The sequence below is a fragment of the Platalea leucorodia genome (genome assembly GCF_965183815.1).
Source record: "Platalea leucorodia genome assembly, chromosome: 4".
In the NCBI taxonomy this organism is placed as follows: Eukaryota; Metazoa; Chordata; class Aves; order Pelecaniformes; family Threskiornithidae; genus Platalea; species Platalea leucorodia.
This window is the reverse complement of record NC_138826.1, coordinates 31,143,245-31,211,399: the sequence shown is the minus strand read 5'-3', so window position 1 is coordinate 31,211,399 and position 68,155 is coordinate 31,143,245. Positions and strand designations below refer to the sequence as shown.

The window sequence follows — 68,155 nt, the reverse complement described above, 5'->3', positions numbered from 1 at the left end:
ATTCCAGCCAATTTCAAAGTGTGATAGTTTAGCAGGAAGCAAAGCCAGTGTACATATCTTCCTTTGGGTGGTGGGAGGGAGAGGTAAGTATACAAGTAGACACATAAATGGGCAGGTAAACATGAAGTGTAAATTTTAGGAATTAAAACTAGAATCATGAGAAAATAGCTGATGATTGTCCATCAGAAGGGCTCACTGGAGAGCAAACAGATGAGTGGTAAGAAGGTACGGCTCAGGAGGCGCAGAACGGTGGCAAAGTGACACCGAAGGCAGGAAAGCCAGCAGCAGTAAGGCAATCCCTTACCACAGCAAGAGCTGGTGGGGCAGGCACCGAAAGCCGAGAGGGAGAGGCGGGAGGGAAATCCAGTTACTATAAATACTGGAGAATTTGGGAGTTTCTCCAAAGCACAATAAACTAGAATTTTGCTGTTTCAAGCACGCAAATTCCTATTGTGTGAAGAATTAAAAAAAAAAGAAAAGAAAAGAAAAAAACCATAAGTGTTGTGAAATTAGGCAAAGGCTTCAGGGAACAACATAAGCACTTAAAACATACTGTAGTATCTTAGTGTCTATCCAAGGATGTTTACCCTGTTCACTGCAATGGTATTCAAAGTTGGATTTGACATGTGGGTTTCCCTCTGAGGTAGAGGGAACGTCTGCTTGTTCTCACTCTAATTTTTAATTGAATTTATGTTCAGTCAGCATAACATGATTGCTCTAAAGATGGCTTCTGTCCGTTCATAATAAGGTTAAAACTCAATTAGTAGCCACAGCATCTAACAATATTTCACCACTTGCCAGAAGGCTCAACCAGCATCTGGCTAGCTGCAAGTAACCGGTTCAGCACGCGTTTCGTTTTGCAGTGGCGATGGGCTCCCCCAGCCAGCGTGGCGGTCGCCCTCCCCGGCAGCACCCGCCGTGGCACAGGCTGTCCCGCAGTGCCTCCTGTGCCGTCGCTCTGCGCAATCTATTCCCCGCACTAAATACTGTATCACAAAAATGTTAACACAAAATCATTCACACCTTCACTTTGCACTATTTTTCAATTTCTTGAAGATGCACAGCTGCTAGGAAAACTGCTGAGATGATAATAAGGCTTTTGATTTATTTATGTGAGGATTAAGGTTCTTTTTTACCTAGACGAAATTAATTTTACTCTAATCAACTACTGTAATAACCAATAAGCTTCCTGAAAATCTGTGTGACCATTAGGCAACAAAACCCCAGATGAAGCCTGTTGTGTTCTTTCCTAAGGTTTTTACTTTCCTTTTCTGCCCACCCAACCCTGATAAACTCATTTTTGCAGTGTAACCTTAGCACAAAATAAATTATAGCTCTTTCTCTCCTCCTTCCTTTTAAGGCATGCCCAGTTTTCCCATTATTCATACCTTATTTACCCAGAGAATTATCAAACATTGGTATTTATGTGATGGTGTCAATATTTACCTGAAATATCAATTTTAGGGTCTGTATAGACAATTGACCTTGGTCGTATGTACTGTGTAACTTGATTAAGAGCAGGTAAATAACAAATATGTCATGTTGTGAATTATTACAGAAAACGGATAGACATTCGTAATTTGACGACATGCAGGAGAAAAGACGACTTGGAACGTATAAATAAAAATTCTGCCAGCAAAGGAACACTTGAAATTGTATTGTCTAGCATTTGATATTTGCCCACATAGCCTGTGACAATAACTCACTCAAAAAAAATGCCTTAAATGTAGTTCCAATCATTTTGTCAAGGTCTACTACTTTCAGTCTGCTTTATGTACAAATTTTGGAGAGAAAGCATAACTGTCCTTGGAACACTTTACATCTCCTTTATGAAACTTCCAGTCATTCCTGTACAGGAGCTGTGTGAACAACTTGTCCTTTAGATGTGTTTTCCTTCTGTGCTCCCTTCACAGCTATTCATCTCATCAGTGCTTTTGTTTATACTTATATTCTATTTTTAATGAAAACCATTGGGCAGGGGTCACCAAAGGACTTTCTATGTACACATGAAGTTTAACGCTGTCCTCTGCCATTAATGCCAAGCGCAATTACTTTCTTTGCGCTGGTATCTTTATAGGCCTGAAGATTAACTCGAGGAAGGTGGAGCACACCGTCTTCAAGGCTGGGATAATTTTTTATGTCCCCGCAATGCCTCACGCTGTGCTGCTGCAAAGGTGTCCGCTTCCATCACCAGTTTTCTTGACAGGAAATCTTGCAGATGGATGTTCCTTTTATCCCGTTTTCCCTCCTGCCAGGTAGATCTCCTGTTGCATGCACCCCATGGCAAGTGGCCCCCCCAGAGGGTCACACACCCCGGCCGGGGCGGCATCCAGCGCAGCAATGGTTTCACTCTGTACCGGGACAGCTGACCGGAGCAACCACGGGGCTTCCAAGCGTGCCCGGCTCCTCGCTGGAGCACACCGGCACCGCGATATTCCCCCGCCTCGCACCTCACCGGCGGCCCCGGCCCGGGCCAGCGTCGCCCCTAAAATGGCGTCGCGGGCGACCGGTGCTGAGGGGCTGCGGGGAGGGGGCGTGGCCTCGGGCGAGGGCGTGGCCTCGGGCGGGGGCGCGGCGGCCGCGCCTGTCGGCAGCGGTGCCGGGGACAGCGCCCGCCGGCCCCGCCCCGCCGTGACCTCAGCGCGCGCACCGGGCGCCGCGGCCGTTGCGGCGCGCGCCTCACGTGACGCAGGTAACGGTCCCCCGCCCCGCCGCTCCCTCGGCGCGGACTGTGCCCCGGGCGGCGGCGGAGGCGGCGCTGCTGCTGTCCGCGGGCGGGCCGCAGCTTCCCCGTCCCCGCAGGTCCGTCAGCGCCGGTGAGGGGCGGTGGGCCTGGCGGCTGGGCCGGACCCGACCCGACCCGGCTCGGCTCGGCTCGGCTCGGGGGCGGCAGGCTGTGGGCGGTGTGGCGGAGCCAGGTCAGGCCGGGCCCGGCCCGGCCCGTGTGAGCATGCCGGGCGGTCGGGGTCACCGTTGCGGTGCGGTTGTGAGGGGGCGTGCCGCAGGGCCGGGCCCGGAGAGCGGCCTACCGGCAGGGCGCCGCGGCTTGGGGTGAGGGGGGAAGGCGGCCCTCCTGGCCCGGCCTCCAGTGGTACCTCAGCCCCGTCGTAGCCGGGAGCGCCTTGGCAGCCTCGCTGGCTCCGGCCTCCGGTCGCGGCCAAGGTGAACAGGGCACTGGCGTGGCAAGGTTTTGCCGGGTGGCCGTGGAAGGATGTGTCCTTGCGTTACGGGCAGGGCAAGATGAATCAAACCGACTCCTTCCAGATATTTCCCTCCGGCTCTTTTACAGCGTTTTGGTAGCCTAGAGTCTGTGGTGATGTTGTCTCTTTAGTACCCACTGAAGGCGTTTTTTATGAGGGGAGAGTAATGTATCAGGTAGGGTTTTTTTGCATGGAGATGCCTCCATCGCCCAAGACTTACAATGTATGCCTTGTGAATGCACGGCTTGTAAACTTCCTCCAGGTCAACTTTTTGGATGGAGAATTATGCTTCTTTATACAGCATGGCACATCTGTGCTGGAAGGAAAAGAAACATTTAGCATATTCCTGAAGTAGCCTTATTTGGTAAGGATATTGCATGCCTCTCTAGCTTCAATCATTCATGACAGGCTTTTGGAGATACTTTGTTATCTTCATCCTTTTTCTTTCACTGTCAGCCTTCTTTTATTAGAATTATTCAGTCTTAAGAATAGCTCTAGGAGTGAGTTGTATGGGGAGCGTAGGAGAAAATGACCATAATAGTGGATGAAGGAGCGTTTTTGTGAAATATGGACCAGACTTATTAATGACTACTTCTGCAGAGCATAAAGAACATTTGTTACCATTGGTAGCAGGACTTCGTGTGTGTGTTAAGAAACTCAGTAAGGGTACTGGCAATACCAGGAGAATATTGGTTCTTATGATACTAGCCTGTGCCACATATTTATGTTTAAAGTGATCTTGGAAAAATCTAGATAAACACTTTGCTATCGAAAGTGTCTTGTTGTCTCTTTTTCATATGTTTCTATTACCCTCTAGAAACCTAGAGGGTAGAATAATTCACAAGACTATCCGTGACATTAGGTCACTTCCAGAGTTGAAAATGCCAAGGTGAAAGGTAGCTCGTAGCTTGAGACACACATGCCGTACTGCAGAACAGCTGCAGAAATTTTCAGCTGCTTAGGGCTTTCATTTACTTCCACCATTTTAAGGGTGCTTTGGTGCATTAAATATCAGGTCATTCTTTTGGTTCACTGCTTGCTTCTTATTTTTGACCTCCGGTAGAGATTTAATTAATATCTTCCTTTAGGTTGCTCTTAGTTCAGCTTGATTCCTTGCCAGTCACTGTTTTCATTTCAGGGTGGATGTAGGAAACATAGTGGAGTAGAACAATCCTAACTATTTCTGACTTCTGCCTGCTGTCCTGTGTGCTGATTTTTGACTGACAGTCTCAAGGCTGAGTGGGCTGGAATGGTCTATGATCATGCTGGTGGTCTCCAGTTTGTTTAGCTGCTGACATCTGTGCTGAATAGTGGTGTGTGCGAAAGGAAGAACTAAGAAGAAGTCAGTTTTGTTGAGTGAAATTAATCTGTAGTTGAAATCTGACTGGAATTACACGATTGATGGCTTTGTCCATTTTTGTTTCATACCTGCATAAAAATGGAGGCATTACTTTTTCCTGAGATGGGAATAATGGCTGTGGTAACGCTTTTCTTTACCTGTGATCTTTATATCTTCACAGGAGCGCCATAGCCCATATCTGCTCTTACAGATTGCATATTCAGTAGTTACAACTTGAAGCATGGTTCTGACCCCATTTTGAAATTTAAATGGAACTGGAGGGAAGTGACTGGTACCACTTAGAAGCTCTTTGTTTCTATTATATGTTATGTCATTTGCATCTGTTTTCAAAACTCCCTGACAAATTGTTGTTATTTTGCTATGTGTTCTTTGCTAACTGCTAGAAGAAAGGTCTACACATTCTCCAGGCAGACGTATTAGGAAGAAAGAACGTGAAATTACCTGTACTTAAGAAGGTTGCTGCTGTAGTATGATAAACCGAGAAAAACGTTCCTCTCGTTCCCTTCTCTCCCAGCTCTTTGCAAAGCACTTTAAATGAGGGTAGGAATGAAAAACACCCTTTAGGAATGAATGTCCACCCCTCAGGTATGTGTGCAGAAGTTTGGTAGCAGAGGGTGGGATTTGCAGGGAATAAGATAGGTGGAATAATCATTTCTATCAGAAAGGGCACAGACATAAAGTCCTAAGTGCCATGGTGACCTCTCAGTTCTTACTGTTATAACGTGTTGAAATCTTACCAAGTTTTGCAAAACGACATGCATACATAGTGTTTTTAGTGCCGTTACATCTTAAAGAGAATTATGTATGCCAACAGTATATTAACTCTGTCAGTGGTGTCCCAGTTGCTCTGAGCTTTTGCAGGACTTAATCTGCTTTCAAAATGGTGCTGATAGTATTTATGTTCCTACAGTTGCCTAGGAGCCCTAATCATAGACAGAGTATTCACACAGGAGGAAATCAGCGTTGTAATAAGCTTTGAATCTGTGAAATGGGAAGTAACAAGTGAATATAGGTAGACAGGAAATAATGCTGATGTATAGGGGATTCAGCATACTAGTAGCCTAACCATTGCCAATTTGCTGAAAATGCTAAGTGCGGAGAGAAGAGTGTGTGGTTTTTAGGTTTTGGGTGTTTTGTAGGTTTAAAGGAGGATTGTATACCAGTTTTGGTGATACTGCCTTGGGAGAATACTTTTCACGTATCTGGGCACCATGGAGAATGTGAACAAGTGCTTGTTTGGAAAATTCATCAAGTGGATGGTGGCAGCTGGTGTTTACGAGCTAGACATCAGATCTGGTAGTGGATGAGAGGGAAAAGGCTGCAGAAGTCTTGAAAGAGGAGACAAGGGAATTTAATGTGATAAAGGAGGAGAGTTCACTGCTGGGATGATATGGTTAAAGTCAGTGACTAGGAAGGGTATCCAGTTAGCAGCTTTTAAAATAGATGTTGAGTTAAAAATGTCATGTAAAAAATGTGATGCCAGAGAAGAGCATGGAGTAATACTGTTTTATTCAGTAAGAGCCTTTTTTTTCTTTTCTCTCTTTTTTCTTCTTTTCTCTCTCTTTTTTTTCTTTTTTCTCTCTCTTTTTTCTTTTTCTTTTTTCTCTCTTTTTTCTTTTTTCTCTCTTTTTTCTTTTTTCTCTCTTTTTTCTTTTTTCTCTCTTTTTTCTTTTTTCTCTCTTTTTTTCTTTTTTCTCTCTTTTTTTCTTTTTTCTCTCTTTTTTTCTTTTTTCTCTCTTTTTTTCTTTTTTCTCTCTTTTTTCTTTTTTCTCTCTTTTTTCTTTTTTCTCTCTTTTTTCTTTTTTCTCTCTTTTTTCTTTTTTCTCTCTTTTTTCTTTTTTCTCTCTTTTTTCTTTTTTCTCTCTTTTTTCTTTTTTCTCTCTTTTTTCTTTTTCATCTCTTTTTTCTTTTTTTCTCTCTTTTTTCTTTTTTTCTCTCTTTTTTCTTTTTTTCTCTCTCTTTTTTCTTTTTTTCTCTCTCTTTTTTTCTTTTCTCTCTCTCTTTTTTTCTTTTTTCTCTCTCTTTCTCTCTCTCTCTTTCTCTTTTTTTTTTTTTTTTAAGACCAATATTCATTTTTAAATTGGATGATGAAAAATATAGTTCTTCCTATTCCTTACAAATTTAGGAATTTTATAACCATATATTTCCTTTTTTGGAGGGGGAGGGGGAAGAGGAAAAACAGTGAGAAAATAATTTAATGGGATAAAATACAGAAAATGTTTATACAGAATTTTTAAGGTATCTATTACTTCTTGAATTGGGGATAAAATAATCTTTACATGTAATAAGCAACCTAAAATTTGATCTATGACTCAAAATGACAGTGTTGTTTTTAAAACACTTTAAAGTTCATTTGGCAGCTCAGTACTTTTGTTTGTTTTTAGCAATTGTTCATCTAGTCACACTAAACAACAAAAAACTTGGATTTTGCCTTCTGACCAAATAAATTATTTCTCTACATGGACAACAAAACAAATGAGAGACACCTCAGAGTTATATCTCAATTTTTCTTCCTCTCAATTAGTATCCTACCCTTTATGTTCTTGTACCTTTCTAAATACTTCTAAAGTGAAAATAAACCTAGTCATTTATTTTCACATTATTGGTATTCCTTTGCAATTTTAGGAACTTCAGCATTAAGATTATACTATTTTTGGTCTAATTGTAAGCTACATTTGTTCTTATTCTGAAGGTGAGCTTTGATTCCCTTTGCTAGCACTGGAGCTGATGGTGTTCAACATGCCCAAGATTCAACCCTTACTTTTTCTCACTGTGTTCAAAATTACAGGGAATCTGCTCTCCATGTTAAAAAACCCGTAAGAGGTCATTGGAAGGACAAGATAAATATTGCTAGTAAGGAAAGCAAATTAAACTGAGCCTTTTTGTAGTGTAACACTGATTGAAGGCTAATGTCAATATGAACACTTGACTAACACTTTTAATTATTTTGTCAGCTCCATTATTCATGGCATAAATTTGAGGTAGCAGGCTTTTTTTCAACCACTGCGTTTGCGGTTGATGCTGTTCATTGGACCTACCCCAGTTTGGCTTGGTAAAAGGCCGCAGCTTTCTACAACTGAGAGACAGCAGTTACGGTTGCCAGGAGCTCCAGAGAAGTCAGTGATAAGCAGACTCGTTTGTTCCCAGGTAGCCGGGGCTCAGGGACCGGTATGTGGTATAAGTGGTATCATGATTGCTTCAGGACCCAGGATGATGTTATCAGTTTCAGATGCTGTGAGGTGAACTGATTGATGTGGGGATGGCCATCAGCAGCACTTCCACTGCTGTAAGTGTAGCTCTACGGTCAGTCATGGAGTGGCCTCTCTCCTGAAGAGAACTTCATGCCTTCAAGCCTGAGCTTTGTTGAAGAGCACTCTAGCCATAAACCTCAGTTTTCACTGTGAGACTGAAATGCATCTGCAATTCATTGGCTCTTTTTCTGATTAGGTTTGTTTTTGTCTTTATTAATAGACTTGGATCTTCTGTCTAATAAACAAACATGAGTCATCTGAAATTGTTTGCGGCTACGCTGAAGTGGCATGGCATTAAACTTCTGGAAAAGCAAGATACAGCCAGAAAGGTATTTTTACATGGCCTACGGTATGCTTCATCAGGCACCTCAGAACCATTCCTGAGTGGGAGTAATTCAAATTATGTGGAAGAAATGTATTATGCATGGCTGGAAAACCCTAAAAGCGTACATAAGGTAAGTCTAAAACTTGACTGTAAATGATAATACTAGGTTAAGGGCGGAATCGATTTTTTTTCTTTTTTAACTTGTTTTATAAACAGTCTAGAAAAAGGTCTTGTATGAAATGAAGAATGTGAAACTAATTTCCCACGTATTGATTGTTGTACGATGTGATATTGCAGCAGAAAAAGTACAGAGGAGCCACAGGCATGGTGAGCTGAGTGGAAAGAATGAGAAGTCCAGACCAGAAATAGTAAGCTGCTCAGAAACTTTCAGCATTCCTCCATGGAAATGCTGTTCAAGCCGTCTGTTAAGTAACTAGTTACATCTGGAACAAGACCCAAGGAATATAATACTTCTAATTTTTTGGTTTATTGTGACAAGGTTGTATCAGAGGATGTGTTATATTTAAATAGTATGTGTTGACATCGGTACGTCTAAACTGTCTGAAGAAGATGAATGTTTGGTTCCCTTTGGGTAGCTGTGGAAGTTGTAACCTTAAAACTGAATTTGAAATTGTCAGAAAAGCCTTCTTAAGTATCTTGAAAAGTATTTTGTTCTGTCTCTCTCAAATCCTTTCTTGTGGGCAAAATACATAGACTTATTTTTTAACAAGCTTTCTGCTGACAAGGAAGGCTTTCTTACAGTGATACATGTATAGTAACTTAAGAAGCTGATGAGAAGTCTGATAAATTCTAAGACAGACAAGTCATTTTCTAGAGAAGTAATGTGACTCGTACCCAAAATGTTTAACTAATTGGTTGTGTGTTCCCTTAGTCTTGAGGCACACGTATCAAAATGTCACTTAGAAGTTGTTGCTCTAAGTCTGATAATCTATCTAGACTGTGAGGAAGTGGTGCATGTTGAGGGGAGAAAAAAAAGGAGACCAAAAAAAGCAATTTTGTAGCTGTTTTTTTGGGATGAATTTAGTCTTGTTGGAAGGTGACATATGCAGTGACAACTCTGAAGACTGAACGTTACTCACATATCAGATGGATCCTAGGTCTTTTGTGTTATGCCTTAACTCGAAACTGAAGAGACCATCTCCAGGAGTGTCTCCTCTTGTCCCATCTGTCTTTCCTTCTTCCTCATGTAACTGCCAGGTAAGTTTCCAACCAGTGTAGGGCAGGGAAGCCCATTGTGTGGATGCGTTGAACTGGTTTCTGAGAAGCCCTCATGATGTGTTGGTGCTATAGATTGATATTAACCCTTTATTTTGAGGCCACTGAAGGAATGAAGTCATGCAGAAGGAGCACGTGTGGTGACGTCTTGTTTTTACTTGTTTTGTTTAAGTTACATCGACTCGCGACAACCTTCTTTCCTTTCAGAAGAACTAAATTTCTTGTTCAGACCCTTTACGGCAGAGTGAATTGTGCTGCTGTGAAGTCTCGCAAACTTCTGATGGGGCATAAACCTCAGTAAACGTCACAGGTGTTCGGCAGTTACATCGGCCGTGAGCAGGAGGCGGGGAGCGCGGGAGCGAGAGCACCCGCGCGCTGCGGGCTTCCCGCCGGCGGGAGCGGGCCGGGCCTCCGCCGCGGCCGGAGCTGGCCAGGGTGCTGAACCGCCGGGCCCCCCCGCGGTCAGGCCCCGCCCAGAGGCCGGCCACCCCCTCTGCGGGGGCGGGAGGCTTTCCCGGGGCAGCCGCCCGAGCAAAGAGCAGAGGCTTCTGAGAAATTTAGACCCTCTCGTTACTTTGCTGGTACTTGGGGGTGGTCGGAAGTGCTAAAAATGCTGCCGAAAGACTATCCAATTCGTCTGGCAGTTTAGGCGCGGTTGGGCAATGGATCCTGATGAGGTGATGCAGTGTGGAGGTTGAATAGCAGAAGTGAATTGACCGAGGAATGTAAGTGTACTGGTGGAGTAGGGCGTGGCCTAGGGAATCATGGAATCATAGAATATCCTGAGTTGGAAGGGACCCCCAAGGATCATCGTGTCCGACTCCTGTCCCTGCACAGGACAACCCCAAAAATCATGGCATATGTCTGAGGGCGTTGTCCAGATGCTTCTTGAATGTTGTCAGGCTGGGAGTGGATCCCAAGTAATTCAAGATGCATTTTAAACATATGTGAATTCTTTTCCAGGTTAACTATATGTAATACACTTACAACAGTAATGAACTGAAGTAAATTCACTGTGTGCCTGGTTTATGAGGCTTAAAAGAATATGATTGATGGACATCATGGATTACTTTACAGCTATTCTTGCCCAAATAATTAGGTTTTTCACAGCCTAGAAAAAAGACGGGGAGGAGAATGATGCCAATTAATTTTACTTTGTTTCATCAACAAAATTAATTTGTGGTTTCTTGAAAAACATCTCATTTCATCAGCTGAAAGCTGTAAATACCTACCCAAGATTTTTGTTGACAGAAATTGTTCAATTTGGGCTTTAATAAAAGAGGTTAAAAATGTTGAGAGTTGAACTCGCCCTGTTTTCTTAAACGTATGTTGTATGACTGTAGCCAAGTTGTGAATTTGTCATTCTGCTGTGGAAAGTGGTGGAAGTGTTGGAAAATAATGTCAAGAGACGGCAATGGCTTATGTGGTGTTGGTTATGGTATTGTTAGTAATTTGACTCTCTCTGCAGGCTACTCATATTTCATTGTTTTATCCAGTACGTCCAGCATGGTTTAGAGACCCAATTTGTGCTAGGCGTTTAGATGTTACATTCTCTTTCCTCTTTCCTCTTTATTTCCTATTTTTCCTCATGTTTCTTTTTCTTGGATATGTCCTTCTTATCAGAGGGGATGTGCCTCCTTCTAGTTGATGAGATGAAAAAGCTTTATTTTTCCTGGGCTTTAAAAATCATACTCTATTCGCTTTTACTTAGAAGCTCCAATTAATCAAGGCTCCTCAAGTTATTTCCCTCTCAGAAGATTTGACTGGACATGTCTTCTCATGTACGCTTATTTAAAACTGTTTGAAATATGGCTGTTCTGTTCCAATGAATGTATTCAATGTTACTAGTGTTTTTTTAAGAATCTCTCCTTTCTATGTGTACCATGGTTATATATCAAGGAATATGCATTTGTATCCATAGGAACTTTTATTCTTTGTGCAAATCCATTCCTGATGACTTCCTGCTTTTCCTTGTGTTTTGAATTTCCTATCCTTAGAGTAGCCAAAACAACAATCAGAATAAAATGACGTGGGTTCTGAAAAAGGCATCATTATTTCTCCTTGAAGCATGGTGTCAGGGCCATAGATCATAAGGGAGAAGCTTGACAAGGCTCAGTTATTACTATAACAAGATTAATTACAAAACTGCATGGTTGGATATTGAGTACATAATGCCTGCCATGTTATCCTGTATGCAGCCACTCTTACCATGAGTGTGTAATCAGTTCCTTGTTTTATGTACTTGGAAAAAGCGTGGGATTTTTGTCTTGTTTTGACTTAATTTTTTTTTTTTTTTTTTTTTAAATGATGTAGTGATGCTCCGTGTGTGTCTTCTAAGGCTTTACTGTCCTCGCTGCAGTCGATAAATATTGTGATGTCACTAGAAAAAAAACCCCAAACCATCAAGATAACTAATATATTACTTGTTATTCTAAGTGCAACACTGTTTATTATATGAGAGTAGAATATTGCCACTGAATCACTTGAATTGTATTATATTACTTGAGAAAATAATGGTTAACTACAATATAGGTTTGCTGACAGGCAAAAAAAAAAAGGAATGTATCATGTATCACCGTAGTAATTTATTTTTTACAGATGTATTTTTCTATTATAAGTCTCCTCTACCATTTTCTTAAAGAACTTTACTAATTTAGTTGAGAAACTGCTGTGAGACCAAGCTGGTTCTCTGTCTCTTCAGTCACATGGCAAATGCTGGTGCCAAAGACTGACGTTGATACACAGGACTTGAAGACTATAATCTGGTATCAATCTTGAAAGACACTATAGAAATTTGTAAAGGCTTTGATGGATGTGTATCTAGAAAAAACTAATTTTCTGTAGCCAAATGATGTATTTTCCCTCCCCTCTGATTAAATGTCAAGCTTGCCCAACAAATCAATAAGTTCAAAAATGCAATGGGAAAAAATAGCGTGGGCTCCTTCTGTCCCAGCTGGCTGCATCTTCAGATGTAAACATTTTGAAGGTATTTCTTTATATTTGTGAGTTTGCATGAAGAAAGGTTCCTATGCTTACTCTTCTTAAACAGGTAGCTTGTTGGGCAAATCTGTTCGGATTTTGTTAGCAACTGTCTCAGCAGAGCACTTGTCTAAAAACACATTCTGTTGTTTGTGTGACTGTGCTGTGATAACTTTTACATCTAAATGAAAAGCTTTTGACTCAACAAAGGAATAGTTATATTATTATTGTCATTGTATGTATATCATGGTGTTGGAAAAAGTGAGGAAGGAACCTTAACATAAGCAAAGCATATTCTTTATTAAAACTTTGAATGAATACCAAATGTCAGATTTGTCATGGATCCAAATGTGTGTTTGGAATTTCCTAATTTAATGAAAGTTTATAACAGTGTACTGCAAAAATAATTCCTCCAGTCTAAGTAGCCTTAGTTGCAACATGAAGGGATTGTATCTGTTTTACATTGTCTGCGATCCGCAAACTCTCAGTCTAGGCGCTGTATAGGCATGGAATAACAATCCTGTTCTTAATACAGAGTAAGAAGCTGTATAGAGAGAATACCAGAGGACATGGAGTTATACTAATAGACCCTTGCAGACCATTGATAGGATGTTGTGTAAATTCAGACTTCTAATCTCAGTGCGGCTAGCAAGGTGTCAAGGTAAGAAGAATATAGGAAATGAGCATAAATGAGAGAAGGGAGGAGGAATGAATTCTTCATCAGTGTGTCTGGAACTGACCACCAAACGTGATCTGTCTGCCTTAATTTGTCATGGCATATGAAAGTTAGACTATGTTTAGATCAAGTCTGTAAGAGCAGGGTGATAAATTAAGTAAGTTTATCATATGTGTATCAATGCAGCTTTGTGTTAATAAAGAAGTGCATTAAAGCAGTGTTTCTTGAGCTGTGGCTTCATGCTAATGATGAGGTTCCTGCCCAGAGGTGCAATGAGTCCCCTCACTTCCATAACTTGAATTTGGAAGGTTGGGTGATGTTTAGCTCTTGTATCCTGCCCCTCTCATAGTGTTTCTGAACACGTTAAAGCTTGTAGAAATTTCAATATGAAGACTTTTTGTTAATGAAAACAGAATTTTATAAATATTTTTCTGTTGTGCGGTGTTGGTATTACATTATTTTGATTCTTTTGTGTATTCTGTAATGAATATATTAAGTAATGTTCTTTTTAAAATCAAATCTTTGGGCTACGTTTTGTCTTTTCTGGCACTGGTTCCTTGAAATGTGTTAGTTCCAAGCTCACAGCCGGGGTAAATAACATGCACTGTACAAAATGAAATTTAGCTTTTACAGTTCTTCTATTCCTGTCGCAAAGATTTTAAAGTTTTGAAATAGCTTCCTTTCTTTCCTAAGTTAGCCAAACGGAGGAAAGTGTCTTATGACCTTTCGTTACCTTTTATGGAAACTGTAAGCTAAGCACAAGTATTGATTAGTCCCCTGCTAGTGCTAGTGCTAGTGGGTATAAGCATCTCAGATGTTTTATCCCGTTCTGTTGCTGTCTGTTGGCATCCATATATCTAATACCATTGTAACCTGGGATAGTGACTACCTCATCAGAATAGAAACAGATCAGGAAAACCAGATTTGGGGGTATGTGGAGGAAGTGGCTTGTGTAAAAGTGCGGATGGAAATAAAAGGATCTTTCGTTTGTTGTGATTTGGTTTCCGAAATATGTGCTCTTCTAAAGTTATGACTTGCACCTGAAACCAGGTCCGTAAAATTTCTTTCATAGCGAGGTAATCTAAGCTAGTGAGGAAAGGACTTTAGACCAAAAGCCTCACTCAGAAAAGCTGTAATTGCTTTTAAACAGTTTCTTCAAGAAAGGCCCTTAAGGACTGATTCTGGTTTAGCATATTCAGTGAGTGTCTTGAAGTATCATAAATTCTTTAAGTATCATTAAAGCAATGCATTAATTTCATTTATTAAGGCTTTCAGTTTTATAGGCTTGATACTTCTTTACCAGCAGCATAATATCATACCCATTACTGGTTGCCTGAATAAACGTCATGGTTAGAAAGAGCTGTGTGAATGAATAATGTACGAAGATGCTTTGCACTCATATGTGCTGGAGAGTTTTCCACTGAGCAAGCTCAGTGTAAGAAATGAGATGAAAAGGGCTCTGTGTGAATGAAACACACAGCTGCTACCAAGATGTGGACATATCAGTGCTCTCTTTTTCCTGGCTATTAGTGGTACTTAATACTGTAATGTAGTGAGCTACCATTTGCAGCTTGAAGGAGACACTTTTGGTTGAGACTTTTGTTTGAGGTAATAAATTTTCCTCCTTCTTTCCTTCTCTGTACACATGTCCAGTCGTGGGATTTATTCTTCCGAAATGCTAATGCTGGCCAAGCATATGATCCCCATCTACCAAATCAGTTGGAAAGAAAGGCATCATTTCTTCAGAGCCATGGCCTGGCCCAGACACCGGGTAAAGCTGAAAAGCTTGTGGAAGATCACCTTGCTGTGCAGTCTTTGATAAGAGCATACCAAGTAAGTGTACTTTGGGCTAGGTGCGGGGGGGCCTCTCCTTTGCAAACAACCTGTTTCTTCCTTTTTGTGTTGTTGTTTGTCTTCTGGTCTTAACTCTTGCCTGTTGTCTTGCTTCTGATCCAAAATATCTTGAACTAGACAGTCTTTTCTTCCCTGCACAGTGTCTGAACACTGGGATGCTCCTCTGGTTTAGCAAACTCGGGATTCAGATTACCCACAGCCCTGGTGCTGGTCATCTGACTTAACCTGGAAGCTCTTTATGGAGATAATTGTTCGTGAAAGGGAATGTGAATCTATTGTTTTCTGCCCGTTTACCAGGAGCAGGAGCCAAACATGTCAAAGCTTAGCCTTTACTATTCTTTTGGCTTACTTGACTGTATTAAGATTTTGTGTGTGTGTGTGTGTCTCTCTCTGTGATTCAGTAAGTTACTTGACCAAATTGGAAAACTAAGTTATCTGAAATAGTTTTTGCTTCATACGAAGGGAGTTGTCCTGGATATACTGGTACTAATGAATCTCCTGATGTGTGCAGTGAAATAAGAACTTTTCCCTCTTCAACAGCAAACTTTTCCATGATCCAAGTCTGTCTTCACCTCTGGGAAAGTTTGTATTACAGTTCTAAATGTTACTACCTTTCTTTAAGAAAGGAGGAAATGTGCTTGCCTTCTCATACACGTAGTGTGAATTTTGAGATTCCTGATTTGAGCAGGTTTATAGGTAAAAAGAGAGAGGAGAAATAATGAATTAACCAGAAGTTGAATTTTGGGAGGATGACGGTACTGAGTTTAGGTCAGCTTTGATGAATTTCTTTCAGAGAGCTCTTCATCAAAATTGACTTTGCTTCACACTCAGATTTTTTTAACCCTTTTATTAAATTAAGAAATTAAGTCTAATTTCCTTTTCCCCTAACAGAAGAAGGATTTTTGAAATAGCACAGTGGTTTTGGTTACATGTTTTCTAAATGTAAAACAAGTTTAAACATTTTTATTTAGACTTGTGTTTAATACCTTAATTTCCTTGTGTTTTTTTACCTTGTGTTTAATACCTTAATTTCCCACTTACAAACAGTGGGAAACGAAAAAACCCTGCTAAAAATGTAGATTGTGTTGAGCAAAATAGTCCAGTTTGATTTTTAAATTTCTTTTCTGCTTTTTTTAATAAGTATGTAACTTCCCAAGAAGTTTGCTATAGTTTGACTTGAGCAGATCTGTTCTGCGCTGTGCTAAGAATTTTAACTCCTGTTTACTATTGTCAGAGGAATAGAAGAGGAACTTTTCAAAAAAACTTTATTTTCTGTACACATCGCATTGTCACCATTGATTCAGATATGAACCATGTTAATCCAGCTGTTGGATAGGTGTTGTGAAAGAGTATAAAGGTTTGTGAATATAAAGAATATACAAAACTTACTTAGTAATAGCTATGTAGAAAACAACCAGTTCAGCCCATTCACTTTTGCTTGCAGTAAAAATTTGTTGAAGGATTAGAGAAAATTGGAGAATGTTAGGCTGTTTTGACACTGTTTACTTGAAAATAATTCAGGGATTGCCGTTTTGTTTCCTGTATTTGAAAGAGTATGCTGTCCAGCTCAAGTGACGGAACAGAAATGTCTGTATAAATGGCAGGCACCCATGTGTCTGCGACAAACAATGAAAGAGGATTACCTAAGGCAACTGTCTGTTTTTAAAAGGTATTTAATACCCTCTAAATTCAGTGTTGAAGGGATACGATCAATTTGTGACTGTCCTTTGCCTGATAATGAAATGAAATGGAGAAGGATACAGAATTTTCATTTCTCAGACCTGTCAGTGTTTTATGGTTTTTGTGGTAAACTGCTTTGTGGTCTGTTGAGCTGGTCTTCTGAAAAGGCAGTTAATCTATTGCTTTTTCTAATGCAGAGCCCAGATGCACTGAAAGAAGGATTTCCAGTGAAATGTGTGTGCTTAACGAAAATGAGTCTAGATAAATTAATTTCTTGAATCTTCTTTCATAATGTAGGGTGTTTGTTTTTTTTTTTTTTTGCATGTGTCTAGAAAATAGGATTTTAAAGGCTAGTTTCACGTAGTCTGTACTTGCTTTTAGTCAAATTTATGGCAATTGATGAAAATTTTCCATGCATGTATTTTCGCAAGGTTGATCTCTGATTTTTGCAGTTGTTGCTCTTTTCTGTATCCAGTAGAAGAAGTGGAAGTTATTAAAAAATAACTTAATATGGAGGAAAAGACTGTCTTTTAGTTAAAGACCAAACTGCTCCTGGAGTGTAATATGGCACTGCGCTTTACTGGTTTGCTCTTCTGGGTTTTGGCATTCTTGCTAATCCTCCTCCTCTTCCTACTAATACCACAGAGCAGATGTAGCTTAGGGAGGTGAATTCTTTCCTGTTGATGATGCTTGTGACAGAATTGTTTGCTTAGTTCCAGTCAGATAGACTTTGTGCCGCTGTAAACAATGAGGTGGCACAGATGTTGCCATGGGCATCATTTGGCCTGTCAGAGCTTTATTGCTGGTGATTCATGAGATGCAAAGAATCTCAGAGGCCAGGCTGAATTTACAGAGCTGGCGTTCTAAAAAAGATGCCATATTTGTTTGCTTATGGGTGGAAAGCATTTTGTTATGAAATCTCCTGCAAATATAGAACATTGGAATAGTGTTTTTACAAGTCGCTTCTTGATGAACCACACTTTAATCACACTCTATTATTGTGTGATGCAATTCATTATTAATATTGCAGTTTATTGATATAGTTTTCCAGAGACAATTAGGATACTAGTAGTGTGAATGAAATTCTACCCAAGTGATCTGAATTTGTCCTTAAAAAGAAAAACATTAAGGAGAAAATATTGATATATTCATCTATAAAAAGCTTTTAATGAGCTAATTTGCTATATGAGAATCACACACAAGAGACATTATATTAAAAAAATTGGGTTTTATTTGTGGCTCTATTGAATCAATTAGTTTTTTCTACTGTAGCAATGTTGTATGTTAGTATAAGGCACTAGTTTACAGCAACTTGTGGCATACATTAACACCAGTCATATTGATAACTGAAAGCTGGCTAAATTTCCCATTGAATTTGTGTTCTTTGGTGTGTTGAATGTCAATTTTAACATAGATGAAATTCCCGAAATTCCATGAATGAAAATAAATGCTATCTGATGAGGAGCACAGCTCATAAAGAGTGATCTGTTCAATTCCAATATAAACTTCTTCAGCACCAATCGATGTTTTAGGTCAGCAATGCTGTATTTTAGTATTCTGCAGGTGCGGAAAGGAGGATTCAGGCAAAAATACAAAATGACTGAATTAGCAAATGATAGGATCTATAGACTAGTCATAGTTTCTTAATTTTAGCTAGATATTTAGAGTACAGTCTTTAGTAGTTTTCTTTACTTAGACTTCAGTGTAATTACAGTTTAAATTGTATGTCAGACAAAATAAAGGTTATGTTCTGATGTGTATTCAACAGTTTTTAATAGAGGTAGTATACATATCCAGAGATATAATGCTTATTTCCTGTTCCTGTTTTCCTGTATGGGAAAACTCGGGAAATATGACCCTCTCATGACATTAGTGGTGTTTGCTTATTTGACTTCATGGCTGATATATATACTATGGAGAGATATCTGTGACTTTTTCCCTTTGTCTGACTTTTGTTAGTGTGATTTCATTTTTCTCTCACTTTCCTCCTTTTTCAGATCCGCGGCCATCATGTGGCTCAGCTAGATCCCCTTGGAATTCTGGATGCAGACTTGGATTCGTTTGTTCCATCTGACTTAATCACTACAATTGATAAACTTGGTGTGTACACTGCATGCCTTGTTATTTGCAATGGTCATTTGTCTCTTTTGTCTCATTGGGCTGAGGTGATTTAATAAGACATTTCAGGGAAGCTTCTACCTTTTTTGCTTGCTGGTATCATGAAATAGTTTCTTTGAGCATCTGTAAGGAGGCTCAAATTTCAGGACGGTGGAATTTCTGCTCTGAGATCACACGTGAGGTTCCTGTGAATTCACCTTCTGATGAATGATGATTATAAATGCTTTATAAAAACCCCAAATCTTATGGTTTTGAACCACACCAGAAATTAATACTAATCAATACATTAGGCCAAGATTCTGGTAACCTAAATTACTTTTATACCATATGCTTGATACTTATTTTGAATGGGGACATCCGAAGGCTAGTCAATAGGAAAAACAAGGAATAAACAAAGCACTGGATAGAGGAACTTAGGGTAAATTTCATACCAACTTGGGATTCTAGCCTCTGATACTTATTCCTTCTGTGTAACTTGAAGAAGTCTGTTTGAAGTTATCAGAAGAAGACACGGAAAGTGCAGAATTCTTGACTTGTGTATGTAATCCAATGGTGATCATTTTAGTTTACTGCTGGAATGTGTAATACACTAGGATTTGCTTTTGCAAAGGTGGTTCTGGTTGCTAAGAGGGCATGCCTTTGAGAAATTGCACTGATCAATTTCTTTGCTCCTCTCTGCTTGAATAAAAAAACATCTGATTGATTTTTCTCTACTCCTCAATCTACCTGGTATGTTTAAAAGGTGGTTTTCTACTTGATAAAGACACCGAATCAATTTTTCTTTGATATGTAGGGAAGCTTTTTGGACCAGACATAAAACATAGTGCAAGTAGTAGATAAAACACATTCTGCTTAATTTTACTCTAAGTACATCTGCTGCCTCTTTGCTGCTGTGTTTTCTCTTTCTGGTGGTAGGGAAAGAAGCAGTTCTGACCCTTGATCATATAAAGGCAGTGGAGTGCCTAAGACTGTAAATAGAAAGGTGCTTACACAGATCAGGGGTTCTCTTTGAAGTTTGTCAGCTTTAATTAAAGGGAAGTACCTACTAGAAAATACATTAGACATTTACTGAGTAAATATAATTTGTTTGGAGCGTGGGTGATTGCTAGCACGTCAGTTCAAATTTCTTTAAACTCTATGGATAGTTTAGTACTGTTGTGACTGGTCAGAAGGCATCATACTGAAGCCCTCATGAGTATAGGAAAAATATGCTAGACCTCTGAATGAGATGGGGGCATGTGTCTGAGAGTGTAACTGAGGTGATATTTCAGTTTGTGAGGGGAAACAAAATTTCTAACCTAGTCTTGGCACAGCAAAAAAGGGAAGGATCTCAAATGTTGCTTATCCTTGAACATTCCAGGCAGGAAACTTATGAAAGGTCTCCGGGAGTACAGAAGGTATTTTAGTGTTTGATTTTTCTGTGCATTTTCTTTGTCCCATCTTCTGGTTTCTTTTTTGAGAAACCTTTTGGTAGGAAGTTTCTCCTGGGAGTTGCTTTTAAAAATGCAGCTAGTTACAGGTATACCTACTGCACGATTCAAGTTATAGAATTGTTTTCAGGAACTCTTGGATTTCAGTAAGATTGTATCTCTTTAAACATGAGGTGATGCTTCAGTAAATATGCAGTGCTGCAGTACAAAGCACAGATGTTCTCTGTGTGCCCGCATCACTCCTGTATGTGTTCTGGTTTTTGCATGACAGAACATGAAGAGCCTGTGAAGTCTGAGAGAAAGTCAGCAAAGGAGGAAAAAAAATAGGATGTTAATACTGCTTTGTTTCAAATGACATTAACGCACCTGTTATCCCCTGTGTCCCTCCCCCCTCCTCTTTTTTTTCCTCCTTTTTTTTTTTAACATTATAGAACATGAGAATTAATTTGATGCTGGAAAAACCTATTATGGTACTAAAAGGAGAAATACTGGTACACAAACCCTTTTTTTTGGTCACTCCAGATTTGACATTTTAATATATTATTAAAATTACTATTAAAAACAAAATTAATATTTAAAAATATATTATTTATATATATTATTTTAAAATAATATAATAAATAATACATAATATTTTTAAAACACAAAATGTATTATTACGGACAGTGCTGTATAGTAGAAGTGGTGGCAGTGCATTCCTATGGCCTGAGTTGAACTCTAAATGTTTAGTACCATTATTATTTCATCTTTAAATTGCTTCTTCGTTTTCATCTTCAAATTGCTTCTTTGTTTTCATCTTCAGAAAGCTCATTTAATAGGGAATACGGAGCACTATTCTATATTGATTTAAGAGTTACGTGCAGGCTGTCATATCAGTGTTAAAGTGGATGCCTGCAGTTTATCCGGAACCAAGATAAGAGAGTTCAAAATGAAAAACACAGAAGCTATTTTTAGTTTTTAAAATATTTTTACATGTGCACACACGCATATATAATTTTTATGTATATATAAGTTTCTATAACTGTATGTAATGTGTATTACAAGTTTTATACATTTGCTGCTTACAATTGTAAGAAGCTATTTTTCCTTTCTTCATTTAACAGGTCTAAATTAAACTTTATCATGCAAAGCCTTTAACTTGCGTTGATACTAGTCTTTCAGTCATCTGTTGTGTATTTTGGCTTTTGAAACTGTGTAATAGTTATGTTAAATATTTTCTTAAACTGTATTCTCAGTCAGAACAATTTTAGATATGTCTAAATCAAGATGGGATGATATACTTAAACAAGCCCTTGTTTTAGCTGGGGGGTGTGTGTGTGTGTAAATCTGTCTGGTTTATAATGGGTCACCAATTGGGAAATAGAGCTTTACAGGCCAATAGATGGGTATTTCAAACTAATTTCCCTATAAAGAGAAAGGGGGTGAATAGAGATACCTTGGAAGTTCTACCAGAGTGTTTGCACGGTGTTACATTGAACATGTTCTGTATTTTCTCTTAGTCTATCTATTAGTGTTGAATAAATTAATCTAATATGCTTCCAACCAACTGGTTCTGTCTGTGAAAAGTGGTTGGTTTCGGTTTTGTTGCTCATGATAAAGCAAGGAAGAAATCCCAATCATTACAGTTATTTTACTAAACAATGAAGTGCAAGATATAATGTGGAGAATTGATGGCATATATGCTAATATGCTGAAATATAAAAAGACTTGGGTGATTTTAATTTCAGTTGTTCTATCTGAGCATTTAAGAATGGTTTGGTACTTCTAATCAAACAATAACTATTTAATTAAAACATTTCTTTTTAAAATCCAGACTAAAGTGCGTTGTACTAATGGATGCCTCCAAAATATTCACAATTTCAGTTTTTAATCTGGTACATTCTTTCTTAATATTGCTTTATTAAACTTAATTCATGGTGGTTTGAAAAACAATGCTCGTTTCCTTTTTTGTATCCTACCCTGCTTTGCAAATTGATAATGTACCTGTTGTAGGGTTTTATGGTTTGCATGAATCAGATTTGGACAAAGTCTTTCAGCTGCCTACAACCACCTTTATAGGAGGAAATGAGAACAGCCTTTCTTTACGAGAGATCATCAAACGACTGGAGGTCAGTGGGATGTTTTTTGATTTGTGATTGTTTTCATCCAAACAGAAGTGAACTTTTTCCAGTTGTCAGTCACAAAAAAACCTTATCATTTGTCAATTATTAATAGAGCATGTAACGAATTCAAATGACATTAAAAATAACCAGTGTACTGTTTCTAGAGATGGCAGCACCATTAGTTTCATTGCCTGGATATCTGAAATACATAGATTAAGGATGAGTATAAAAGAGGTGAATATGGTAGAATACTAATTTGGTCCCTAGTTCTGTAAAGAGCTGATTTTGTTTAAAAGGAATAGAGCCTTCAGAACTTGTCTTTTAAGCGTCCTACCACAGATAAAACACCTTTGCATACAGTACTCAGGACATGCAGGGGTTGCTCACAGAGCCCTAGCTTTAGTGAGACTTTTACCTGAGTAAAAATGCGAGGGTTGGGTACCAAATTCATGAAAGCCCAGCGGTAGCTTGTGGGTAGTGATGGCCCTTGCTTTCCGTCCCCAATCCTTTTTCTAGAGTTTCATTATCTGACAGGTGATATGGTTATGCCATGTGAAGTCATCAAAGCTAAAATAATTTAAAGCAAAACTATTTTAAAGAAATAAATATAATTGGAGGGGAACTCCAAATAGCAGAACAGCAAGTAGAAATGGTAATGAATTTGTAAACTAATGAGTTAATAAGTATTGGATATTCCTGATTGTGCTTTTTCCAGCATTTTGGAGTACTGAAGTTGTAGACATTTCTGTTGCATGGTAATGAAATCCATTGGAGTAAAAAGGGCTACGGGTGAGGAAATATTTTAAAGGATGAAATACAGAACTGAGTTACAAGAATATAAAAATAAAAAAAAATTATTGAGCATGTAAGGGTTCATGGCTTTGACTTTTTGCAAGTGTGAGAGAATGTGTTGACTTGCATGTTTGACTATTATATCAGCTTAGCTGAAGCAAGGTAAGTTGTTAAGCCACAACATCTCTGTTGTGCATTTGAGGTCTATATTTGCTTTTAGGTTTTTGCACTTCTAGCATGACTGTGCAGCAGTTTTCAAGAGATAATCCTTAAAATCGTAATGTGCAAATAAATGGATAAAATCTATAGCAAAATCTAAAAGCCTCAAGGAACTAGTTTGTGTTAAAGAGAAATAACCCTCTGGTTTTCCTCTCCTCTCCAGAGCTTTGGATTTTTTTTTTAATTGAAGTTAACATTAAATTCCTTTTTAGAGGCAGTAGAGAGCACATACTATTTGTTCAGAGTGGTTCTTTTCTCAAATTAAACTCACAATAGGTCTTACTTCTGTTGACTTGTATTTTGGACACATTTTTCTGGTGAAATATCCTTTTTAAGGTAAGAAAAAGAAAATTTAAAAATGCAACAAGGAGGTAAAATTTCTGATGTGTCTTTGCATTTTCCCCTGTCCTTTCTCAACTCTCAGCTGCTTGGATTCTTTTTCAGATTTCCAGCCTTCTGAGACTTGACAGTTACCACATAATTTGCATGAGGCTTCATAGCTGTCTTCTCATTGTCTTTGTTACTTGATTTCAGGTGACATTTAAAAAAGACAGGGTAAATTTTGATAAATGACTTGAAATCTTTGTTGGTGCATCTAAAGAAAAGACTCTATTATGCCTGTAAGAACAGTAGCAAGTTAGGTGAAATAATGCCAGTCAGTTTAAGGCAGGTTTATTGGCCTACTTTGAATGTATCACCAAATGAGAATCTCCCAGATTCAAAATTTTGAAATGTGACTTTGTAGAGAAAGCTTTCTGGCACAAAACTAGATTCAGTAAAATAATTTATTCACTTATAGGATTACTGTGGGGAAGATACAGTGGAAGAGGAAGAAGACCAGATAGCTTTCAGAAGAGTAATATATACAGAAAATATAATTTTAAAATATATATTTGTTTCTTTATGGCCTATTAACTCCTAAAGCTTCTGTGTTGGTGTTTTCACATCGTAGAATACCTACTGCCAACACATTGGCTTGGAGTTTATGTTCATTAATGATGTGGAGCAGTGCCAGTGGATCCGGCAGAAGTTTGAGACGCCAGGAGTTATGAAGTTTACTAATGAGGAAAAAAGGACTTTGTTAGCAAGGCTGGTGCGCTCAATGAGGTATGCTGGGGTGGTGCTGGGAAACTGCTTTATGACGGCTGGGTGTAAGCTGGTTCAGTCTGTAAACTGCTGAGGTGGAGCTGAAGAGTCTAAGTGAAATCTGGAGTACAGGTGGGTGTAGTTAACGTGGCTGCGGTATCAAAGGAAAGCGTGTGCTGTGAGGTATGTCAGGGTCAGTGTAGTTACTTTTAGTATTCTATTTTCTTAAAAAGCAGGTTGTGTTCTGTAACACTTGTGCAGCCTTTAGTGGCATATCTGGCAATGTTTTCATTGGCTTGCGGAGATAAACTGGGAAAAAATTGTTTCAACAGACTACTAATATGCATCTGTGTTAAAGATTCGTAACCTGTTTCAGAAAACAGGTGTCAGAACAGCGTTGGATACTGATCTTCTGCTATATTTTATCTACTGTGCATCTTTCTAGTAGCACATGATCAAAGGAAGCAATCCTAACAGTCAGCTCAAGGAGAATTTTTAGGCAGGTGAAATGTTGACATGAGCGTTGTTTGGGATGCTAACAGTCTCTTTGGAGGGCTGTGCCAAGATGGGACTGGATTTGAGAGGCATAACATGATTTCAAGTCCTGTTTTTGCCCCTTTTCCTTTTGAGGTATGCCAAGATGTGCTGTACTGTTGTGTGACCTGGCAGCAGGAGTTTTGGTCTCTGCGATATATGAAAGCATGTTTGGAAACAGCTTATTGATTGCTCCCATTGTGGCTATCTGTATGGAAATACTATGATCCCAGAGACTGAATTACCCTCTCACCCCTAGAACAAGACTGTCTTCTCAGGCACAAGATTTATTACAGTTTTTACAATCTGAAACAGTTTGCATATCCTTTGACAAACACAGGAGTTAAAGATTTAAAGACACATTTTCTGATTAAGCTTCTATGTTCAAAGACTTAAAAATGAAGTGCTCATTGGAGGTGTTGGAAGATATTTTTGCCAGGTTGTGTTTGCCAATATTATAGCAAGATGGTTTGTCTGGTTAAAAGTTTCATTTGAACAGAAATTAAAAAGTCACTTGATGGTCAAGTGAATATTGCACTTGAATATGTTTGTTTAACAAGCACTCAGTATGAACCATCTCCATTTATCTTGAGACAAGAATTTCTGCTTTTATTCCTGCCTGTCTAAGCTGTGGAAAGATCTGGGATTTCTAGTAGCATGAAGGAACCGAATGTTCATCTTCTGCCAAATTAATTGTGTGATGAAAATAGAAGAAAAAAGTTCTACATAAATATCTATTCAGCTATCTCTAGCGTGTTTTTTTTTTTGTCTGAAAATGATCAAGAAAAAAGATCTGGTTTTGTGGAAAACTGGTTGTGCTCTTGAGATTTGTGGCTTTGTAAAGCAGATAGTCATCATTTTGCTCAAGAATACCGTTTTCAAAAATGTTCATTCCGAGTACTACATACTTCAGGTACTTGAAACTGAATTTTAAAGTAGTATTTCTCATCCTTTGTGGTGTTCACTGACAGGTTATTGAACAAAGGGTCATTTTTAACTCTTCCTTCTGTAAAATATTCATTGTATATCTTTGAGCTACTTTGTGTACGCATTAGTAAACATGTTAGACCCTGATTGTGTAGTCTGATCTTGGCATCTTCTTAAGCCTGTGCAGAGTCAAGCATTTCTAGATTATGCCTTCTGAGAGTACCCATCTTTCATAAGACTTGCTCCTCACTGGGTGCTGATCACATGCAGTGACAGCGGATCAGCTCCCAGCCCCTGTGAACTCACAGTGACATATGGGGGACTTGCAAGATGTGACACTGAAAAATTGTAGTTGTGCACACTTGGTGGCAGATTTGCCTCAAATAATGAATGTTCTGCTGGTCCAATACTGGCTTAACTTGCAGCTGCAAAGAGGAGGAGAACAGCATGTACAACCACCACTTTGATTTGCCCCGTAGGACTTGCTGTTCACGTGGGACCCCACTTTCAGTTTATATAAACTGGCATAGCCCCGCTGGCTTGCCTGAGGAATTCCGGCAGCATAGCTCAGCTGAGGGTCTGGCTTGTTGCTTCGATGCCTGAATTGTAAGGGTATTGATGGGTGAGTTAAGGAGAGTCTTTTGGCAACTCTTCATTTCACCGCTTTTAGGACTTCAAGCTAAAAAGGTAAATGTCAGCATTTTAAGTAAGGAATAAGCTGAGTATTAATGGATTATGGCAGTGTTATGAATCGAGGCATTGCACAGATGATGTAACCAATACAGTTATTTTCATGAAGATGTGTTTTCTTTGCCTTTTGTATCTCGAAGCTTTACAACATATAATCCTTTCAGCATTCGTTAAAAGGTGCTTTTTAACCACTCACATTGCCTCTGGCCCAAATGCATTAAAGAATGAAAGAACATAGAGCTGTCAAGGATTGACATCTTTCTCCTGCTGCAGCTGAGGCAGATACCAGTGTCCTAGTTCTTGGCACATTACCAACCGTTACATCACACAGTCTGAGGAGCCCTGCCATTGAATAGGACCTATGAAATAGACGTGCTTTCAGCTGTATTTCTACGAGTTTTTAATAGTTACTTCCAGAAAATACAGGTTCTCTGTTATGTCTTCTTCAATCTGTGGAAGAGAGTTCTTTGCTGTTACTCTGCCTTCCCAGTGGTCAGTATATATTTTGTATACGTGGGAGGAGCAGAGTTTAACTTGGGAAGTGAATTTTGTCTGAGGTGGAGACTCTTCTTCCTGTCTGAATTGTTTCAAAATCCTGGTAAATACTTCTCAGGTGGAGGAGAAAGAAGACTTAATTCTCTCCTGTGTCACCCTCCCTACATGTGACTTACTTCCAGAGGCCTAAAAACATGTATTCACAGATGTTTTAAAACAGTGTAATGTAATTTTATTTGCTAAAAGATGTTTGACAATAAGTATTTTCTACATTATCTTAATACAAACACTCTCTCTTGTTTTTTTTGGGTTTCTTTTGGGCAAAGATTTGAAGACTTCCTTGCTCGCAAGTGGTCTTCCGAAAAGAGATTTGGTTTGGAAGGATGTGAAGTAATGATTCCTGCACTTAAGACCATCATTGATAAATCCAGTGAAATGGGAATTGAGTATGTTATAATGGGGATGCCTCATAGGTAATGTCAATGGAAACCCCCCAACAAATGGGTTTATTGTCTTAAGTTTCGGGTTCTAGAAGTTTATTAACGAAGTTGGTATTAGAGAAGCTAGGGTAGCAAGAGCCAGTCATAGCAAGTAATGGGAACACAGAACTGTAACAAATACCTGTCAGTGAGAGGGTACAGGCTGCACAAGTACATGCTAGCAAAACTCTCTTTGGTGTGCTTTGAAGCTGCAAGCAAATTTGGCAGCAGCCATGGTATCTATCCCATTGTATAGATTCTAGAACTGAGAAGGCTTGGTGAGATAGTATCAAACTTACTTTTGCAGTCTGCCTTAATTAATTATTAATGTCATCATGTTAAAACTGCTAGATGGCTGCAAAATTCATTGCTCATACTTGGATAAGTAGGCAGTATAAAATGTCTGTGGGAATGCATTGGAAGAACTTTGCAATGGGAGGAGAAGGGTAGAATGAAGGGTTTCAGGTTGAAAAGTTTGAGGTGAACTTCTTACTTGCACATTTCTGACAGAGGTGGCTTGCTGATTTTATATGTTTTTATGCTGTTAACTCTGTTATTACCATTTCTGAGACATAACTATGTTTGGAATTTTCTTAGAGGTAGGCTGAATGTATTGGCGAATGTAATCCGAAAAGAGCTGGAGCAGATCTTCTGTCAATTTGATCCCAAACTTGAAGCAGCTGATGAGGTAAGATGCTTCTTCAATAGATCTATATAGAGAGGTCAACATTCAGGGTAGTTTTTAGTCATTTTGGTCATGGTTATGATGAAAATAGCGTTATCAGCTGCTGAAATGCATTGTCTTTTCTAGTTTGAGGAATATGATTTGGTAAAATTTCTTAACAAATTTAAAGACTATACTGTACTTCTGACATGCAGAAGGTATCCTAGGAATGACTGTAGATAGGTAAGTTTCAGCTCATTTGACTGAGTTCGTCATCTCTGAGCATCTATCTTTGTTTCATATAAATGAAATGAGTATCAATATTCTGTGAATATTTATCCAATATTGAATAGTGACACTGAAATAATAAAATGGAACACTGTTCCAATTTGAAATTATGGTGTCAAACCCATAGTGCATACTGATGTACAATTAGCTAGATGCATTTTTCAGACGGAAACACAAAAATTTTAGGTGTAGTCAATCAGATGCAGCTGATATGAATGACATTCCTGAATCGTGACTACATCTTGTATGTTAGGGATCTGGGGATGTAAAATATCATCTGGGAATGTACCATGAGAGGATCAACCGAGCAACAAACAAGAAAATCACTCTGTCCCTGATGGCTAACCCTTCTCACTTGGAAGCAGTTGATCCTGTTGTGCAAGGGAAGACAAAAGCTGAACAGTTTTATCGAGGGGATACAGCAGGGAAAAAGGTAAAGATTTTTTTAATAAAGTAACTCTTACTGGTAGTTTTTCATATTTATTTTTAACAAAAATAGTTTACCAGTAGTTTTGTGTTACAGTCTTCCTCTGTTTCTCCTTCACAAAAGGGATATATCACCTGTTGAACTAGATACAGTTTTTAACATGGTACCTCAAGGGTAACTTCAGGAAGTAGGCTTAAACTTTATTTCATTTGCAAACTGAGCAAAGGCAGCAGAATGCTGACAAGTCTATGGTTTAGTATAGAAATACAGCTCTGTTTTATAAACACTACAGAAATATGGAGCAGAGAAATCCTGCTGAGCACCTTAAATTGCAGTTTTGCTTTCTAATATGTGTGTGGATATGTGTGTATAATCCTCCCTCTTAGGTTATGTCCATATTATTACATGGGGATGCTGCCTTTGCAGGACAAGGAGTGGTTTATGAGACGTTTCATCTTAGCGACCTCCCATCCTACACTACGAATGGCACTATTCACGTTGTGGTCAACAACCAGGTACCAAGTAGAGCATTTTCCAATCAATTTGTCTGCTGAATAGTTGCTAGTGTATTTCTTTTTATTCTTGTTTGTTATTAGCAAGGTGCATTGTCCCCTCTGTTTGCTAGAATGGTTAGGATGTTCCTGAAAATGATCAGTATGTAGCAACTCTGAGTGGATAATATTTTATCACCTACATTTATTTCATTCAATTTATAACACTTAATCAGATTAGTTTGCTTTGTTTTCTTTTTAAGGGAGCAAAAAGAATCTAGCTAGCCAAAATGAAAAGCTGATAGTACTGCTGTGTAAATGACTGTTAAATGAAAACCTCAAGTGTTCAAAACAAAGTAGAGGGAAATGCCCACATTTTAGTGGAAGTTTCTGGAATTTTTAGATTGGCTTCACCACAGACCCCCGTATGGCCCGTTCATCTCCGTATCCTACTGATGTTGCTCGTGTGGTCAATGCTCCCATTTTTCATGTGAATGCTGATGACCCTGAAGCAGTGATGTATGTGTGCAGCGTAGCTGCAGAATGGCGAAACACATTCAATAAAGATGTGGTGGTTGATCTGGTAAGTCATGGTTTTCCTAACTTTTCGTTCTGTGTATTATGAACTACTCCCTTATTTTTCTGTGGCTTAGAAGACCCTGTCAAGAAACATATTTTGATTTTAATGGCCTTTAGTTTCTTCATTTAAAAAAAACAAACAACTAACAGCCCCACAAGAATCCACAAATGTTTTTATACCATAAACCTCCTAAAATATTTGTAAAACTATGAAATTGAAAGATTTCATTTTACGTTTTTCCTTACCAATGGAAACAATCTTTCCCTTTGTAGGTTTGTTACCGTAGGAGAGGGCACAATGAAATGGATGAACCGATGTTCACCCAGCCTCTAATGTACAAGCAGATTCATAAGCAGGTGCCGGTGCTGAAGAAGTACGCTGACAAACTGATTGCAGATGGGACTGTAACACTGCAGGAGTTTGAGGTACATGTCAGCAGAGTTAAAGGGAACTTAAGAAGCTGTCAGTAGGAAGACACAACTGTCTCTGTATGCTGTCTGCTTAAAAACCTTCCTTTCATTACTGTGATAAGTCTTCACCCTTCGACACTTTCTCATTCAATTTGGTTTGGATTTTCATGTAAAATAGATAGTATTGTTGTAACAAAAGGACTTAAAGTGTTGTGAAGTAATTAATACATATTATACAGAAAAAAATTTGCTTCGGTTCTGGGATTTGTAAAAGGTGATCAGATCTGAATGTTGGAGATGGAGGCATTGGTCAGCTGTTCTTCATCTCTAGAATCTTGATTCAGCAGTAAAACAGTATTTGAATGCCCATAGGTATAACTGTAGCTTCATATTGATAACCTTGGAAGGCTTGTATCCAGCAATTATGCAATAAAATCAATTTAACCTTTTTGTTTTCTTGCAATAATTCAACTGAGATAATGTGAAATATTCCAGAAGGATGAAGTGTAGAGTCTGGTGCCTGTATTAAGCTGGTTAGGTCTTTACCTTAATCTTTTTGAAAGTCAGTGTGTAGACTGCAGATGCAACAAAGGACCTTCTGAGAAGGTGTAGCTAACTATGTAGTAACATAGCATTGCAGATCAACAAAAAAGCAGTTTGTGCAGGTGCATTCTGTTACCTGCAAGAATGATCACAGCTCATGCAGAACTGGCTATCCTGAACTGTTGTAAGAGTGTGCCAGTAGTGGCATGGGCTTTGGTGACTGGATCCAGGATCCTGGATAGATGTTTTACTGTACAGACTGAGCTCAACATTGCTGTTAATTACTTTTAAGATTAGCTAGCTCAGTAACTTGAGAATGGTTTTGGATTGAAACATAGATACTGTAGAGGCATCTGGCCTCTACAGAATATGGCTTTGTATCTGTTGCCATTGATAGGTGTGGCCAGCAGATTCTTAGCTAAACTCTTAGCCAGACTAGTTTTCTAGGACGTTATTTTCTAGTCTTTAGTGGCTTCTGTATCCTGAAGTATGAGAGCTGCATAATGCTGATCTTAGAAGTATGACTGTAAATTATATTTGGTACTTCAGTTCTGGCTCATTCTAGAGCACTGCTTGCAACTTCAGCTCTTGGTACTCTCCTCTGTAACACCTGTCCAATAAACTGAGTAATTTGTTTAGAGTAATGTGGGTAAGCATGTTTCTAGAAGGCAATTTGATCCTAGATAAAATGAAATTGTTTTTTTGCATAATTGTAACTAATTTTTCTTCTGGAGTTAAATAACTGTTTTTATCTTCCTGATGGTAGGTGTCATCTGTAAGATACAAAGGTGTTAAGTTTATCCGTTTTAAAAAGAAAGTTTTTGTTCTACAGGAAGAAATTGCAAAGTATGATAGAATATGTGAAGAAGCATATACTAGATCTAAGGATAACAAGATACTACATATCAAGCACTGGCTTGATTCACCTTGGCCTGGTAAGAAGTCTCCTTTCACTTATCCTAGTGTTAATATTATTGTGCTTTTATTTTGAGTCCGTATTCTAGGACTGTTAAATGTTTTTTATCAGACAGTGTTCCTTTAAAATAAAATATGTGACCTTTGGTTTGCCCCTGTTAATAGTAAATAAAACATTCTGCCAAATGAACTTGAAAGGGGTGCTTTTTTCTTAAAAAACACGCAAAGTAAAGCGTGACTTTGAAAAAGACATCTTTTCAGTTTAGCAGAGACGTGTTCTTCCTGTAATGTTAACTGTCTGTGCCTTCAGGAAGGAGGAGTATGTCTCATAGGTTTTTTTTTTTGTTGTTGTTGTTGAGGGATTGAGATGCCATGTGCCTTTTATTGGCTGCTTGTGCCCACATAGTTGGACTTTGCAGGGAGTGAAAGCAGAAACAAAACAGATCAGTGCCTGTAAGATCAAGTTCTGTTGTCATGCAGACAATCAAAATGATTTTGTCTCCCAGTGAAAGGTGAAGAACTAGGTTCATGCCACTGTTTAGGATGTCCTTTAAGAGTTGCGAGTTTTTAAATAGATTGTAGATAGTGTAGATATATCTTAATCAGTCCTTGGACTTCTCACCAAATCTTTTACTTCCAGGATTCTTTAACGTGGATGGAGAACCCAAGAGCATGTCTTGTCCTCCAACTGGCATTTCAGAAGACCTGCTGACTCACATTGGCAACGTAGCTAGTTCAGTGCCAGTCAAAGACTTCAAAATACATGCAGGTCAGCTGGAGTCTTTGTTTCTCCTAGTGGCTATGTTTCTTGCTCAGATTTTATATTTCTGCACACGAGTTGCTGTTGGGCCATTTCCCAAAGAGGAAAATGCCTGTGACTTTTATTTTAACTCTTCCACCCTATGGGCAAGGAGAATGTGACAGTTAAGGTCCTGCTGCTTGTTCTCAGCATAATGTTCTTTCCGTATCACGCCACTTCTGTTCCCTACCTCATTAAAACAGATTTTTCCTCTGAGGGAGGTAAAAGTCTCTTTGTAACATTAAGTTAATTCCTCCTTTCATTCTTCAAGTCCTTGTGGAAAATACTGCTTCTATGCAGCACGTTTGTGGGACTTACTGGGAAGTAAGGCACCCATCTCAGGAAGCACTATTAATGCTTTTTTTTAATGCTAAAACCAGTGGTAATTTGAGGTCCACTTAAGACGCTTTTCTTGTAGTTAGATAACTTTCTACTCAGGAATATAGCTTGGTCTTTTCAGACCTGGCAACGTTGCTGATATACTAAGAGCCTAATTTTAGTACAGCTGAATGGACTCTGTGTGGGCAAATTCAGTTTTTCTTTCAACTTACCATTTAGCATTGATGATAGCACAAATCTAGTGTTTTCTCAAAAAGTCTTAGCTTTTGGTCTCAAGAGATTCAATTCTGAATTTGGCATCTATTACAGTAAGAAGTTAAATGTGCCTGTCTCACAGGGGAGTGCCTGGCACTGTGTCAAAGTTCTGAGTTAATTCTTTTACTCCTTGGTCAGGTTGAAGTCTAGCAGCTCTGCAGGGAGCAATAACATATTCATTCCAGGGGGAAACATGGAGACACTTTGTTTAGGAATCTTTTGTTGGCTGGTAGGGAATGTATTTAGGATCAGGAGAAAGCTTTTTTTTTTCCCAGGTAAAATCGCTAGCTAATCTTTCTTCTCCAGAGTCATCCATCAAGGAATGAAGTGTGTCTGCTGTACATGTTCTATGTGTTTGTGTTCCTTTGGGACAATTAAACACCATTACAAGTAATGATGATAGGGCGTTCCCAGTTATCAATTGCAAACTTGTTGAGCAGATACGATTAATAGAAGAACTTTAAAACTCTTCTACACATTTGTGCACTTCGTTGTGACACTGATAAATTTGAAATTACAGTCATCCAATAAAACTTAATATTAGACATTCTAATTAAAAAGGTAAGACAGTCTCTCTTTAGTAACTTGATTACCCATTGACACTAAGTAACACTTGCCAGTATATAAGATAGATTTATGGTTCAAACCAAACTTTGGTCTGCTAGATTTTTTTTATGCAGTTTAAAAGGCCATGAAAGAGAAAATTTTGGGAGAATTAAAAAGGGAAGAGCACCTTTGAAGTACTTTGTCCTTCCACTAGAACGAAACAGCTTAATCTCTTGCAGTCTTTCAACAAACAATTGGAAGATTATTTTGTTTTATTAAATGTTTAGTATATTCTAAAGAGAAAATTTTCAAGATTTTTTTTACTTAAAATGCAATAATTTCGATGAAAGAATAGTTTTATGTGGAAAGAAAATAGGGCGATTTTTGTAAAAATGGGGAAGTAACGAAGGGAAGTATGGGAAAATAAACAAATAGGACAGCTTGCCAAAAGCATCAGTGCAGATGTGAAAATAAGATGGTGTCAAGTGACACTGAATACACTAGGCTTATAACCTCAAAGCTGGAAGCACCCGTGTAGAGATTTGAAGTCTTATTCCCTTTAAAAGTCACAGTGTTGCCACTTGTGTTTTGGCTTACCAAGTTATAAAATCTTCGCTGTAAAAACAAAACAAAACAAAACAAAAACAAAAACCAGCTTTTGGTTACCAACTGCAAATCCATTGGCAGCTGCTACAATTTCCTATTTATATGATATTCATAGTATTGATTAATCCGCCCTGTTTCTCTTTGTAACATCTCCAGAAGTCCAATAAGACAAATGCCAAGAAAAAATGACAGAGAGAAAGAGAGAAGAAAAAATCACAAACCCAATAGCTGATATTTTTAGTCTCTTATAAAACAGTACTTGGTGTTAGAGATGTGAAAATAAATCTTTAAGAAGTGTTTCACCAGGAGTCTCTTTAATGGTCCTCAGTAGTTTCTGACACAGCCAATCTTATTTTCTTCTTCTAGAGCAAGGTATGAACATTATGCAACCCTTTGCCTGGGAAACAAGTTATTTTACTTTGTTAGCAGTTCAGTTCTAGAAGAACAATTTGTAGACCCTATTAGGATCTGTGTTTAACTTAGCCAGTGGGGAAGGAGAATGGTGAATGTAATGTGAATATAAAATATCTCTGAAGTAGGTCCACTGATTTCTGATCTTTATTCCAATGTAGGACTCTCTCGGATTTTGAGAGCCCGCTTAGAAATGACCAAGAACAGGGTTGTTGACTGGGCCTTAGCAGAGTACATGGCTTTTGGCTCTTTTCTGAAAGAAGGGATCCATGTCCGACTAAGTGGACAGGATGTGGAAAGGGGTACTTTTAGGTGAGTACTGAGATAACTGTTAAATGCTGTCCCATACTTAAAGAAACACCTTGACGTTTTTTAAACAATATGGTCTTCTGCGGGGAAGGGGAAGTTGAACCTATTCAGCATCAGTCTGGGTGTTATAGATTCTGGCAGTCAAGAATAATCAAATCTCCTGTGTATCTGTAAACAGCATTTTAAAGAATTGCATTTAAGGCAGAACAAATGTCCTTAGATACTTTCTTCCTTTTCTTGCTGAAAAGCAGAAATGATTTTTTTTTCTGCTTTTTAACTAAAAATTCCACTACAATCCAGCTAATTACTCAGAAGTAAAAGACGGGTATTTGCTGCTGCAGATTCTGAAGTCTTTTAAATACCATTCCAGTGGTGGCTGCTTGGAACTCGGGTATCCTGTGAACAAACACATTGCCAGTTGGCAAGGCTTTTTTAAGTGAAACAAGATCCTTCGTACCGAGACTTTTAATGACTATGGAGCATGAATGAATGCAGAATCTGATCACTTGGTAAAAATATATACGGTTCTGCTGCCTTACCTGATTCTCCGTGGAATGAAATGTTAATGATGTATTTAATTGAAGCCTTTGATGCGAAGCCCATTGCTGGGGGTGAATGAACTAGCAGCTGCACTGTGCTTCATTGTGAATGCTTGCAGAAAAGAGATAAATCTCGGTGCCTGTCTTCTCTGGTACAGTGCTCTGTTTCTGTGCTGAGCTTCATTTGGTATCCAGTCTTTTGGGCTTTATTTTTGCTCCCATTCTTTTTTTTGCTCCCATTCTTATGACAGTTTAACAAAATCCTTCAGACAAGACCTGAAAACAAAACTGAAAATGGGGAGATTTCTCCTCCGCCCCCCCCCCCCCCCCCCCCCCCCGATTTCTGATCCTCCTTGATTTCAGTACCATGGTTTTGTAAAGTGGTGAGTATCTCCTGGGAGAGGAACACATGTGTTCATTGTTTAGCAACCTACCCACGTATTTCAGGTGAGTGCTTAGTCATGTCTAGCACACGCCTATAGACTTGTCTTGAGAATACTGATTCTCTGTATTCCCAGTTCTCTCACTGGTGGAAGAGGATTTTCCAGAACTATCATCCAGATTTTCTTGATGTTTGTTTAAGATAAAAATAATTGTGCTCACAGCAATATAGGGAAAAAAGAAAAAACGTGTTCAAATAAAAAGCTATTCAGACTGGCTAAGGTGAGCTATGGATCCCTGCGCCATCTGGATTTTATTATTCAGTCTTTTAGAAAAGGAGTAAAAAGGCATTCAGATAAATTCTTGTGAAGTTAAGGACTGAAGCTGGTACTGCGGATGTTTGATTTATAGTAACCTGGTTCTCCTTTACCACTGGGTTTTGAGTTTGCCTGATGGGTAGTGGGATCTACAAAACACTAGCCTATGGTGTGATTATGAATTTTTGCTATGCATGTCATAGGGTAGTTGACCAATAAAGGGTGAGATGAAAAAAGTGCCTTGGACCTGAGGAAGTCAGAGAATATTCGACTACTCTATTAAACAGAAGAGAACACTGTAGAAATGTGTAAGATAGTTATACTGTATTCAGGCTCATTTCATCAGAGGAATAGGTAGAAAAGTTAATTTGGGGTACAAGCACATCTAAGAGAGACTGCAGTTCTCAGTAAAGCTGCTCTTTTTTTAGCTGTGGTTTGGTTTCTTTGTCATTTATAATAAAGGTGAGCAAATTCTCTAACAACTGAAGATATTTGCAAATGCTGGTGCATTTTTATTGGAAAAAACACATTGCAAACACATAGAAAGTATTTGTCATTTTATCCTCTCTCTATTGAGAAGACACTTCTTCACCTCCCAAAATCCTTGAAGTACATAATGTCTTGGATCTCTGGGGCTAATTGGAGAGGGGGCATCAGCTAGCATTTGGGACGAACTGAAGATACTGTGTTGCCATAATGAAAACATGATGGGAGTGCTTTCATTATTTTGGAGCTTCTGAAGTGCTGTCTAGAAAACAGTACTTTCTGTCAGTATTCAGTGTGACAACTTGCTTTCTCTCTGTTTCAGTATTCAACATTATCAATAGGCAGAGGCTAGATAAAACTGCCGATAGAAGGACTGGGCCCCTTCTCATCTTGGAGACACACTCTAGAGAAGGGGAGGGGGAGAGAGACTTGATTCTGTACTGGTGTGATGTCAGTAAACCTGATAATCGCGTAACAGCAAAATCTGACTTGCATGTCTGTATTTCTGGCTGTCCATCTACGTTCATTGTAATTGCCTTTTGCTGGGGAAACACAAAACTTCGTGCTCAAGAAGCTTATCGCCTAGCTAGGCCTTCTATCTTCATCTGAATGACAAAAATAAAATGACAGTGGCAAAAATTCCTACCTAACAGCTGTCTGGTGTGTGTATTTTCCCCTATCTACCTCCCTCCCTGTGCTGTTCTTCAAAGATTCTGTCTTCCTGGCCTTGTATTGTTGACTTCTAAATACATTTCAGAGCTCTTTTGCTAGCATTCATTATAGCAAAGGGAAGTACAAAAAGATTCACTCTTTAGTTCAGTGTTGGCAGCTATACAACACGCAGCAGTTGTTACCAGTATAATAACTGTCCTTATGTTAGCAGTTGTAAAGCTGGACATATTGGTGTGATTCACTCAGTCTGCTCAGAGTTAATGGATTACAGTAATTACTTCAGTCATCTCTGTTTTGGTAGGGTTCCTTGGTGCCCCATTCTAATGCTGATTAATGGTGTTCTAGAGGGCTGTAAATGGTGCATGTGAGTGGAAATAGCAGGAAGGAGGATACAACTGCTTCAAGTCTTGGTGCTGAGATTAGATTAGATTAAATTTTTGCATAAAAGACAAACAACAGTTGTTTTAAGGAAAAGATTAATAGAATTTGCCAGGGAGGCAGAGTGAAATGTTTTTAATGACAATTTTTTTTTTTTTTTGCTTTAATGGGTCTATTTTATAGCAACAACCTCCGCACCCTTCCCCCTCCCCCCCAGTTCTACTAGTGATGAGGTATTTTCAGTTTCCATGAGTGCTTGAGAACAAGCCTTCAGTGAAAGTCCTTATAGTGCAGCAATTGTATTTAGACATGTGATTGTATCGCTAGATTTCAATGAAACCACGGTGTTGTGTAAAGCAAAGATAACTGTGTTGCTTGCATGCTTTCTAAAACATAGCCTTGATGGTTTATCTTTGAAAATAGCTCTGTTAAACCCTAAAGTTATTCTTAGCTAATAAATTTCTTCAACACCTATTTGCAGCCATCGTCATCATGTGCTTCATGATCAAGAAGTTGACAAGAGAACGTGTGTTCCCATGAATCACCTCTGGGAGCAGCAGGCCCCCTATACTGTGTGCAACAGCTCCCTTTCCGAATATGGTGTCTTAGGTATGTCTCGGGGTAACTATCCAACAGGTCTGCTTATGTTTTAATAGGTCTCAAACAAGATGTAGGAACTGATGACTGCTAATTAAGAGGAATTTTATTCTGATTTTGCTTTAATGTGGTTAAGCCTCCTGGCTACAAAGTTTTACTTTGTTGCTTGAGTTTGCCAAGCCTCAAAGCAAACAAACAAAAGTCTCCTTCTGCTAGCAGCATTTAAAAATAAAAAACTGTTGTGTTTTGACATTCTCACATTCATAGCAGTTTTGTATGAGGTGGAAGCCGGGAATTGCAGAACAGGGGCCTAAAATCCAATCAAAATGCCTAGACTGATTCCCCCCCACCTCACCCCCTGAAAAAAGTAGTTCTGCTAAGAGATTCAATAAATTTACCCTGTTCATTGTAAGGTTTGTCCCTTGTTGTCTTCTTATCTCGAAGGTTTTTTAAAAACTCATTGTAGGATAAACTTTAAGCCAAACTCTTTTTTTCCTACAGTGTGCTATGATGGGTTTTGTTTTTAATGTACGTTTTAGTTTTAACATTTTAGCATACATTAAAAACTAGAGGGGAAAACTTCAACCGGGTGTTTGGTTGGTTGGTTGGTTTTGTTTCTTTTTTTATTTTCTTTAATTTTTGAATGTGTTGGCTGTGGTATCAGGCATACGAATTTGCAAGTTTCAGTGTGCTTGCAGTGCAAAACTTGCCGCACTCTTCAAATGGTACGCCTGTTTGTTTAGGCTGCTTAGAACATACTTGTACTTCAAAACCATAAACTGGGAGACTTAAGCAGCTTTAGGTGGAAAAGTCACAGAATATGCTAGCATTGGTCTCATTAGTATTCAACAGGAAATTACATAGTAACAATGGAAGGTGAATTTCGGAGAATAATGTAGCTATAAGAGAAGCAGAGCTCAGCAAGAAAGAGAATGTGGAAAAAAGCTGTACAACAGTTATATATGAAACAGGTATCAAAGCTCTCCCTCTCACATTCTGGCATCTCTTAAACAAGCATCCCCACATTTTACAATTATGGGATTCAGTTGAAAGTATCCATCTGTTGTGGTTGATCTTGTCAATGCTGGAACATGCACCTAATGCTTTCTCGAAAGGGGAGAAACTGTCAACAAAATCAGGGACGCTTTGTAATACAGATATAAAAATCCATCCTAGCCTTATCTGAACTGCTATTCTGAATGGTGCTATTTCAGGAAAACAAATTCTTGTTAGTGGTGGTATTAATCATAGTGAATTATATTTTTCATACTGGACAGACATTTTACCTTCAGCCACAGATAATGGATAACCTCACTCTGACATGATGAGGGTGGCAAGAGGAATGTGGAGCACAAAACAAATAAATCTAATAATTTATCAAAAATGTTATTGATTCTATGGATAAATAATAAAATATTGTTTCATATCCATTTCAGAGCTAGTGTGAAGGAAAAAGATGAAACATTGTAGTAGATAAAGATGGTAATTGGCAGCTGCTTGCTTCAGAGTTCCAGAAATACTTGATCACATAGTCATTTTTACTTATGTTGTAGTCTAACCCCAGCCGGCAACTAAACACTACACAGCCCCTCGCTCACTCTCCCCCAGTGGGATGGGGGAGAAAATTGGAAGGGTAAAAGTGACAAAACTCATGGGTTGAGATAAAGACAGTTTAATAGGTAAAGCAAAAGCCACGCACGCAAGTGAAGCAAAACAAGGAATTCATTCACTACTTGCCATCGGCAGGCAGGTGTTCAGCCATCTCCAGAAAAGCAGGGCTCCATCACGCGTAACGGTTACCTGGGAAGACAAATGCCATCACTCTGAACGTCCCCCCCTTCCTTCTTCTTCTCCCAGCTTTATACGCTGAGCATGACGTCATAAGGTATGGAATAGCCCTTTGGTCAGTTGGGGTCAGCTGTCCCAGCTGTGCCCCCTCCCAGCTTCTTGTGCTCCCCCAGCCTCCTCGCTGGTGGGGTGGGGTGAGAAGCAGGAAAGGCCTTGACTCTGTGTAAGCGCTGCTCAGCAGTAACTAAAACATCCCTGTGTTATCAACACTGTTTCCAGCACAAATCTAAACCATAGCCCCATACTAGCTACTATGAAGAAAATTAACCTTATCCCAGCCAAAACCAGCACAACCTATTGCTAATAATATTAAAATGGTATAAAACTGTATAGTTGGAGCATGGGCTCAAGAGCTGAGATTTTTTAGGTATTTTTGTTGGCTCTGTGGCAGAACTGGTGTGAACAGAAGTTTGTATCTCCATAAGCTAAAATAGTAACATGTAAATGTGAACTCTAAATAGGAGAGTGCAAAAGAGGATGTGTATAAACATAAGAAAATAATTGACATAGATAAAAAGCAAGATTTTAATTTCAGAGAATGATTTTGTTTGTTTCCAATTTCCTGTTGTTTCTCACAGTTTGGGCTGGGGTTTCTTAACTTGAGCCTGTTTACAGTGGTGCTGTAAATTTTATGGGTGAGTGAGTCATAGGTTTCTGGTTTTGGTCTGTTTTTTTTGTGTTTTTTTTTTGTTGTTTTTTTGTTTGTTTGTTTTTACATTCAAATAATGTATCGAAATGTGAAAGTGACAAATGTCTGGATATGATTAAAATCTGCTTTTGTTCCAAAAATTACACCTCAATAGGCCTAAGGAAGCCTAGCGTTGATATGGTGTGAAGGGCAATTCTTATTGCCACAATTCTGTTCTTTAAAGAATTAACCAAGTGGGCCCTCATTCTTTCTCTTTCTCGATCTCATCCTGCTCTTCCCCCTTCCTCAGCAGCAGAAATGTGAAAGTTGATTTAATAACTTCCACTGAATACAAGCAATAGGGCAAAATATGGGTTTGTTCATACAGTGAAAGCAAGAGTACCATTTCTGTGCAATTCTGCTTGAGCAGATATATGACAGGTTCTTCAAAACTAACAGTATTGATATTTTTAATTGTTAAGAACTTTAAATCCCTCATGTCCGAGATGTTTTCTAACAGTAAAGGAGATTAAATTAATAAAAATAGTTGATGAGCAATGATTTTTTTTTTTTTTTTTAACTAAGAATGCCATGTTTCTATGTTGAAGTGATCTTATAATTAAGTTTCTTCTCCCTTGCTAGCTTTTACTTATCAACCTTCTCCAACATGTTTACTCTTGCATTTTGTATCCATAGGGAGACAGTATCGGGATAAGCAGCAGTGTGTGAACACATCTCTTCTAGTTAATGCATCTCAGTCAAAGGGGAGCTATTAGAATTGTTACCTCTTTGGCTGGTAACATCACTGGGTCTCCTTTTTAGTACATGGAAGAATAAGAGAACATTTGCAGTTTGAGGAGTTGATTCTTCAGGAGTAGCAAAACCCCCCAACACTTCATTTTCTCTAACTGCTATTTCTACTATATAAGCCTGTTACAAGGAGCAGTTTGGGATTAGTGCCCTAAAGTATTTGGTGGGGGTGGGACGGTTGTGAGAGGATATAAAGGGGGAAAAAAAAAAAAAAAGGTGTTAAGAATTTAATTTATGACTGTGTTAACATGCAGCATCTCAGAAGCATTTTTGGGAATTCCCTTAGTTTCTGTGAATTAGAGCGAAGTAAAAATGGATTGAACAGCCCAGCATGATAAAACTACAGATTATTTCCTTGGCAGCTACATAAGCCAAGAGCTGGCATCTGTTCAGAGCTGTGAGCTTTGCACCAAGTTATTGTTGAGCTGGTTAAGAACACCTGGGGTGTAACTGCTCCATTAAAATGATACTCTGACAAGATTGATTTCACGTGGAAATAAAACAAAGGCGGTCTGGCTAACCTGTAGTTCAAACAATTGCTTATGTTTTGTATACAGGAAGCTGTGGAGTGTGTGTACGGAGGCATTAAATCAGAATATTTAACAATCTCTGATAATTTTGTTTGACATCCTGTGTCTACTATTTTTAGCTATATCCAGATAATTACAATTTAGTTGTGCATCCACTCATCTAGCTTTAAATTTTCCGTGTTACTGAAACTGAATGTCTGGGAGTATATGACAGCTGTGTGAAGTCATTTAAGCAAAGAAGTTTGTCTGACTTTATTTGCTGATCAAGATAGAGGAGAAAAGCAGAAGTAACTTACAGGCACTCCATGCTACCTCTTCGGCATTTTTTAAATACTTGAAAGGATCTCCTGTCTGTCTTTACTGCCGTCAGAATGACTTGTGTAGTGTTGATTCTCCGCCCAGGAGGTGTGATTCTGTCAGGTTCAGTACTGGCTTTGAGAGGTCTTGGGCTGTAGCATCCTGTACCAGGAACTTCCAGGGAACATCCAGGCAAGATAGACTTGGAACTAGTGCATAGTTCAGCAAATTCCTGAACGATGAGACCTGGAGTACAGCTTTTTCAAGGGGGAAGTTCATGTTTAAAGCAAAAGATGAAGGGAAGAGGACAGGTATTAATTTAAACTTTTTTTTGCAATACACTCCTAGGATGAAATACGTAGTATTACTACTCATTCAGAACAACATATTTTTAAGGTTAGGAGTAGCAAATACAATTACCTGTCAGAAATTGTGTTAGGAAATAGGACAGACTGTGGTAACCAAGGACCAGGTTCTCAATGGCATCTGCATGGAGCTCTAAGAAGGCATCAGTCTTTCTGTTCGTCCACCACATGGGTATTAACTTCACTTTCTCCTGGGCTGTGTTTGGGTTTGTGAAAGGATGCATGTCCCTCCCTTAGTCCCTGTGCTTAGATTTTCTGTTAAACATAACACAAATCTGTCTTTGTAACTTTCCTCATTCTGACATTAAATCCCTGCACTGGTAAGTCCTCTATAACCATCAGTTAACATTCATGCCTTAAGTCACTTTGAAATCATATTGAATTAAGCTATAGCCTTACTTACATTAATTGAAAAACTACAGTTCTTATGACAATCATGAAAAGTGCTGTGGGGAAAAACACAGCATAATATGCTGTGTAAGCTGCCACTTTGCTTGACAACACCTCTTTCTCTGCCAGAATGACAAAAGAACAGTAAGGGAGCACAGCAGGAACTGGACTAATAGAAACAAGCATTTCTGCTACGCCTGTCATCTAGGGACCTTAATGAACTTCAGCAATTAAAACATTAGTTTTGCAGCCTTAGTCAAGTGCTTTGTATTTTTCTTTCCTCTCTCCCCTCAGTTTGGAAGTTTACTGAACTGCTGTGCTGGGTCCTGGTCCCCTGTGCCCTGGTGCGCTCTGAGCCCTGCGTGGCTGCCTGGTGTTCGGGAGCTGGCTGGTGGCTCTCCGCCACCCTTTGGGTGTGCAGATTCTTTACCTGTCATTCTTTGAAAGCTGCATCTTGCAGCCTGGTTGTCTTGGCACTGGATTTCCTCACAGCTTAAACATGTTCTCTGTGTTTCTAGCTGTGTAAGAGTTAATCCTTTAAACTCGCAAAGTTTGCACGGCATTCTGAAGAAATGTTCATTTCTTGTGACTGCAGACACAAACTATAAAAGTTTGCAAGGTCTCTGCTGCAGTTTTTTTAACCCTTTACTCTGGTCTGAGGTTGAGCCCTCATGAGGGGCCTGGGTAGGAACCTGCTCCCCTGCAGCTTATGTCCTGTCTCTAGAACTGTGGAGTCTTTCTAGCTCGGGTCACCTTCCCTGGCCTTGACTCATCTGGTGCCCCCAACAAATCCCTTTCAGGAGCAGCACCTCACCCTCTCCTGGGTTGTTCACCTTGCATCTGTCTAGATGTCTTTCCACCATTTTTTTTTTTTTTTTAAATTTAGCAGTTCAGATCTTGCTTTTTAAACGATTTTTCTCCACGTGCAGGTAGGAGTCGCAATTCTTGACAGATACCCTAGCAATTGCTATAATCGCTGGTGGGATAGCATTAATATTAGGAACTCTCATTGTCATTTGCCTGGTGGAAAATGAGTTCTGGTATACCAAAGGTGGGTATACCACAGACACATGTTCCATGAAATAGTAGTCTTGGCAGAACTAATTTCAAAATATTAATCAGAATGTATAGATTACATTTTGATATATTTTCCCAGATATTTTTATGGCTGTCAGAAAGCTTGCAAAAGGTGTCTGTGTTAGGATCACACCTTTCAACGCAGTTTCACCTCGGACTTTGTCACTTTGTGGAGATTATTAGCACAAAGTGGGCAATAAGATAGGAAATGAGAAATTACACTCTTTTTTTCCATGTGAATTTTAGGGGTGATTTTGGTACATGAAACAGAATTACGTGTGTGCTTTGACCAAGTTTTAAATACGCACAGAGCTCCATACTCTTTGAAAAGCACTGTGTGATTATTGATAACTCCAAGTGGTCAAGACCTCAGTTTGTTCTTCTCTAAAAGCTAGATTACCCCATTCTTACAGAGAGCAGCATATGCACAAATAAGTCTTGAACATATTGCATATTTTCTCAACCATGTCACCCAATCAGTAGAAATGGTCTCTTAATGCTTGTGTAAAATTAGAATGGGATTCAAGCCTATCTAGGGAAATCTATTTTTCAGATACCTTTGGGAGAATGGATTGAAGGAGTTGTGCAAATTTTTCCACTGTTTGCATTGTGTTAAAAACAATAGAATCGCACAAATAAGGAGGACAGAGATTTAAAAGATGTTCTGAAAGAAAGGCCATTCAGGCAGTCAGGCCAAAGGAATGGTCAGCAAAAGCCATCCACTGGTAATGCACTGTCACGGTGACTCACAGATGACAGGCTGTCTGTCTGACTTATCAGTCGCCTTTTGGCCTCTCATTTACTGTTGCCTTTTGGTGTGAACATGAGCATCTGCTGGAGTCATGGATGGACTGTTCAGAGTTCAGCAGTCCAGAAGCCAAGTGACTCAAAGATTTCTTGCCGTGGAAATGGTAAACAAAAAGCTGGGTTGGAATTACCGAGGAGTAGACTATGAAGACACACTATAAAAACAATATGTAAAACTGTTTTCTCTGTGAATAAACAATTTCACTTGAAGCTCTTGTTGCTTTTTCTCTCATGCAGTTAATTTGTTCTGCAGTTGTCCCTCTACTCACCTTCCAGCAAAGTTTGTATCCTGGCATTAACTGAAGAGCCTGTTTCTGGAGCAGAAGAAAGAAATCCTGTAGTTCCAATTTAGCTGTAGTCATCAAGTTAAGCTAAAGCAATTTCAGTTACATGCATAGGTGACCTATGTCAAAACTTCATGTCAAGTGTTGGAAGGATGTTCTTGTAGTTCGTGTTACAGAGGAACTTCTTTGATACATGACTAATCTCACTAGTTTTGTTAAGGGTTTTCTTTGTGGAACTGGACAAATTAGTTTAAAGTTTCTGTAACTGCATGTTCATTAGTTCTGTTTTATAAGGTGGAAATGCTTGTCCTTCACTCTTTTTTTTTTTTTTCTTTCTTCTTTTTTTTTTCCCCAGTTCCACAGTAAAACTTTCAGCGAAGGAACTACTTGTGTATGTTTGTGGCATCCAGCACACGAAGACCTCAATCCTAGCTTAGAGCTCTGAGTATCTTTCTGATAGTGAACATAAAGTGAAAGTTGAACAAAAATGAAAAAGTACAAAGAAGGTTTGAATAGGTTTGACACAATGCTGAAATCTTCCTCCATAGCTAAGTCAATTACCTTGCACTGATAATATTAAAGTAACTCATATGCTGTATGTGCCACATGTTGTTCTCTTCTGTCTCATAATATACTAAATTTTTTTAATGCCTGGAATACCAGGCCATCTTAAAGGTATTTTAGGTATTTTTCTGTTATTGCTTATACAGTTTTTGGTATTATAGTTCTCTTTGAAGTAATTCTCTTATCCACTGAAGTCCACAAAGAAAGGCTCTCCTAGAGGGGCTGCAGCCTCCAGTCACCAGGGTGTAAATCACAAATGATAAGTATATGAGAGATGTCAGCTGTCACTTGCTGGTGACCCTGTATCATAGCCTTTTGTGTGTGGAGAATGTCAAGATGCTAAGCTTGTCTCTTCCAGGAAGCCTGAGGTTTGTTGAAGTTCCTGAAACTTTTCTAATTAGAAGAGTTGTAGAGTGGGTTTGATCAGAGTCAGAAACTATAGTTCCAATGACTTTGGGTTTTATCATGGCTTCACAACAGTTTTTACTGTAGTTTACTAAATACAGGTGGTCACAAAGCAGTATTGGATTTTACTGATATTTAGGAGGCCTATTAGGTTCCTGACTTATGATTGTATTTGGGCTCATAGCCACCTTTGGTTCTAGGAAATATAATGCACAACATGAGGTTTTACAGATTGATATTTTTGTCCTGTGTTCCTGAGAATGTCTGCAAGTTAAAAAAGGAGGAGAAACCCCAATTAAGGCATAGTATCTAGATAGGTGTACCGTCCTCTCAGATATGAAGGGATTTCTCTTTGCATCCTAAATGCCAGTCTTAGGTGCATTTCTGTCTTAATTAAATGTACACTACTCTTGTGACTGTTTGGGGGGGGGAGGCTGGGGGCCAGTGGGGCAAATTAAGCAGTACAGGTATTTTTTTACCAGAAACTGTGTTCATTTTTGCCTAAGCTGGTTTTGCTATCAAGCCTATATTGTAGAACAGCATTTGAGTGGCTGCCGTGTCACTGTAAGGAAACTAGGCAAAAATGGAAATTACAGTGACTTGTGCATAGCAAAAACATGAAGCTGAGTTCAGTGTAGATCAATGGTAGTGGGATGGAACTCTCTCTGCAACTTAGGTTGCATGTGCAGGTCTTAAAATAAAGAAGCTGCAAAGAGATAAGAAATCCATATCAGTCCGTTAGCTCGCTCTGAGGTTTTTTTACAGTCTTGCAATTACTCAGGAAAGAGTTGCAATTCATTATCGTAGCTTTTTACATAAAAATTTTACAACAGCAAAGCTAGTTGCTCTGCTGGGGTAACCTTCAATGAATCTTCCCATGTTGCAGTTATGTATTTGAAAACAGATCTTTATATTCTGTGCAGAACTTAAAAACTTCAACTTAAAACATATTTATCCATCAAATATTTATTCTCTATGTCTATTGAATCAGTTTTCCCTCAGTCAGAACCTCTACATCCAGAGCAGCGCTACGTAGCACTGTTTTTTACTCAGAGCTTTAACTTTTTTGGTTGTAATCATTCCAAACTTTAGATGTAGAATATGAGTACCAGCATTAGCTCAGCACTCCAGGCTCAGCTATATCGAAGTGTCAAAGGAAAAATCTCAGCAGAGATCAAATATATATTTTTATATTATTAGATACATTTAGGTGTTTACTATGGAACGTGGTATAGAAAAATACCTTAAACTTAAGCATGGTCGTTAAACTGAGACAGGTACATTGCACATAGCTAGGTTTTCATGTTCTGATGTGACACACAATTCCGCATTTGTTTTAAAGCTACACAGCAGAGGCCGGGTAGCACATGCAAACACCCTTGGAGTTTTTTATCTTTCGCTTTTGCAGAGCTACTAGGAATCAATTACCTAGCTTACATTGCAGTAGCAGTTTGATTTGATTTTTCTTTTCTCTCTTTGCCAATCATCTCCGCAGCTCCTGTTGTAGAGCTGGGGCTTTATCATACTGCAGCACGCCTCTTAGTGAGAGCAATAATTCGTTTCTGCCTTTTAAGAGATACCTATGGAGCTTGTTGAGAGCCTTCAGTTATGTTTGGGCCTTGACAGGTTTTAAGAGCAGACAACAAGCTGCCTGGCTTGCTCTGTGCAGAACACCTGAGCTGCTGTCAACCGGGCTGCTGCTGTATGTTTGTCCTGCTTCGTTAACCTGACATGGCTGAGTAAGGGGGGATGTATGGCCCTTCTTCTCTGTGTGGAGTTGATGAATGTACAGTTCAAACAGCACAAGTTTAGGGAAATCTCTGCGCTTACCTGCTACTGTAAACCACCTGAAAATGGGTTGAGATCTTTGACACGAGTGGAGAGCAAGAAAGTTACGTCTTTCTGTTTTCACTAGCTGAAGTAGTGATATCATAGAATCATTTAGGTTGGAAAAGACCTTTAAGATCATCAAGTCTAACTGTAAACCGAACACTACCAATTCCACCACTAAACCATGGCCCTAAGCACCACCTCTACCCGTCTTTTAAATACCTCCAGGGACAGGGACTCAACCACTTCCCTGTTGCAATGCTTGACAACCCTTTCGGTGAAGAAGTTTTTCCTAATATCCAATCTAAACCTCCCCTGGTGCAACTTGAGGCCGTTTCCTCTCATCCTGTCACTTACTACTAGGGAGAAGAGACTGACCCCCACCTCGCTACAACCTCCTTTCAGGTAGTTGTAGCGAGCAATAAGGTCTCCCCTCAGCCTCCTTTTCTCCAGGCTAAACAACCCCAGCTCCCTCAGCCGCTCCTCATAAGACTTGTGCTCTAGACCCTTCACCAGCTTCGTTGCTCTTTGGACACCCTCCAGCACCTCAATGTCTGTCTTGTAGTGAGTGTGCTCCCCATGAAGAGCACTTCTGGTCTCCTCTCTGCCACTGAGGCAGAGACCTAGAGGGTCCTTAACCCTGACAAAGAAAGGATTGTTTACCCAAGTCCCAGATGTATCTTCCATGCACCTATTACGTTCAAGTTTTTTTAAAGATCCGAAGACTATGATCCTGCCTATAGACTGATGATTGATATCACCAATAATTTTGTTCAGCGCCTGCATGCGAGAGGGAAAAAAAAAAGACAGTGTTGTGCAGGGCTGTGCAAGTAATAAAATGAACAAGTGGCTTCTTGAACTAGTACTGGGCTGTAAGTGGATTTTTACAGGAAAAGATGGTACTTACCTCAGTGAGCTCTCAGGAAAACGTCACACAAAAGTCTGAGCTAAGGCAGGGGGTTTAGTTCATTTAAAAACTCCTATGACATTTAAATGTTTGAGGAAAAGTTTGAAGGATTGGAGTCAGTATTGGAAAAACATTATTTGCTAATCTTTCAGATTAAAATGGTACTACTGAAAACTGCATGACTTATAACAGGGCTACAAAAATCCAGTTCATGGTCTCATTTTGGTTTTGTTTTAATTTTTTTTAATGAGAAATGAACAGAATTCTCAGCAAGTCTGTTTCTTTTCTAATTCTCCTACTTGTTTTGTTCTCAGGTTTTGAACTTGGCTTCGCTATGGCGAGTCCCAATGCCCTGGTGTGCTGGGAGGCCCAGTTTGGTGACTTCCACAACACGGCGCAGTGTATAATAGACCAGTTCATCAGTTCCGGCCAGGCCAAATGGGTTCGTCACAACGGGATCGTCCTGCTCTTGCCACATGGAATGGAAGGAATGGTGAGGGCCACTGGCTGGCATGTGCGGGAGGGAAATGCTGGCTAGTGCACTTTCCTCTGCGGCTGTAAAAGGCAAAGGTGTCTTGGAGATCCAATGGTGATACAAAGCGGGGGGAGGAAGGCACTGTTTAGCATGTTGGACTGCTTCAGTGCTACAGAAAAGAATGTAGATAGATTGATCGGTGAGAACCAAAGAAAACTGAGAAATATTTCTGAGCTCTTAGCTTTGTGTCCTTCTTACGGGTGTGTACCACGTTTTCCCCATTTTTTTCTTTTTTTCTCTCTCTTTTTTGAATCTTTCCCTGACACTGCCTTCTTTCCCTAGAAAGATGGATTCTAAGAAATCATTAGTGTCTAGCAGTACTTGCTTGGTTTTATTTTGCATGAAGTACATCTGTGTAAACTCTGCGCTAAATTCACTTGCAATGAAATGATACGAAACAACTTTAAAACTTCTTAAAAAATCATTGACATTGGGTAACTTTGATATAATAAGAAATTTCCCTCTTTCTGAAAAGGAAAACGTTTCCACTAGCTGTTGACTCTCTTTTCTTTGGTGGCTAGTAGGAGGAACTAGACAGTGTCTTAGAGGGAAAGGGCATGGGCAAGCTCTCTATATAACGTTATATGAAGTTCATATCAGCAGTAGAATTGTTCTTCAAATCTTTTAAATTATTTTTAAAGGTTACATGAACACCATGTCAGGCTAGGTTAATTTTCTCCTTTTCAAATGCATTAACATTCATGAATTGGTGCATGTATGTTTCTAGTTTTCTATTAAGGAAAGCATAGTATGTGCCACAGTGGCAATCTCCATCTGTATAAATGCTCTAGACCCTTTCACTACAAACTACATCATTTCCATTCTCACAAACAATTTAGTTTATTTCCATTCAATTATAATCCTGTCCTAATATGCTGGGGTGCATTCATATCTTATGAATGGCTTTCCATACCCATTTGTGCATAAAGAATAAAGGGTCTGATGCTGTTCACAGGAGTTTTGATAAATCAATTTTTTTTTAAATGAATCCTGAGGGACAGCCTGAATGTGCCCTCAGCAGGAGGTGTGGTCCTCTGCAGGGAAGCACTCAGCTGAAGGGAGCTGGTTCTCTGCTACTTACAGTACAGTTAATCTTTCTTTTCTCTTAGCCACTTGGCAGCTAAGATTTGCCCAGATCTTCTGAAACATGCTCGTTTTGCTACTAGTGTCAGGTGTTTTCGGAATATTTAAGAATCCCACCAGGCTGTTGAAATCCGTTATCTTCCCAGAGGAGCTTTCCATTACAGGAGTGTTATTCTCTCTATAACTACAGCGTTGGGGACAGAATGATTTGGGGAAGGATTCGTAATGGGATATGGATCCCCTCACCTCTAGGTCATGCATTCACAGGCAAGTTGGCTGTGATTGAAAGACTGTGCTGCCTAATGGCTCCTTGGGGACTCGTCTGAAAGTAGCTAATGGATTCAGTATAGGTCTCACTGGATAGGTGGTCACAGCAGAAATAAACCCTGCCCCATCCCATGCAGCAGTTGCTGGCAATCTGACTGGTGGTGTCAGCAGAGAAATCAAAGATGGATGTGAACACTGAGGCTCTGGATTGAGGTTGTTGCTGGGGCAGCGTATGTGTGTATGTTAGGGAAGCCTCACGTGTCTCTCCTGTAATTGCTTGCTAGTAACATCTCTGTTTCCAGTGCACTGAATTCAGCGTGCTTGTGAAGCACTATGTTTGTACTCGTTTAGGATTTGATTTACAGCAAATAGATGTATACAGCAGAGGTACTGCAATATTGGACTGTTACCATGCGCTATAGTTTTGTGCAGCTTTCCTCCTTGTTCTCAAGCCCTTACCTGTTTATGACCAGATTATTTGGCACCTCAAAAGTGGAGACAGACTTCAAAAGAGTAATTATGCAAGGCACAGTTCCTGGCTGTTTGTGTTACTCCTTTGTTGCCAGTGGAGTGTTTTTTCCTTTGAATTCCATTAGTCCACGGAGTAGAGTGAATCCTGCACTTGGAAGCAGGGAGGATGATGTGTTGAATCAAGGTGGACTCCTAGCTGTCAATGAGTGATTTTGGAGATCATACGTTAAGGTTTCAATAGAGGAAGTGATGATGAGAGACAGCCATAGAAAGAAAAAAGCTCTTCATGAACATCGTTAGCTTAGGAGCCATGGAGAGATTTGAGAGGTGTAATAGTTTATGTCTTCAGGTTAAAATACCTTGCAACTGTCCCCAAAATGAAAGTCCTTCCTAACAGTAACTGTCACTTGAACAAGTAAAGGCTGCCAGTATTAGCAATAAATAAAAAAGCACACTGCATTCTTGTACTCCTCACAGCTTTCTCTCATCCTTTATAAACAAGGACATGGGGGAAGATAATAGATTCTGTTACACTCCTTGTTCCTTATACTGTCTGTGACCAGCATGCATGTTTTGCTAGTATAAAATGGATCTAACAGTGTTTGTGCACTAAAAGAAATTACCTTGGGTACTGCTAGTGAGACAGTGGCTGTGTGTTCAGTACTTTGACAGAATGTAAAATACCTCCTGAGGAGCCAGAAATTAATCATAGGTTAGTTTGACAGAAAATGTGTACGTGTATTTTGATCCATTTTAGCTGAAGCATTCATCTAGGTTATTTTGTCCTGTACTGAACAGTGAACAATGGTAGGTGAGAGATCCGAAGTCTGATTGTTGTGTTGCTAATACAGCAAAGATAGTCAGCAGTTAACTTTGTGTTTGCTCCTGTTCAGCATGCAAGTGTGGTTTGCCCCAAAGAAGCGTGAGTCACTGCAGTACACTGAGGCACGTGGTGTTTCTCCTCCTGACATTCCTCCTGCTCCTTTTTGCCCTGCATTAGCAAGGTCGTTCTTGTGTCCACGTGGACCTACTGCCCTTTCACTGGTCTTCGTTGTGCAGCTATACTGAGGCTAGAAATTACTTGCAGCTGGTAAAAGCTTCACTGCTCTTCACTGCTCTTCACTGCTGCTGCCGTTGATGCCTTTGGCTGTGGGGGCAGGTGTGCAGCCTGGTGCAGAGCTGCCAGGGTGACAGGAGGTACTTATGCAGTGAGTGACCTAGACTGATGTCTAACTGCTGATTTGGCTTTTTAATGTTGTTTTAAACAATACCTTTACCAGGGTCCAGAGCATTCATCAGCCAGGCCTGAGAGGTTTCTGCAGATGAGCAATGATGATTCTGATGCTTATCCAGTAAGTAGATTTGTCAAAGGCCATGTCCTTTTTTTGCTCTTCACATCTCAGAGATATTTTTTGTAAGAAGCATCTGTTTACCTAGGTATAGTGGATTAAGACTTAGCTTCAAGAGTTGGTGTAATGTTAACTTGATCCTAGTAAAAGTAATGGAAGTACATGGTATATGCTGCTTCATTTCAAAGCTGAGGTCATATACAATTAATCTTGGCAGCATGATCTTTTTATGGCTGTTCCTCAGGGCCAGTGATTCTGCTTCTTTATATCGCTGTGCGTACTGCAAATAGGTGTCTCTAGCTAATTTCTAAAGGAGGCCAAGTGAGACTACTCCTGGCTTTTTGCAGTGGAGCTAAATTGTACTGCTGGGAGCATGAAAACAAGCAACTTCTAAATTTGATTCAGCTAAGACCTTCATACGTTGGCCATTCATTTCTACAGATAAAGCACATAGCTCTACAGGATACTGGGCATCCACTTCCCCACTGCAGATTTCCTACGAAACACTGCTATACATTAATTGGAAAGCCCACCAATTGAAAAAATAAAAAGCAAAATAAAATGGATGTTTCAGTTTTGGCCCCGAGTTTGTTACCCTTGGGGCAATGATAGTTCCAAAGCCACGGCCCTCCTCATCTAAAAGTGATTTCTGTCAGTGTACTGTCAGAATAAAGACCTGTTTGATTGACTACATTTAAGCACTGTCAATTGCACGTAATAAGCAAGTTACAAATTTTATCATAGAAGGTAGGAGCTCAAACCATGGAGCAGGAAATTGTGTTAGATGCTGTACCAATCTGTAATGAAATTATTGTACCTATACCTATATATATGCTTACCTAATATATATACCTAATATACATAGATATGGATTAAAAAAACCCTATATTCATAAGATACATAAATATAAAACATATGAAATTTATGTATTAAAAATAGTATAAGAGGACAGGACACCTACCAAAACATGGGAGAGAGTTAACTATACACTCAAAAAATTATTCTAGTTTTAAGATTCTTTCAAAGGGGTTCTATTTTGTGTCTTCCACTGACTGAAGTCCTGGTCCTCCTCACCCTTCCTTCCTGGACTTCCCAGCTTGCTGAAATTAATGGAAGATTTTTGCCTTTATTTGCATATGTTTTTAGGAAGAAGTAGAAACAGAAGAGAATGATTTGTAGAGATGTTTCCCTAGCTAATAATATAATCTCAGCAGAGATCTGCTAATTAAGTTTTTTGAGGAAGGGAGTTGCTGAGAGTCAGAAATAGAAAGATGGCTTTCAAGCCTTTTTTTCTGATCTTTTAGACATTTTTCTGACGCCTTTAATGTCTCTCTCAGGAGTTCAGTGAGCAGTTTGAAGTTTCCCAGCTGTACGAATGCAACTGGATTGTGGTGAATTGTTCAACTCCAGCCAATTACTTCCATGTCCTCAGAAGACAGATCTTGCTGCCATTCAGAAAACCGGTAAAGTTGCTATAATGGAATTGATTATTCTAGGTATATTAACCCTCATATCAAGAGGAGTGTTTGTTTGCATATGACACACTGCTGAAAAGACCAAGAATCGTTGGTGAAAAACCTTAATTGAACACAGGCTGAAGTCAGTGATTTGATGGAATGAAACTCAGCTCTGACTTACTACGATTCTAAAACTTGATTTTCAGCTTTACTTCCTTCTGGCTGTGCAGACCTTCAGATGAGCTTGTCAAGATACTATGTAGCTAACAGGTTGCATAACTATAATCTGCATGTCTAATTGCTGGAACTTCAGAAACCTAAGATACAACTGTTGGATGTTTTACTGGTTCATAGTCTGTGATCTGATTTTGTTCTCAAAGAGCAGCATAAGCAATGGTTTTTGACAGCCTTTAAAGGGAGTGGACTACCCAAATCTTTTGAATAGTTTTGAAACTTCCTAGGCTTTCAAAACAGGAAAAAATAATTTACTGTGTTGGTTATTCACATTAATTTGTTCTATAGCATATTCAGTTTGTGTTTTTTGTATGAATGAGCAGCGTTAGAAATGTTACATGTAATAATGTCGATAAAGCAGCTCCTGACTGTTGGAAAAATTTCTGTCTTACAGCTGATTATTTTGACACCCAAGTCACTGCTGAGGCATCCAGAAGCTAAATCAAGTTTTGATGAAATGGTGTCTGGTACGTCACCTTAAAGTGTTATGGACAAATAATTAGCTATATCAAGTTGCATGTCACACTGTGAAGAAGAGAATCTGCTCTGGAGAGTTTGCCTTTTCCTTTGGAGTAATTTCTGTGGAGCTGTTGTAGTGAGATCTAGCATGGATTTTTGCTGAGAAGTCTGCTTTCAAGTATGGATTCTTAATTTTAACAGGCTTATCTTGTAACCAACCATTAATCTTAAAAGCAGTGGAAAGTCCATTCCCCTCTCTGCAGGGATGTTCCCCTTAACATTAGGTCCCTCCGCTCTTACTCTCTTCATATAAAAATTGAATTGTTCTTTGTACTGTCCCGTCCGTCCATCCCCCAGATGTGAGGGACAGGTTATAATCACACTGTGCCCGTTTGGAAGAATGAGGGGCCCATTTCTTCTTAGAATACTCAGTTCTGGGGCTGCCATGTCACACCAGTGATCTAAAGTGAGATGAGCGAGTTCAGAGCTGTAGGCTATCACCCTAGCTGCTGTTGGCATGCTGTCAGCACCAAGAGATATGTAGTGACTGCAGAGGTAATACCAAAAACTGGAGTAATTTGTCTTGCCATGCACTGGTTAGAATGTGTTAGGGTGGCATGAGGAAATGCGGTGAAATGTAGTGAGTGAGTGATTAAAGCGATTGTTCAGAGTGAGAGAGTGTGCATAGGTGTGGTGGTCTGTCTCCAGTTCTAGCGGGTGTTTTGACTGCTGTCAGAAAAGAGTAACTGCTCAGTTTTTTAAAAGCAAGTTACAGTGTATAAACATGCTTAAATATTGCATTATCTCCTTTTTGTAGGTGAGTAAAGTTTGCTTCTCAAGCAAAGACATTTGCTGGTCTTGATTACTGTTTCAAAGCTTTGTAGAATGAGTCAGATTAGAAATTCTGTAAGGATTGTGATTTGCCACTTTGTCTTGGGAGTCCCCTCCACTTCAGGCTAACCCTCAATAGTGGCCAAACTCCTAAGTAACATTGAATTCTGACATAATTTCATGTTCCTGCTGAAGAGGACAGCAAGTAGTAAAATATTGCTGCCTGTCAGCTAACTCTTTTTGCTCTGATTTTTAATGGAAAGTTGAGAAGGAGAGGAACACTGACTCCAGCTGACCCAGTGAAGTGCAGATTCAGTCTTTTTTAATGATGAATTCTGCTGTTCAGTGAGACAGAATAATTCTGACATAAATCCGTTCCTCTTTCATATGTTTGTGCTGCTGCTTTTCTCCCCCCAAGATAAATGGTTCAAACAGGAGCTTATTCTCCTGGTAAGTGGGTGTGCTGATTCCAACTGGGAGGTCATGCCACTGTCTGCTACCTTGCAGTTGGTTAATGTGGGAATAGTTCTAATCAATCATATAAGAGAGGAAAGAAAAGGATCTTTTAGACCATCAAGTCCTTCTTCCACTTTCATGTATCCCAAGCAAATTACTCTCCTGGGAGATGATATCACAGGGGAAAAGATATCTAGCAGTGAGGATATGCATCTGAAATTGTATCTTATCACTTAATACATACGTCTCAGTACTATGCGAATTCTTCCTTTGGCTAATGACAGTTTAGCTCTCAAACAGTGGTTTAAATCACATAAATATATGGCAGTAATGTGTGTGCTTGTGTAAGTATTTCTGCAGTTGCCAGATTTAGTTGTGTTATGAATATGTGCTATGCTTTTATATGAAAATGTTCTAAAATTTTCTAAACCTATATTAATGTTACATGGTTGAGATAATCTTGGAAAGAAGAAACAATATTTCAGGTAATTCTCTGGAAAAAAAAAAAAAACCCACCTGTAAGCAAAGGTGAGCTATCCAATCAATTTAAAATTAAAGGTGAAATGCACAAAATAAAGCTAAAAAAAAAGAATCCACTGTTAATAGGATTCTGTCTATTAAGTGTGAAAGAGTGGATTATTGATAATCTTTTAATTTCTTGCAACTAAACTGCTGAAAGCCACTTTAATAGAATTACTGGTCTGAAAAGTAGGAATAGAGAGGCAGCAGAACCCCGTGAGCATTGCAACCTGCTGCTTGCTCAGTTAAGGATTGTTTCTTGGGCTGCTTTATTACAATGTCAGTTCCACTGGGAGCACTTTTCTAATTTGTGGCCTAACTAGGTACCACTTTCCAACGCGTGATTCCTGAGAATGGGCTGGCAGCTCATGCACCACATGAGGTCAAGCGAGTGATTTTCTGCACAGGAAAAGTGTACTACGATCTTGTGAAAGAGAGAAAGAATCAAGACCTGGAGAAACAAGTAGCTATAACCAGACTTGAACAGGTGAGCTCCCTGATCCTCAGATGGGGAAACTTTCAGTAAGGGGTTCCTATGCTTTTAAATAGATATCACTTGCCAGAAAGGATGGTGATAGCATTTTTATAGCGCTTTGCATCTTACAAGACATTATCTAATCCTTCATGGCCTTGTGGAGAAGGAACACATCAATAGTGTACTGGACAATGAGATCCAGAAAGCTTGATGACTTTTCCAGAACAACGTAACAAAGTAAAGGTTACAATATGATGGGACCTTAAATTTGTATATCCAATCTGCTAGGTTTAAATGTTGTGAATAGTACACTTTGCAGCTATATTGTCATTCACTAATTAAGGACTTCTATTGTCACAGCTACTTCACTAGAAAAACGGTAGGAATTCAGGAGATCTGGACTATGACCTACTTCTGTTCATACTGGTGCAACTATAAAATATGTGTGTATTCATTTCTGACAGCATGAAATCAATTAAAGAAATATGAGTCACTTAATAGAATTGCTATATGTTCTTTAAGGTATGGTTAATTACAATGGTTGGTTGTAATACCCAATAGGTAGAAGGCTTTCCTGCCATGTGCTAATACCATGTAAGAGAAAGGTTTGCCAGTTATTACCCTCTCTTTCCAGATCTCACCATTCCCTTTTGACCTGCTGAAAGAAGAGCTTGAGAAGTATCCAGGTGCTGATCTTGTTTGGTGTCAGGAGGAACACAAAAACAGTGGATATTATGATTATGTCAAACCTCGTTTCCGCACTATTGTGAACCACACTCGACCTATATGGTATGAGACTTTAAACAATTGCTCTATCTCCTGGGCTGATTTGTTTGCTTTTAAATTTGCTTGGGTTTTTGTTTTGTTTTGTTTTTTTTTTTTAATTTGTTTTTGGTTTGAGGATGTTATTCATGGGGAAGTCAGGTTCTTCACAAATCGAAACCTCTGAGTTTGGGTTCTTGGGTGAAGGAGGGAAAAGTCTAGATGACTATTTCTCAAATACATCATGCATATCTTGCTCCTCCTTGTAGTTCTAAAAGAAAACCAGTAGCAGCTAGCTCTGTATTTATTGCCACTTAGCACAGCACTTAGCTGTCCTGGATTTTCCTCTCTTTTTGTCTAAGATTCTGTCTTTTTTAAGATTTTTCACTCTGAATGTTAGGTTTCTGGAGGAAACAGTTGTTGTAAGAGCTCAGTCCAGGTACCTTTGCATTTATTTTAGATGATTGACTCTCGGATCTGCGCATGCAGCTGTCGGAGGAATGAGAGTCTTCATCGCCAAAAGCAAGTTAATCTAATTATGAGACAGTGTAGCTGGCTGCCCTGGGAGGGATGGGGGAGAAGACACAGCTTAATATGGACAGGAGGGGGAAGAGGGGAAAGCTGACCAGAAGGTGTAACTGATGGTGCAACTTAGATTGATTTTTATTTAACAAAGATTGATGATTAAATGTCCAAATCTGCCAAGCTGACTTGAATGCATTTAGCAGCATGTTCTCATGCTTGTTAGTGTCAAAATAGTCTCTCTTCTCACCTCATTTGTCTGCCCAATTCTTTTTGTCACAAAGGTATGTTGGCCGAGAGCCTGCTGCTGCAGCTGCCACAGGCAACAAGAACACGCATCTGGTGTCGCTCAGAAGGTTCTTGGATACAGCTTTCAACCTGGAGGCCTTTGAGGGAAAGACATTCTAACTGCAGGGCACCGATCCATCTCTGACTAGTGGTCTCTCAAATCACTGCATCCAGAAGAGGAAACAACAGTGGAAAGAATACTGGAAATTATGTATTTTTGCTTTACCAGATAAAACGATCCAGCAATGGACTTCATTAATCTGCACCTTGCTCCTCACTTTATCAGGAAAAAAAAAATCCAACTTACCTTCTACCATTTTTTGTCACTTGTCTATTTAGATTGGGCCCTCTTTGGCACAAGGAGAGTCTCCTATCCAAGGCTGCAGTGTCTGGCTCAGTGAGGCTCCAATCTCAGTCTGTGGGCACTGTCTAATTACTGTAAGTAAGTAGAGCAGGCATGGACAGCATGATAGTTATGCACATCCCTGAAAAAGAAGAGAGTATGTTTGGGAGCCTCTAAGGAAACAAGATGCATTGTTACAAGGAAAATGGTTGACAGTTATTTCTAGATGTATTGGAGAGGAGTAATTGAAACTGAAAAGCAAAGAGCTGATAGATGACTTCGGTAGAGAAATGTGCCGGCTGTGGTTGTTGGAAGGAGATGGTGAGGTAGCCTGGAGATGTGAGGAGGAGGCTGGCAATAGGGAGTCAGATTACAAAGTTGCTAAACTATGGGTGATAACAAAAGTGGTGTGGACCACTTAGGTATAAGGTGGAGGAGGGTGATGAAGGCAGATATAAAAGGGACCAAGAAAAGGTTTGTTGGGGGTAGTTGAGGAGGGAAGAAGTCTACACAAGACCACAGCTGACAGAGCAGCGGGTGATCAGCAGGAGAATTCAGCATCAAATGACTTCAAAAGTAAGAGGTGTCAGCACCAATTGCTCCCACTCCCTGGGCTGCCTGCTTTGATGCTCTGTGGTATTAGGAACTGTGGGGTCCTGTGAACATCCTCATTTTGGATGAACACTCTTTCCCTCACCAAACTACTAGGATCTGCCTTTCTTTGACCTGGTAGCACCCGTAAAAAGATTGTGTTTGGATGAGAAATCTGTGTTTGTGCAACAAGTAGTGGGTTCTGTGCTTTGTCGAGTGCTAATCCCTGCCGCACATCTCCTTGCTGATATTAATTCAACTCTGAAGTGGCAATTCCTGATTTAGTCACCCTTTTTTATGTTAAGAGGAAGGTGGGCAAGCAACAGTTGCTGATTGACCAAAGGCACATGCTGTGGTTTTGTACAAGTAGTAATTGATTTTTTTGTCCCTTGTGTTTACTTGTCAATTAGGATATCAATTGCCATGTACTTTCAGTATGGACATAAAAGTGAACCGCCTCTAAGAGCTGGCTCTGTGTATGGCGGCTGATGTACAGCAGGTGCTGGAGGGGAGGGAACAGCAGAGGTTGTTTCTGTTCTCGGGAGACAGTGCTTGGCTTCCCGGGAGGCACTGCGCAGCAGGGTGGTCTCAGAGCGTCGCGGCTTGTGCTTCTTCTGCAGTGCTAGAAGGCAGGTGGGCACAGCTTTCCTCTCCCCTCTTAATATAAAAACTAGTGGTGTCAGAAGTCCCCTTCCCTCTGCCCCAGGAGAACTTAGGTCTGGGTAAACCTTGTGACTGCAAGTTTCTGCAACACTAGACTACGCAGCGGCAGGAGACTTCTTCCCTTCTTTCTGCTGGCTGCAGAGGGAACTGCTCAATGAACAGAGCAAGCGGTGTGGTAGGCCGCAGAGGAACGGCCGTGCCTGTGCTGAAGCAGGAAGCAGTAACTAGCTGCACAAGGGCCCTGTGCCCCTGCAGTGCCTGGAGGGTTATGCTAGATCTGCTGAGGAGCCACTTTGACACAAGTGACTGGAAAACAGGTGAGAGAGACTTCACCCCCATCTCCAATTCCCTGTCCTGAGCGCGCTCATGGGACATAGTTGTGTTCTTGGCAGTAAGTTTTACCCTGCTGCTGCTGTATTGGCTGTGACATAATAAGGCTTGACAGTTTATGCCTGATTCAAAGAGTCAGGTGATGCTGGAAACCTTCTTGTCTCATCAAAATAAAAAGCTGTAGTAAAAACTTTTAGCTCTGACCAGGTATTACTTGTCCGAGCAAGTTACCAAAAAGGGATGTGTGCCTTATGCTGTCCATTTATTTGGCCTGGAGACAACATGATGGTGAAAAAAATAATCCTTCTGTCAGAGCATAAAATTGATGTGGTAAAGTACTTACCGTGGGATCCAGAACCAAACTTAGTCTGATGTTTGTGAAACTCGGCGTGCGATCCTTTTAAATCGGGCTGGTTGCCTTGGGCTTTTTCTCTCATTGAAACAGTGAAGCTAATTCAGTCTTCTGAAACGTAATGAACTTGGAAAGTATTGCAGCTGACAGCAGCAAAGATTGTCTCCTGTCCATTTCCATAGCTCAAAACATTAAGCAGTAACTATCACCTGAAGTATTTTAATGCTTTTATGAATGCTTGTTTCTTTGGCAAGAATTGAGTGCAGCTAAATATTGCTGCACCATTTATTGTATTCTAAGTTTGCATAAGGCAGGTCAGGGCTGCATGAAATATGATAAATGCACTTATGCCACGGTATATGCAGCGGTAGAAAACAAAATTAACATAGAAATGTAAGTGGTAAATGACAGGTTTCCATTTTCATTGTGTATCATAGATTGTGGCATAATAGTTGCATAAAAATTCCATCAAAGAATGTAAAAAAACCAATAAAATAAAAACATGTAAGAATGAAATTCTCTGTTATGGCTGTTCTTTTTGACAGTTTCTCCTTTGAGTGCTGGCATTAGCATCCCATTCGTGAGAGTGCTTAGGGCAGCTCATTTTTCCATTTTCTGTTTGTTTCCTCAGTAGTGGCTTAAATATAGTAGCAGTGAGAGAGACAGCATTTGGACTAGAAAAAGATAATTATTCAAACCATTGGGTTAGAAGTCATAATAGCATTGAGGTTATATTAGAATATTTTGGTTTATTCTATTCTAATTTTTTAAAGTAATAAGTGAACAGATTTCTATTTCAAGCAGAATTTTTAAAGTACTGGAACTAGACTGGAATTAACTTCTCTAATTTCTAAACACTGGAATTAATTTCTCTAAACATGTTGGCTCAACATATGTTTCTATTGAATTACTTTTCCTGTTGCCTGTACTTTCAGGTAGTAAATGTTCAAAAGCTACTAAAGCATTATGAATTGGTAAATGCATAGATTATACTTATTTGCAGAATTCCACTGCTTTTCTTCAACGAGGCCCCTTGAATAAAAAAACTCTTACAGAGAGTTCTTAAATCGATGCACATTAAATAGGTGCAGTATCAACAATGAATCCAAGTTTCTGTAGTGGCAGCTTTAAGCCGGGTTAAGAATATCTCTCTGATCTCACAGAAAACAAATACTTTGTTAGAACTAGCTGACAAGTTAAATACTTTGTACATACTAAATAGCAATCCATTAATCTTTGTGGAGTGTTTGAAAAGGACTGAAGTATTATATAAGCCTCTTCTGCAAGTAGTCTGCACTGAAATCCAAATCCCAGCTTTGTAACTCAGAAAGAAGAAACAGCAAATGTTAGAATCAATTGACTTCATCATACTGGCGGGTGAGATACTACATCATGCATGCCCACAACAGCAAAAGACTTGCTAAGACGAACAGCTTCTGTCACAGAATTATTTTTGTTTCCTAGTAGCTACCTGATGAACTGCGCTAACAGCAGGGGTGGAAACCTTTGGTCTACCCAGGGTCCAGCTGGGGTCAGTCTGCTAGAGCAGAGGAGTAACCTGTGCTCTGGAAAGGGAACCATTCCGCTTGTTCTAGGAGGTAAAAATTAATGTATGAGACCAGGCAAGGAACAGGAATGTGTGCGCATTGTTTGAACTGAGTAGATGAAAGTGTGTGTGTTGGGGGGGTGGTGTCTGTTTCTTGCTTGCTTGTTTGTTTTTGAAGCACCCCTTGGCTGGACTCTGGCCGCTGTCTTGAGAGCTCTGGTGGCTCTTACCTTGGTGCACAAACAGCAGAGCAGCTGCCTCTGATACAGAGCTGGGAATAACCACTGCAGCTAATAACAAAATGAAAGCTTGGGAACCTCTGCTCTACGCATGCACACACACACACACACGTGCGTGTGCCAAAAAAATCAGTCTTTTTGATTGCTGTTAACTTTACGCAGGTGTCACAGACTATTGCTCAGCCTAGCTTTTTGCCAGTGGTACAGATGACTTTGAACATTATTTAAAACATGAAATAGAGGCACACTCAAAAATCACACAAAGCCAGAAAATCCCTAAAAGCAGATGAAGTATCTTTGTAAAGTTAACAAGTCTGGTCAAAGATGGAGGAAAAAAAGTCTGCTATTGTCTTGTGTGTTGGTTTGGTGAATTCAGCATGTTTTAATTTTACAGGCAGCTGCTCACGTTGGTGCTGGGTCATGAGGGTCTGCCAGGGCACCTGCCAGGCTAATGAGTTACCCAGCACAGGTGATTACTTAATTATGGCTGATTGGACTGGCCTCTGGGGGGGTGGCCAAGCAAACGCTGCCTGTGGTTAACTGGTTAAAGCCCAGGGTTTGGCCCCAGCTGGTCCATCTCTGTCTCCTTTGCATCACCCCCTAAAACTTCACCTTGTTTTCCCCAGAACGGAGGGCTGTGGCTGGGCCCCTGCGGTGGGTCCCTGCACGGGCTTTTGTGGGGCATTGCCAGCCATTTCTGCTGTTGGAAGGACAGGAGTTACAGAGTTAAACGGTGGCGAAGGAGGCTGAGGATGGCTGCTGGGAAAGGCTCAGGAGGGAAAGGGGGCCACGGGCTCCCAGCTGCTGGTGCTTTCTATGGGCAGGTAAGAGACCCGGCTGGTGGGAACTGGGAAGGGTTGCCTCATCCTGCCCTCGGGGCGAAGGGAACACCATCCTTTGAGTTATTATCAGAGCTTCTGAGGAGTTCAAGGCCTAGAGAAAAACTCACAGTGTGGATGGGGATTTCTGATGCAAGTCACCGGCAAAAGCTGCTCAGGATGCATAATTACTGCCACTTGCATTGCAAGTGCAGTGAGGTTTGTTTGGAAAAGGTAGAGAAATGCATGTTTTGTTTTTCAAAAAAAAAAACAAACCACAACAAAACAAACGCTTTAAAAATCTCTTGTCCTTCTCTGGGTGGAGGTGAAGAATGACCTGCCTTTTGCCAGGCTGCAGCCATCATGGCCAGCGAGGTCTGCTGGGAGGGACAGGCACTGGACCGCTGCTTTTCCCACGTCCTGTGGACAAGATTGCAGGTCTTGGAGCTTTGATCGGTACTTGTCATACAACCTTGCTGTGCTGACGAAAACATAGACATTATACCACACCAAAAAAATCTCTGCAGATGAGGGTAATTTTGCATGTATCTTTCTTGGGTAGTAAAGGTTACTGAGTAGAATAACTCCAACATGAAGCTTTAAATGGCAAAAGGCATTCAAGATTTCTATTAGCTCTGATCAAAAAGTTTTGGGTTTTTTTTTTTTGTTGTTGTTCCTTTCGGTCATTTAGTAGTTCTGCTAAGTCCAATTGTATAGCAACAGGAGTCTTGATTTGATGGACTCTACTGATTAAAAAATGATTATTGAAAGTTTTCTTCATGTTTATGCAGAACAAGGACAGAGATTAAGTGGGTACATTTTCTTAATCATCAGTGTAAGATATCAGGAAACAGCATGCAGACTGAAATAGAAATTCAACATACTTGTAAGAAGGAACCAGATGAATATTGCCTCTTTTCTAATTCTTGCCTTTTTTTTTTTAACTGTTGAAACCACTTCTGATTTTAGATACTTCTCAACTCTTATTTCAGATTGTGCTTTTCTTAATGCCATTATTTAAAACATAGCCTATTATCCAAAAGGAATAAAAGAACAAAAGGAAAAATTATTCAGGAAAAAGAATATTTTAGAGATTTATTAGCTTTGATTGAAAATGTTTCACAGAGTTCTTCAAAGTTTTCAATTATTAATAAGTGCACCAGGCGGTTCCTTTGTGATATTTAAGTGATGCAGTCATTAATGGCAAATGGAGATCTAATTTGTTTAGAGGGGAAAACAATTGTAGTCATCACTAAAGATGCTGCATGAAACAGTGAAATATAATTTATGTTGCAGAAATCTTTACTTCCTATTCAATAGCCCATCAATTCACTGCTACTCTCATAAAGGAGCACAGAGAAACTTTCTGCCCGTGTCATATGCAGCCAGCTTTATATTCTCCTCCCCTTCAGGAGGGAGGGCATGCCCAGACTATCGCAAGTGAAGAAGCTCTGCGTAAGAGCTCAGCTTGGCGCTCGATTATTTCCCTCGGATTGACACTAGACACGATCAGTGTAATGGGTTTGTTTTAGCAGTGGTTTCAGTGACCACATTTCAGTTGGCCTTGCAGTGGAATAACAGCTGTCTGCACAGGGGCTTGGTTGAAGGGCAGTGATGTTTAGTGCTCTCACAGATTTCTCCCTGTGCCTGCGGTGTTACCCGGGGTAGAGGAACAAGTGCAGGTCAATGTTAGAAGGTGCCTGAAAATGCACCCCTGGTATCCTCTGTCTGGGGCCGGGCTGTGCCATAGAGGAGACCTCGGTTCTTCTCTCCAGCCTCCCAAGATGACCTTGCCCGGGTTGCGAGGTTACTTCTGCAGTGACGCCTTGGGTGGTCTTGCTGGGGTTTCCAGTAAAGCTCCTCTATCTGTAGCAAGTCAATTCCACAGGAGAGGCCGCCAAGTAAACGTGAACCGTCACTGTGTGCTGACCAGGACTTTGCAAGGGTAAACTTAATTAGTAAAAAGCAAAACACATTTGAAGAAAGAGGATGTTTCTCCACATTTGAGGAAAGAGTATATTTCCCCAAATGAGCGTCTGTCTCCACTGCTGTGGATAAAATAAAGAGGATAAAATAAAATTGTCTAATTCAGAACATGATAAAATGATCGTACATAATTCCCCGTGACTAGAAATAAATGTTTAACAAACTGCTCCCAATAGTCTTGTTAAAGATGAAATATTTATTACTATATGTTAATTAGAGGGTTTAAGCAGTACTTGAGTAATTTAAAGGGATTGGCTTCGTCTTGCTTTCAACAATTTTATGTGATTAGAACTTTCTTCATCAGTTGTTCTTTGTGCTAGACTGGTTTGCACAAACATATCCTTAACTAAGCAGTGTTTGCAATGTTGATTATGTTGTATAGGATGAATAGTGGACAGTTTTCTTCATGAATTTCATGGCCCAAGCAAAATCAAATTCCATCAGAATTAATATTTTTGCATGTGGACTGAAATACAATAGCTATTCAAGTTTAGAAAAATCTTACTAAAATAGTAAAGTTATACGTTACCCCTGGGATATTAGTCTCTGACACTAACTAATCAGTTTTGAAGAAGTCTGTGTATACTTTTTTTGGGGTGCAATATATGAGAGAAATACATATACATAAAGTACACCATGTAAGTCATCTTCCTTCCACTGAGCTGCTTAAGATATCAAAAGAACAATAAATATTTTGCACCTTTACATCTTCAGTATTGTTTTGTGCCAGCATATTTTGCTCAAATTACCTTGAGGAAAATTTTTGGTTTATCAGAACTTCAAACTATTGTTGACAAAACTCTGTCATCTTAGAGCTGATGAAGAGCTGAAGCTTTGTGTTGCTTTGGGACTCTTTATTGCAACAGCCTACTGCCTATTCAGAAGGAAAGATAAACAGAAATAAAGCAACTTAATCTCCAGTGATTCTAAACGGTTCCTAGTTACACTCTTAGATAATTAACTTCTCCTGTGATGTGCTCATTTAGTAGATACCTGGTCATATGTGACCATGTTTATTTAATGTGCTCTGCAATATTTATACCACAATACACCCTTCTCATTATAAAAGAGACATTCTTCAATTTATATACACACACACATTCTGAAGCTCTTGCTTAGACAAAACTCTACAGGCTTCAGGAAAATATATCTGAGTATGTACGTCAGTATATGACTGCACATAAATAGCTTCTCCAGGGACTGTCAGCAAAAAAAAAATTCTAGTATTTTTCCTTCTCTTCAGCATCACTATTCTGATAGTTACATGCATTAAAAAATTAGGGATATGCTACCTGAAGTGCGATTTTTTTTTTTTAAATTATTTTTTTTAATTTTTTTTATTTTTTTATTTTTTAATTATTTATTTTTATTTTTATTTTTTTTATTTTTTTTTTTCCCCTTAGGCCTTTATCACAGCCCTCAGGCCCCTCATTAGACTTATCAGTAAAACTGTGTTTTTCATAGCGTGCGCGGTATTGCACAGCTCATGAGCTCAATAGATTTATGCAGAACTCTGTAACTTTGTGGTACCTGTCCCTGTAACAAAGCCCAAAGGGAAGACAACAGAGATCTCTGTAGCATATTCTGTTCCCCAGAGTTAATTCCAAAGCCTATGGCAGAGACCGCTGACTTGTAATGTTTCTGGCTATACTTCATATGACCTTGGTTGATGCCTTCCTGGGTACATTTACATATACACGTGTATGTGAGCAAATATTTATGTGTCTGAGTAGTGCCTATGTGTGGGTGCAGAACAAGCCTGTCTTTTCTTAAAACTGCCTTACAAAATTGATCAAAACTTAAAGTTGTAGCAAGTAAATGGCCACATTTCAAATTCATCTTAAATTAGTAATGCATCTTGTCTCTCACTTGAATGAGCCTGTACCGAGTTATGAGTCTTGTAAATATGTGCCTTGACAGAGCAGAAGAATCCTACATGTATTCTCTTGGGCTGTTTTCCACTCATAACACGCATGGGCATTGATAGGGAATGTTCTCAATATTTTAAACAAAAATACCTTAAAATAAGCAAAAGGAATCTGGACAGTTTAAAGCAGCTGTTAAAAACAGAAGTATCACTTTGCTCCCTCTCTTTTAAGCTGAAAAAAAAAAAAAAATTAAAGAATTTACTGGAATAAAACACTTCACTAATTGCAGAGTGCCATGCAACTAGATGTACAGCACTTTTTACTGGAGAATTGGAAATCGTTTTAGGGAACAGAAGATCTCTGTGACTCAAAGCTGTTATCTCCATTTCAGATGAAGGAGATGGAGAAGTGATTTCCTACAGACTGCAAAGTGAATCTGTCACAGACTTTCTCTTAATATGTAAAAATGATGCATGGAAGTTCCTAGTGCTGCCATGTTTATATATCATGTTACTGGATGGCCAATATGCAAAATGAACAGGAAGGAAATTTAACTATGTATGGTATAATTCATATTTTAAAA

At 39.4% G+C, this 68,155-nt stretch overlaps 1 protein-coding gene across 3 annotated transcripts; it reads left to right on the top strand.

Moving 5' to 3' along the window:
- Positions 1-8,059: 8,059 nt before the first annotated feature.
- On the top strand, positions 8,060-58,956 carry OGDHL (oxoglutarate dehydrogenase L; the record flags this gene model as incomplete). Of its 3 annotated transcripts, none has more annotated exons than XM_082309101.1 (22): positions 8,060-8,266; positions 14,681-14,860; positions 18,559-18,661; positions 22,102-22,217; positions 24,175-24,329; positions 27,281-27,427; positions 28,031-28,121; positions 28,639-28,818; positions 29,199-29,327; positions 29,707-29,886; positions 30,156-30,308; positions 31,669-31,771; positions 32,392-32,520; positions 34,869-35,019; positions 38,271-38,398; positions 49,443-49,621; positions 52,765-52,836; positions 54,171-54,296; positions 54,919-54,991; positions 57,113-57,276; positions 57,899-58,053; positions 58,833-58,956. In XM_082309101.1, the coding sequence occupies 22 exons, from the start codon at positions 8,060-8,062 to the stop codon at positions 58,954-58,956; spliced, it is 3,045 nt and encodes a 1,014-aa protein (XP_082165227.1). The 3 variants fall into 3 exon arrangements, with proteins under 3 accessions (XP_082165227.1, XP_082165226.1, XP_082165228.1); XM_082309100.1 differs by having other exon boundaries at positions 18,559-18,694; XM_082309102.1 differs by lacking the exon at positions 14,681-14,860 and having other exon boundaries at positions 8,225-8,266.
- Positions 58,957-68,155: the final 9,199 nt, after the last annotated feature.